General features: G+C 40.5%; 1 protein-coding gene across 1 annotated transcript; it reads right to left on the bottom strand.

Moving 5' to 3' along the window:
• Positions 1–41302: 41302 nt before the first annotated feature.
• On the bottom strand, positions 41303–42208 carry LOC101148649 (small ribosomal subunit protein uS2-like). The gene has a single exon (XM_055362752.2). The coding sequence runs from the start codon at positions 42188–42190 to the stop codon at positions 41303–41305; it is 888 nt and encodes a 295-aa protein (XP_055218727.2). The 5' UTR covers positions 42191–42208.
• Positions 42209–72089: the final 29881 nt, after the last annotated feature.

The raw sequence follows: 72089 nt of genomic DNA, 5'->3' as shown, positions 1-72089 counted from the left end.
CCTAAATGGAAACACCTATAGTGTTATTTATATTGGAAACACCTAAAATTAACAATAAAGGAAGGCTAAGCAAATGGTGACAGTTATACTATGCAATCACTGAATATATTTAAGTATGGCAGACTGTACTTTGCAAAAATGACTGCAGCAACATTTCTGGCCCATGTGCCCTTCCAAAGCCTTGCCATTTCCCATTTGTAGCAGGCTAACTAATAGCTCATATTTAGAGAGACGTTTGAAGATGCAAGGCTGCTGGCCTTAAAGATGGAGAATGAGGCCACAAGCCAAGAACTGAGGGCAGCCTCTAGAAGCTGGAAAAGCAAGGAAATGGATTCCTCTCTCAAGCCTCCAGAGGAGGCAGCCCTGCCAATACTTTGATTTGGCCCAGTAAAACCCATTTCAGATTTCTAACCTTCAAAACTGTAAGATAATAAATCCCTGTTGCTTTAAATTTGTAGTAATATGTTAGATCAGTGATAGGAAACTAACACTGTACTTGAGAGGTCCATGTCTCAAAGGGAGACATATGTCTCTCCTTGAAACTGGGTGGGCTTTTGAGACTGCCTTGGTGAACAGCACGTGGTAAGGAAATGCTATGTGACTTCCAAGACTAGGTCACCACATAAAAGGTGAGTTGGCATCAGCCTGGCCTTTCTTTACAGACATGCACTTTTGGACCTGGGCTGTCATGTAAGGAACATGGCCATCCTGAAGCCACCATGCAGGAGAGAGCACATCACACAAAGAAATGTCCAAAAGCTTAGCTGTTCCAACTTTCTGCTGTTTAAGCTTTTCCAGCCTAGACAGCAGACCTGTGAGTAAGCAACCTTCAGATAACCAGCCCAAGCTACCACCTGACTGCAACTGCATGAAAGGCTCTGAGCAAGAACTACTTAGCTGAGCCTAGTTGACTTCCAGAACCATGACAGACAATGAAACCATGATACTGTTGTTCTATGCCATTAGGTTTCGGGGTGGGTTATTGAGCATCAATAAGTAACCAATACATTAATGATAAAGAGAAATGCTCAGAATATAATAACTACTTCAAAAGTACAGAAAACCAAATCCTGCATGTTCTCACTTATAAGTGGGAGCTAAATGAGAACACATTAACACATAGAGGCGAACAACAGACACTGGGGCCTGTCAGACAGTGGAGGTTGGGAGGAGAGAGGGGATCAGGAAAAATAACTAATGGGTCGCTAGGCTGCTGCTTTGTGAGCGCCAGACCTGCCTTTAGTTTTCATGGACAAACAACCAGCACTGGGTGGGTTGTGCCCCACCTTGAAATGGTGGGGTGTAGAGTGCAGGATCTAGACAGCAGACTTGTGAGTAAGCAACCTTCAGATAACCAGCCCAAGCTACCACCTGACTGCAACTGCATGAAAGGCTCTGAGCAAGAACTACTTACCTGAGCCTAGTTACCTTCCAGAACCATGACAGACAATGAAAACATGATTCTGTTGTTCTACACCATTAGGTTTTGGGGTGGAAAGTGACAATACCTGAGTGGTGAAATAATCTGTACAACAAACCCCCAAGACACAAGTTTACCTATGTAACAACCCTGTACATGTATCCCTGAACTTAAAATAAAAGTTTAAAAAAAAAAAAACAAAATTTGCAAGTAGGCTACAAGCTAAAGTGTGTGTGTGTGTGTGTGTGTGTGTACGTGTGTGTACATACAGAAAAAACCTTGGAGTCACCAATGTGCATTTAGTGGTTATCTCTGTGTCCTGGGTGAACACATTAATATCTTTATAGTTTTCTATATGTCCAAACAAATACTTGTCTATACAATAAACAAGCATTACTTTTGTAACCAGGGAAAAATATTTTTAAGCTCTTTAAATACCATTACTTCTATCACAAGTGTAGAAAACATGTGAGCACATCCTGTGTGTGAACACATGTATGTGCATCTCCAAGATAAAATCAAGAGGGGAAGGGGCTACTTGATTAATCTGAGCAAGAACATGAACCTTTAAACCCTGCTTTTATTCTTCCTTTTCCTACAGAGGAGATGGCAGCAAGTACCTTCTAATGTGAAGTCCAGTTCCTAATCCTTTTAGCCACTCCCAATTCAACTATAATTGACTGATGCAACTAGGCTTGGATTCTGTTCTGTGACACAGATAAGAGATTATCTATAGCTTCTCCTGGACAGAGGAATGTCAGCCACTCCTTTTAGAATTACCCCCTTTCTCTGTGCAGAGTGCCTAAAAAGCACCCCATTTTTGCTGTCTCCCATCAGTATCTCAGAAAGATGAGTCCCTGGAGAAGGGTCGGAGGTGAGATGAGAGAATGGAAAGGAGGTGGAGATCCTTGGTCCTAGGATGCTACAGTGCCCCATTTAATTCTCATGGAAACCCTTTGGGGCATAATTAACAATCCCCTTTTTACAAATGAGAGCATTTAGGCTCAGAAAGATTAAGCAATTTACTCACGTCAAAGAGCTAGTAAGGGGCACAGCTAAACCTCTAACACAAAGTTTCTTATCATGGTAAAACTACACCTCTTTTCCTTCACCTCAATTTCCTAGTACCTACTTCAGAGTTGTAGTGTGTGTTAAATTATTGAGTATACATATCAAATCTTATCATTTCATATTATGCAGAACAATGCCTCCCACGTGAGCACCCTATATTAGTGTTAGCTGTCATTTGAGTTGTTATGAATCAAGGTCATACAGAGAGCACAGGTAGGCACTAGAGGCTGTCAACTGTCCTCCCTGCAGAGATCCAGCACTCTGCACCCCCACCATTTCAAGGTGGGGCACGACCTACCCAGTGCTGGTTGTTTATCCATGAAAACTAAAACCGGGTCTGGTGCTCACAAAGCAGCAGCCTAGCGACCCACCCCAGACACACATTCTCCTTGCTCTTTTTCAAAAAGCACAATAGCTCTCACACAGTCCAAGGACCATCATTAAAAGTCAGCCTCTCCGGAACGTGCCGATTCTGGTGGCGCTGACAAGTGACGGCGGGAGGAGGGGCTCCCTCAGCTCCCCCCCGCCCCCCCACCCCCGCCAACACAAACTGGCTGTTTCTATAAAATAAATGAGGAAGGAAATGGTGTTGCATTGGGATCTGCCTTCTAAATGCACTGAAAACTGAGGCTCCTGTCTTTTGGCATTTCCTAAAAGGCCTCTGGAGCTTTCCTTGCCAAGCCTCGATATTGAGAGTAGTTTTAGCTGTTTAAGCCTTCCTCTTCTAACAGGGGTCAAAGGGCTGGAAAGATCTTCTCAAAAGGATAGAGAAGGAATCATTAAAAGGGAGGAGAAGGAAAGTGACAGAAGGTCAGCCTCTTTTTTCCTAATGGGTGCGTCCCTGAGGGGTCAGGCCCAGTGGCCGCGCACTGCACAGGCACCTGGCTTCCGAAAACCTGCAGCAATTTGATTAACACTGCCCTGAGAGGGAGACCAGAGGAAGCTCTAAGGAGCAGCCCAGGGAGGGTGTGGGGAAGAGAGAAAACACAATAGAAATCTGATTGTGATAAGTAAATTTCATTGATCGCATTAACATAAAACGATAGTGTTTCAGTAAACCAGAGAGAGCAAGCACTTGAAATCGTGTTTTGAGTCTGTCATAAAGCTTATTTCCTTCACATGTAAATTTGACCCAAAAATGTGACATTGCTTAGCAAGAAGCTTTGTATAAGGACTGGTTTGGGATTAAAATTCATCTTTGCATGCAATGCAAGCACACAAATAGTGAAGGTTTTCACTGATTTTTAGTCAACAAGCAATAAACTGCATTTGCACCCACACACCTACTCCTAACACCCCATCTGGTAACATTTCCACGTTTCAAGGAAAGAAATCAATAGCAATAATCCGTGAGGGACTCATAGGGTGTATTTTTTTTTTATCACACTGCCATTTTAAAAAAATTTTCACCTATCTACTTACAGCAAAATATTGTTATTTTTGTATGTTCACATGAAAATCTCGACATTATTACTGGGGGAAAAGAATTAGAGGAGAAAGGGAGATGAGTCAATTAAAACAAATGTGGGAAAATATGTTCAAAACACATGTTTTTAACAATACAGGTTCTATTTGAACAACTCAAGCAATAATCAATGCACAAGCTGAAAAATCCCCAGCCAACCCACATATTCAAAATTATATTTTGACTCTGTTTCTATGGAAAGAACAGCTAAAATGCATGTGGATGTCACTTCTCAAAGGAAAAAGCCATCCTGCTTTCAACTTGCAGTGCAGGGAGAAGACACCATCCCCGAACCCTGAAATTTAGAACTATGTCATTGCTGATTTTCTGTGCAAGAAGGAAATATGATGCTTTGTTACCGCTCTTATTTATTGCAGACCTTGTCTGGAATCTGGTATTGAAGGCATGCTTGATGAGTTGCCGCCTTGAACTTTCCCACTGATCAATGCCAGCGCTGCTGCTGCATGAAAGAATAGCTTTCCTGAGGAGCCACTATCACACGGAAACCAGCTACCCAGCACGCTTTTTGAAAAATGGGCAAGAGCCTTGTATGCTTAAGCTTCGAAACATGTTCCCACCCCCACCCCCAAAAACTGGCAAATGGTGACTGACCATCTGAAAATTGGAATGTTACAAGAGCAAGAGGTAAGGTCAAAAGCAGAAATCCTCCTTTCTGTAAAATGATCAGACACCATAGGATGAAAACATGCGGGGAAAAGGAAAGCTAATGTGAAGTGAGAGGACAGGAATCATATTTCTTCTCAGCAGGGTGACAAATAAAAAGTTGCCTTTCCTTTTCTGTGCAAATAAACTTTACTTTAGGAATTGTGGCAGTGGGTTGGTCTCCCATAAAATAGGTTTTATCTGCTGCAGTGACAACCTAAGGCAGGGAAGGGTTAGAGGCAGGGTAATTGCCATCGTTTCCATTATTTTTGTCAATATTTTTGTTATTTTGTGGAGAGATTGCAGGGGAAGTCTAGACAAATGCTATTAGGAATGGGGCTAAGAGAAAGGGTTTAATCCAATTCTTGGGCAGTTCGTGTGGAAAGTATGTGTCACTGGAGTAAGCTGGGACAAAAATCCTCAAATATACCCAGGTCGGTCTCTGTAAAAACCCCAGGCTGTCCACACCCTCTACACTTTAGGGGCTTCCCTGAATGGGATGCCCGTGATGAAAACATCCACCAGGAAGAAAGTGGCCTTTGAAAAAGACGTACAATAAGCCGTCCATGGCTGTTGAAAGCCAGTGCTTTTTGGAGGGCCATAACCAACCACCAAAACCTATGAGCAATCAGACCCACAAACCATGAAACTCCATCTATCTTAAGAAATGAAACAAGAACAAGATCTGAGCTTCAGTAGGTTAACCTAACTACCTTCACCCACTGTCCATCTTCCTGGGCTTTTCCCAGGCAATAAGTACTTTAACTAATCACTAATCCTGGCTGGGCTTGGTGGCTCATGTCTGTAGTTCGAGCACTTCGGGAGGCCAAGGCAAGAGGGTGGCTTGAGCCCAGGAGTTCAAGACCAGCCTGGGCAACATAGGGAGACCCCCATCTCTACAAAAAAAATAAAAATTAGCTAGGTATGGCGGCATCCACCTGCAGTCCTAGCTACTCGGAAGGCTGAGGCAAGAGGATTTTTTGAGCCTGGGAGGTCTAGGCTGCAGTGAGCTATGATTGTACTACTGCACTCCAGCCTAAGTGATTGAACAAGACCTTATTTCTAAAAAATAATTAAATAATAAATAGACAAAAATAAAAAATATTACTAATCCCACTGTGAGCCACTTCCATGCCTTACGTATTTTGTCTCCCTCCTCCAGACACTCCTGACACTTGCCGTGTCCTACGGTCATGATTTGTGGGTATGCTGCTCCTTCCTTTCTAGACTTCCAGCTGCCCCATCTATATCTTTTCCTTCTTTGTATCTGCTGTGGCTCCCAGCTCTGAGCTTCATACAGAGTAGACACTCAAATGTTTGTTGAATGACTGATTGAATGAATGAATATAAAGGGCCTCATCCCTAAGTATTACTATCAAAAAGTCACAGCACTATAAAGACACATGCACATGTATGTTTATTATAGCACTATTTACAATAGCAAAGACTAGGAACCAACAAAAATGCCCATCAGTGATAGACTGGATAAAGAAAATGTGGTACATATATACCATGGAATACTATGCAGCCATGAAAAGGAATGGGATCATGTCCTTTGCAGGAACATGAATGAAGCTGGAAGCCATCATTCTCAGCAAAGTAACACAGGAACAGAAAAACCAAATACCGCATGTTCTCACTCGTAAGTGGGAGTTGAACACTGAGAACACATGGACACAGAGAGGGGAACAACACATGCCAGAGCCTGTTGGGGGTGGGGATTGAGGGGAGGGAACTTAGAGGACAGGTCAATACATGAAGCAAATCACCATGCACATGTATACCTATGTAACAAACCTGTACATTCCGAACATGTATCGTGTTTTTTTTTTTTTTTAGAAGAAGGAATAAAATAAGAAAAAAATAGTCACAGCAGAAAATTTCCTCCAGCTCCCATTCCTATTCCAGACTTCCTGGCCCATCTCTAGGCCTCTAGACACACTCAGGCAGGCAGCACCCAGCAAGAGGCGTTTTGGATTTCTGTCCCTATTCACTAAAACCAGCCAGAAGCTTCTTGCTCCTCCACTCTGCCTGGCTCTTCCTCAAGCTCTGCTTTTCTGAACTTGGAATAATATTGCCACAGCTGCCACAGCTACTAGACCCAAGAGAGAATGGACGGTTAAATTGTGTGGCTCTGTGCTTACCCTGAGCACAATTTTGTACTTACCTTCCAGCTCCCTCCACATCTAGCTGCTACCTCCCCACCTCCCCTGGAATTACATTCCCCCTAGATGCAGTTCAGGCAGCAGCCCCCTTGACTGATGCTTCCCAGGTCAGATCTGGTCCTGTGCAGCATACAGTGCCTACCACAACCAGAGCCTTCATTTATACCCACAGGCTCAATCCTAGTCAGCAATCCTAGTCCCTAGCCACACCAGCCACCATGGACCAGTGAAGCTTGCAGCCACTGTCAGAGAGAACTGCTATATATACCCCAATTCTTACTCCAAGGCTGGGAAGGCAGGTGCTCTGGGAGCAAAGGTAGGGAGTCATAAGTTACAAGAAGATCATGTCCTATTTTTCTTGCAAAGTCACCATAATCAGCATTTGCTGAAGTGGTAAGACTTGGCACCTGCCCATGTGGTACCCAGAACTGAAGAGAATGCATCCATGATGCAATCCCTGACTTCAATGCATAACACCTGTGCATAGTTTGTTCTTGTGTTTGCAAAGTTCCATCAGGCACATTTCCACATTTAATCCAAAGCCCGAAGAGGCAGGTAGGACAGCTCTAGTTGTAGTCCCATGTTACCCTTGAGAATATGAGGTACTTCCCAGAGAGCACCATACATTACACACACATATGTTTATATGCACATGCTTAGACTGAGACCAACGTATATGTGCCAAAAGTAGAATATCTCAATAAATACTGTTGAATGAACAAACTTGTTGGATGTGTTCTCAGGTTCAGACTGAGGCAGTTAGCCCATTTCATGCTAAGCCATTGAAACCTCAGAGCAAGTAATCAAGGATTGCTGCTCCCTCCATGCCAGGGATTCTCAGCAGCAGGGGCAATTTTGCCCCTCACCCAGACCTCCAGGGATATTTGACAATGTCTGGAGAGGCATTTTTGGTTGTCACAACCAAGAGAAATGCTATTGGCATCTAGTGGGTCAAAGCCAGAGATGCTGCTAAACATCCCACAATGCACAGGACAGTCCCTCACACCCACCACAAAGAATCATCCTGCCCAAAATGTCAGTCATGTTGAGGTAGAGAAGCCCTGCTCTATACTCTGCATTTGAGCAGCCACCTCTAATGGACCTCAGTTTATTAGGGGTCCCCATCAATGCACAAAAGAAGGATCCAGGCCATCCTTAGAAAGTATCCTGAAATCTGTGAATGGTATCTCTTTACCCCCAGGTTATGTTGTCTTTATCCTCTCTCCCATCTCCAGAGACACAAAAGGTGGCACACATTAGTCCCTTTCCTTTCCAAAAAAAAGTAGCCAAACGACTATGCAGACGGTCTTCAATGCCTGATCTGTGGAATAGAGGAGAGCCTCAAAAAAGGCTCCTAGGAAAGAAGAGTGGCAGCCCAGGGTCTTCCTGGAAAGGGAAATGCACTCCCTCCCTCCCACAAACTTCCCCTGGCCCTGTAAAAAAAGCATTCTGGTTCCAGACAGATCTACTTTCCAAGCTTTGGAAGACAAAGTCAATTCATAAAGAATAGAAGATACTGTGATTGAGGCCCTTCCCTATCAATGAATAAATGTGAATCCATTCGTGAAGACACAGAGTGATTCTCACTTCATCCTTCCGCCCTCATGACCATAGCACACTGTCCTGGAAAGCAATTGCTCACATCCTCACACCTTCTCCTGACCACCCTCTATAAGCCCCAGCTTCCATGAGCAAGGTGCCTATGAACCCAACCCAGGGAGAGAGTTCAAGCAAATAGACAAATGATATCCGGAACAAGAGGGACAGTAACATGAAAAAACAGGCCAAAATTTTTTTAATTGACAGATAATAATTGTACATATTTATGAGGCACATAGCGATGTTTTGATACAGATAATGTATGGCGATCAGTTTAAGGTAATTAGCATATCCATCATCTCAAACATCAGTCGTTTCTTTGTGTTGGGAATATTCAATACCCTCCTTCCAGCTATTTGAAAATATGTAATATATCACTGTTAACTATAGTCATCCTTCTGTGGTATGGAACACGAGAACTTTTCCTATCTAGCTGTAATTTTGTATCCCTTAACAAATCTCTCCCAAACCTCCCTTCTCCCTACTGTTCCCAGCCTCCAGTAGCCTCTGTTCTACTTTTTACTTCTATGAGATCAACATTTTCAGTTTTCACATATGAGTGAAAATATGTGGTGCTTAACTGTCTGTTCCTGGCTTATTTCACTTAGCATAATGTCCTCTAGTTCCATCCATGTTGCCACAGATGGCAAGATTTCATACTTTTTATAGCTGAATAGTATTCCAATGGTGTATATATGCCACATTTTCATTTATTCATTCATCTGTTGCTGGACACCTAGGTCAATTCCATATACTGGCTATTGTAAATAGCACTGCAATAAACATGGGGGTCCAGTTATCTCTCTAATATACTGATTTCCTTTCCTTTGGATAAGTTCCCAGTGGTGGTATTGCTGCGTCATATGGTACTTGTATTCATAGTTTTCTGAAAGATCTCCATACTGTTCTCCACAGTAGCTGTACTAGTTTACATTCCCACCAACGGTGTCTGAGTCCCTTTTCTCTGCATTTGTTGGTTTTTGTCTTTTTGATAATAGAAGAGGAAGGATATTTAGCTTTCTTTCACCTCCCACTTCAGGTGTACAGTGCACTTTTACCCCTCCACATCAATTCAGACCCATCCAATACCAATCATTCACTGTTTAGCATAATAAATGTCCAAGTTCACTTGAAACTACTGGGAGCTAATTCCAGAAGCTATCTTCTTCAGCCTTACCGAGTGCTATTTTACCAGTGGCTAATATTTATTGGACACGTCTCATATACTAGATTATTGGCACTTCACAACTTTAACTTCAGTTAAATCTCTCCGTTATCTTAAGAGGTAAAATTATTATGCTGATTAGCCACATTTTACAGATAAGGAAAGTGAAGCACAAAACATTTAAGTAACTTTCCCAGCTAGTAAGTAACTAAGACAAGATTTCCATCCAGGCAATCTGGATCCAAAGTCTGAGCTTTTAACTGCTCTGCTATTTGGCTTTAAGCTGTATCTTACCCAGAAGTACTGAAGCAAGAGTACTCTAACCAGGGATCAGTGTAGCATATTATGTGTGGGCTGTAAGCCTACTTTTTCTGATCTATAAAATGGGAATAATTAAAGGACCCACCTCATGGTCATCATGCACAATAAATTAAATAATACGTGAAACACTTATCCCAGGTCCTGGCACAAAAGCTCACTAGAAATGTCAGCCATTATTATAATTCTTATTATTATCATCATCACAAAGCTGATGAGTGGTGGAGTCAGAAAGCAAACTCAGTTTTCTCCAGCTTCAAAGTCTAAACTCAAGAACAATCAACGGAGAAAAAAGAAATCTTTCAAAAATTAGCTTAACTATTTAGAAAACTGAGCTTCTTCTGCATTAAAGATAACTGCCCAACACACAAAACATTTGATACCTCACAATAATTTGATGGCCTTACTTTTTCTAATACTAAACTGGGCTTCATGAGCTCCTAGCTTATAACTCAGGTAAAAAGATTGCCCGCACTTTAAGACCTCAAAGAAAGGATGATAATGACTATATAAGTCTGTGCTAAATTTAAACCTAACATTGGAGGCTTATGGTCTGAACATTATGTGACTTTGGTCCTGAGCCAAAGAATCATTAAGCCTTAGCGCTTAACCAAAGGGACTTCCAGAGGTCACACAGCCATCCCTCTGTATCCACAGGAACAGAAGCTCACTTTACTTCACTCAGCAACTTGGCACCTACTGATAATAGAAAGCATTACACTGCAGCTTAATGCCTTTTTCAGAACATGTGGAAAAGATAAATAGAAATTATAATCCTTCAGAAACTAATTGCCATTTATATAAATGAAGCTATTTCAAATTCAATTCTTACATCTTAATATAATTCCTTATTTTTTCTTTTTTGTTTTTAGAGATAAGGTCTCACTCTGGAGTGTAGTGGTGTGATCATAGCTCTCTGCAGCCTCAAATGCCTGGGCTCAAGTGATCTTTCTGCCTTAGCCTTCCAAGTAGCTAAGACTACAGGCATGTGCCATCACACTCAGCTAACTTTTTTTTTTTTTTGGTAGAAATGGAGTCAAACTCTCAAGCATTTGAGTTCGGCCTAATGCAGACTGGTCTCAAACGCCTGGCCTCAAGTGATCCTCCTGCTTTGGCCTCCCAAAGTGCTAGGATTACAGTCGTGAGTTAGTGTACTCTAATTCTTGTATTTTTCTGGTCATTCTTCTACTACAGTTTTCCAATTCTTGAAGCAGTCAAACTTGTTACAGGTTTAGTACAGTGTCAGTGCAGTGAGAAATCTCAGCGCGCCTAACACAGTATTTGGCACACAATAAATGATCACTAAAGAAATGGTGATGGCCATGACGCCTGGCAGCTCATTTAAAGTCAGACTTTGAAGATAATTCCCTGTCCTCCTCATTTGAGCTAATAAGGAACACCCACACCAAGTTGATAATGGGTTCTTGAAACACTTCTACATGACAATTAAAATCTTATTAGCAGTTATCATGATCTGAACTCTGTTTTACACTTATATATAGCAGCCCACCCCGAAGAAGCCTATCTGCCATTTGAATCTTCACTGCACACCGTTTGCAGAGCTACCATGTTGTATTAATTACATGATCTTCGTAGTTAGATCATGGAGTTGTTCAACCTTCTTGGCCATGTTCAGTGTACAACCTGCACAGCTGTACACAATGGCTCTGATCTTACAGTCCAGGAAACATTTTAGCAAAAGCAGTCAAGTATTTTCTGAGAAGAGCCCAGTTGTATTTTTCTGAACCACTTGGGCAAAAAGTAGAGAAGTTATTTTTGGTAAAATTCCTAATAGACATGGAAAAGTGAAAGCGAATCCCAGCAAATCTCAAAGAAGATGATGCAGTGGAAACCATGAGTTAAGAGCCCTACCAGTTTCAGCATGTAATTCACCTGTAATTCTAATATTCTGCGTGGGAGCTCTCTCCTGGGACCATGTCCTGGCGGCAGCACTTCTGGTCCTGAAAAACACAAAGTGATGTTCTTTAAAGCTCAAAAAGCATATACATGTTTTTGTTGGAAAGTGGTCCAAGCAAACAGCTTTCACTTCTTCCTCTTACCTTCACCCTATAATTTGGCAAAAGCAAATTCTATGTCTTTCCTTGTGTACACTTCTACCATCAACACTAATTAACTTATAAGAGTTTCCATTTTTCAAGTTGTTTAATTTAATTGTGTAATTGCAAATGTCTTAAACCAGCAACACTTCTGTTAAACCTCTTTATGTCTAGAGAATGATTTCCAGTTGAATTAGGTGTGTCTCTTCTGAATGCCTAATTTAGGTGTAATGTTCTAACTAGAAAATTAAAACAACGGGAAGGTTTTGATTTTTAGAAATTTTATATTTTAATATGTATGACTACTTGTTGCTACCTAAGTTGGGATTTGTTCCTAAAAACCATTTTCTATCCAAATAGCTCATTGAATTTTATAAATATATTAGGTTGTAAAGTTTAAACATCCCTGAGAGGTTTATTTAATCCAGTAACTTGTCTTCACTCAAGTAAATCACCTAAATAGATGAGATCTTCTGCTCCTTGGCTCTCTTGCTTTAAAAAAGTGAAGGCATTGCTTCTAGGGCACTTCTAGGAATCTGACTGGATGGGGGACCAGAGAAAGACAAGATACGGAGAAAAGCTGAAGACCAAGACGGTTGGGCTTTTGTTTTAGAGGTGGGAGAAACATGAGTGTGCTGGAACTTGAGAGAAAAAAGCCAACAAAGCTAGAGAGATTGCAGGCACAAGAAAGAGAATAACCACTAGAGTGAGTCCCTGAGAAAGTGGCAGGGGACAGAAACCAGGAAACGGTAGAAGAATTAGTTTTATACAGGGGAAGAAATGCTTTACCTGGTGGCATTTTGTTGTTGTGTAGTGAGAAGCTGAAGGAGTTCTGAAAAGTTGCTCTCTGTTTCCTCTGACTACACTATTATCTTAGGTCAAATCATCATAAAGTAGAGAAAATTCTTGGGTTTAAATTACCTCTAGAAACCATTTTAGTCTTTGTACTATATCTCACTTAACCCTAACCAGCAGGGCACATTCTCTTCTTCCACAATTATGCATTAGTATTCATTTGCAAATATTTTTCCTAATTGCTCATAACATATCAAAAAAGTTTATGTTCTCTGGGATTTTATTAAAGAGAAATTTGCAAGCCATTAGTATTTTTAATTGCTGCACTTTCAATATAGATGTGAACATTTTTTGCTTTAGTGGAAAGGTTGAGTTGATATGATTAAAAGCAGTAACCACATCTCTATGGTTTCTAAAACAATTGAACTAGAACAAAACCAGAACTTCAGAACAGTCTCTATCACTGTCCTGAAACTGCTCCCTTGAAAGTGCATTCACTCCCTTCTTGTCAAACCCAAAACTGTTTCACTTGACCCTTGTCAGATGTCATTTTTAATTCAATTTCACAGGCATTACTTAAGCATAGATGGTGTGCCAAAAAAAATGTGATTCAATGGTGAAAAGTGGTGAATAAGACACAGCCCAAAGCCAAAAATGACTTACAAAGTAACAGTTCAATACACACACACAGACACAGACACACACACACACACACACACACACACACCACTAACTATAATATAATGTAATAAGTGCCATACATAGTTTGAACAAAGGGCTGGGGAACCAAGGGGAGAAAACAATGTATTCTGCCCAAGGAAGATCTGAAAAGCCACAACAGAAAGAAGGATTGTCTTGGGCTTGAAGTATGAGTAGGTGTCTGAGATATCAGCTGTTGTGTAGTCATCATAGCTTTGCCTCCTTCACCAGCAATTCCTCCTCCCCTTCCTAAGTGTATCACTACCCACTCTGCCAACCCCAAGTTCTCACTTTTTCCTTCTCCTTTATATACACTTGCTCCCTCAGTCAGCTCGTGTCGTCTCATTGCTTTTAATTATCAATTGTCTGATGATGATGTCAGCCCAGCATTCCTCCTGTGGTCTTTCCCCCTACATAGAACATTTCTACTTGTGAGATGCACCATCACGCAGAACTCAGTAGTCTCAGAACTGACCTCACTCTCTTGGCTATGGCAGGGCTTCTGAGCTCTCTTCCTGGGTGAACATGCTTTCCAAGATCACTGAGTCCCACAAGGATCTCTCCCTTCCCCAAATCTATCACCTTGCAATACCTGTGCAGTTTAAACTTTTATTGCATACTGCCTCCAACTGTTCCACCAGCTCATGTAATTCCTCTCCAACTAGACAACAAATTCCTTTGATTAAGAAACTTCTCACCCCCTTCTCCCATACTTTCCCCATTGCCTTAGAGACTAATCAAGAAAAGCTAAAGTATGCCATGAGAGCTCCTTCTCAGCCACTCTGTGCTCATGGCAGACCTCATCAATTAGGTACAAAAGTCAAATTTGTCTCACAATCTTTTCAACACAGCATTTCAGGCAACTACTTCCAATCCAATGGAAATGGCTTTCAGGTTAAAACCTACCACCTGATACCTTAATAGACACAAACTTGCTCTTTAATCCATATTTGTTGATTGGTTGAATTTTGACCTTAAAAAGATGGCCATAAAATTCTTAAAAACATTTGGTGCAGGCCGGGCGTGGTGGCTCATGCCTGTAATCCCAGCACTTTGAGAGGCTGAGGCAGGTGGATTGCCTGAGCTCAGGAGTTCGAGACCAGCCTGGACAACATGGTGAAACCCCATCTCTACTAAAAATACAAAAATTAGCCAGGCCTGGTGGTGTGCGCCTGTAGTCCCAGCTACTCAGGAGACTGAGGCAGGAGAATTGCTTGAACCCTGGAGGCGGAGGTTGCAGTGAGCTGAGATTGCACCACTACACTCCAGCATGGCAACAGAGCGAGACTCCATCTCAAAAAAAAAAAAATTGGTTCTATATTTGGTGCTATGTAGAATGGGGCATGTAGTTTCATCAATAATATGTACTGAATTCCAATTTACACTTAAGATGTAGAAAGCTGGGGGAAACATTTCCCCATCCCCTTACAATGAGGGTAATTCCAGATACTGTTCAATAATTTGAGTCATAATTATTTATATTATTAAAATCAAATTATTTCAAACTGTATTGTTTAGAATAACTCGAGTTATAATTTTTATTGAACCCATGAGAGAGCTCAGGTTGCAGGGCAAATTGGTAGCCTGAAGTCTAAGGTAAGACAAGTGCCTCCAAGAAGAAACAGGACATGACCACCGATTTACCTGGAACAGACATTGAGCATTATATAAGCTGGTAAGAAGAATTCACCTAAAATTTTTAACAAATTGCTAAAGGCTGAGAGTAAGCAACCACAGAACTCATGGAAGCTACAGACACAAAGGAAGTCAACACCAACCACAAGTTCTTCACAGACCTCACAGGGTGCTCACAAAAATGAATGGAAGTGGAGTGGGAAACCAGAGAAACCACTCTCAGTGGTGGAGACCTGGAAAAGGGGAGCAGTTGCCACTGCAGGAAAGGCATGAAGTCCTGCCCAGAGTCTTTTCCCATATTTTGCCAATGAAGCAAAAACTTTAAGCTGCTGAGAAAAGGGCAACAAGCTCAGTCACTCTCCAGCACAGGTGAATACCCACTGCAGTTGGAAGAAATGAAGGAAAAAACGTGTATCTCTGGGAGAGAGGCAGAAAATATTGCAAGCCCAAGCCATTAGAAACCCCTAACATTGAAAGGCCTAGGGCTACTCCAAAGGCCTCACCTACAAGGTTCAGACTGGCTGAGACTGTGGACAAACCATGAAAGCAGAAAACATTCCCCATTCCACCTCCCCAACACCAGGCTAGCGAGAATCAAGTAGCAAACAACAGCAGAGAAGCAAGAACATGAAGAGGAACTCTCTGAAGTAAAGATTCACAGGGAAAGCCTAAAGCTGAAGATAAACAGAAAGCACAGGGAAAAAAACTCCAGAAGCCTAGCCCCACCTAAATGCAAATTAATGCTACAGGAATTTGAAGACTATGGTTCACTGAGAGTAACCATAGCAACTACAAAACCCTGATCAACTCCTGATTCAACTAGCTCACTAACACATGCATACACACACACACAAACACACATTAAAGGCCTGAAAATAAAAGAGGGTGCCCATTTTGGCCACTCATATATTTTCTCAGGCCTTTAATGTCCTAAAGATACCCAGCTTTCAAACAAAAATTATGAGACACATAAAGAACCAGGAAGGAAAAAAAAAAACAGAAAAACGTTTATGAGAAACTTAAGCAAGAAAAAGCCACTAACAGAATTGGTTCAGATATGACACAGATATTGGAACTATCTGATATGAAATTCTAAATAATTACATTTAATATTTTAAAGGCTCAAGTGTAAAAGGTGGACAGCATACATGAACAGATGGGGAATTCAGCAGGAAAGGACTACCAACCAGTATTCCTCAGTAAAATAGATACCAAAATTCTCAACAACATTCTATCAAATTGAATTCATCAATATGTAAAAAGAGGAATAGATCATGACCAAATAGAATTTATCTCAGGGAATGGAAAGCTGATTCAACATTTGAACATCAGTCAATGTAATTTATCATGTCAACAAATCAAAGAAGGAAAACCATGCACTCATCTCATTAGATACAGAAAAAAACCTTTAAAAAAATCCAACACCCATTCCTGATTAAAAAACTAAGAAAACCAGAAATAGAAGAGAACTTCTACAATCTGATAAATGGTATCTTAAAAAAAACTCTACAGCTAACATCATACTTAATGGTAAATGACTAAATTAAGATTGAGACTAAAGCAAGATTGTCAATTCTCGCTATTCATGTTTAATATCATACTGGAATCCTAGCCAGTATAATAAAACAAGAGAAAGAAATAAAAACATACATATTACAAAAGGGAACAATAAAACTCTCTCCTCACAGACAACATGATTGTCAATGTCAATGAACCCCAAAGAATCTGCCAGAAAGCTATTAGACATTTTGGTTGCTTACAAGTTTTGATAATTATAAATAATGCTTCTATAAACATCTGTGTGCAGGTTTTTGTGTGGATGTAAGTTTTCAACTCCTTTCAGCAAATACCAAGCATGATTGCTGGATCATATGGTAAGAGTACGCTTAGTTTTGTAAGAAACTGCCGAACTATCTTCCAAAATAGCTGTGCCATTTTTGCATTCCCACCAGGAATTAATCAACAAATGAGAGTTCAGCAATGAATCCTTGCCAGCATTGGTGCTATAAGTGTTCTGAATTTTGGCCATCCTAGTAGGTATGTTGTGGCATTTTATGGTTATTTTAATCTGTATTTTCCTAATGACGTATGATATGGAGCACCTTTTTACTTGCTTAATAGCCATCTGTATATCTTCTTTGGGGAGGTGTCTATCAAGTTATTTGGCTCATTTTTTAATTGAGTTGTTTGGTTTTTTAATGTTGAGTTTTAAAAATTATTTGTATATTCTGGATAACAGTATTTTATCAAATTTCTCTTTTACATATATTTTCTCCCAGTCTACTGCTTGTTTTCTCATTCTCTTAACATTCTCCTTCACAGAGTAGAAGTTTTTGATTTTAATACATTTTAGCTTGTCAGTTATTTATTTCATGAATCATGCCTTTGGTGTTTTATCTAAAATGTCATCACCATACCCAAGATCATCTAGTTTTTCTCTTATGTTATCTCCTAGGATTTTTATAGTTTTGTATCTTACTATTAAGTATCACACTGTCTTGATTACTGTACCTTTACAGTAAGTCTTGAAGTTGGGTAGTGTTGGTCCTCAAACTTTGTTTTTCTCCTTCAACACTGATTTCACTATTCTAGGCCTTCTGCCTCTCCATATAAATTCAGAATCAGTTTGTCAATATCCATAAAGTGACTTGCTAGAATTTTGATTAGGACTGTATTTAATCTATAGATCGAGTTGGGAATAACTGACATCTTCACAATAATGAGTCTTCCTATCCATGAACATGAAATATTTCTTTATTTATTTAGTTCTTCTTTTATTTATTAGCGTTTTGTCATTTTCCTCATACAGATCTTGCACATATTTTGTTAGATTTAAACCTAAGTATTTCATTTTGGGGGTGGTCATGTAAATGATATTGTGGTTTTTTTATTCCAAATTTCACTTGTTCATTGCTGAATATAGAAAAGCATTTGACTTTTATACACATCTTTAACTTTGCAGTCTGCAATTTTGCTGTAATCATATTACTTCTAGGAGGTTTTTTTGTTGTTGATTCTTTCAGGTGCCTTTCACTCAATTTTGCTGTGAACTCAAAATTGCCCTAAAAAATCTTCTTAAAAATTTTAAATTAAAAAATAAAGCTACTAGAATAAGTGAGTTGAGCAAGATCAGCATACAAAAAAAAGCTATTGATTTCTGTAAAATATTAAAGAGTCATTAAAAATCAAAATTTTAGACACAATATCACTTCAAATAGCACCAAAAACATGAAATACTTAAGTATACATCCAAAAATCTGTGCAAGATCTGTACACTGAAAACTGCAGAGCACTGATAAAAGAAATAAAAAGAGACTTAAATAAATGGAGAGATATACTGTATTTATGGATTAAAAAATCATAATATTGTTAAGATGTTAATTCTTCTCAAACTGATCTCTAGATTCAACACACATTCAATAAAAATCCCAGTAGGGTATTTGGTAAAAATTGGCAAGCTAGTTCTAAAATTTAAATGGAAAGACAAAGGAACTAGAATGGACAAAATAATTTTGAAAAACAAAAAAGAGCATAATGTTGGAAGACTCACACTACCTGATTTTAAGATATACTATAAAGCTATAGTAATCAAGGTAGTGTAGTACTGATGGAAGGATAAACACATAGATCACTGGAACAGAATTAAGAATCTACAAATATATGGGCAATTGATTATTAACAATGATGCAAAGGCAATACAATGGAGAAAAAGTAATCTTTTTGACAAATGGTGCTGGACAATTTGGATACTCATACACAAAATGTAAACCAGAATCCACATTTACACCCCGTATAAAAATTAACTCAAAATTAATCAGGCCTAAATATGGACCTAAAACTATAAAACTTCTAGGGAAAAAAACAGGAGAGAAGATCTTTGTGAACTTGGGTTAGGCAAAGATTTCTTAGATACAACACCAAAAGCACAATCCATAAGATAAAAAGATTGATAAACTGAACATATTAAAAATCAAGAATTTTGATTCTTCTAAAGATACGTGGTGAGAATGAAACAAGTCACAGACTGGGAGAAAATACTTGCAAATTACATATTTGATCTAGGACTTGTATACAGCACATATAAAAGTATCAAACAACAGCAATAAGAAAGCAATTAAAAGTCAATAAAAAGGTTTAAACAATAAACCAAAAAAAATATGGGTAGCAAATAAGCACATTAAAGATGCTCAGCATCATTAGTCATAAGGGAGATGCAAATAAAATCACAATGAAATACCATTACATGCCTATCAGCATAACTAAAAAGAAAAAGAAAAGAAAAGAATTCTAATTGATAATGCTAAGTACTGGTAAGGATTCAGAATAACTGGAATTCATACATTGCTGGTACAAATGCAAAAGGAAGCAAACATTTTGGAAACCAGTTTGGCAGTTTCTTATAAAGTTAAAAATACCTTACCTTACCATATGACTTAGCAATTCAACTCCATTTCATCTATCCATTTGATATCATAATATGTAGTCACTCAAAAACCTGTACTTGAATAGTTATAGCTGCTTTATTTTTTTATTATACTTTAAGTTCTGGGGTACATGTGCACAACATGCAGGTTCGTTACATAGGTATATATGTGCCATGTTGGTTTGCTGCACCCATCAACTCATCATTTACATTAGGTATTTCTCTGAATGCTATCCCTTCCCCAGCATCCCACCCTCCAACAGACCCTGGTGTGTGACATTCCCCTCCCTGTGTCCCTGTGTTCTCATTGTTCAACTCCCACTTGTGAGTGAGAACATGCGGTGTTTGGTTTTCTGTCCTTGTGATATTTTGCTGAGAATGATGGTTTCCAGCTTCATCCATGTCCCTGCAAAGGACATGAACTCATCCTTTTTTATGACTGCATAGTATTCCACGGTTTATATGTGCCACATTTTCTTTATCCAGTCTATTATTGATGGACATTTGGATTGGTTCCAAGACTTTGCTATCGTCAATAGTGCCACAGTAAAAATATGTGTGCATGTGTCTTTATAGTAGCATGATTTATAATCATTTGGGTATATACCCAGTAATGGGATTGCTGGGTCAAATGGCATTTCTAGTTCTAGATCCTTGAGGAATCACCACACTATCTTCCACAATGGTTGAACTAATTTACACTCGCACCAACAATGTAAAAGTGTTCCGATTTCTCCACATCCTCTCCAGTATCTGTTGTTTCCTGACTTTTTAATGATCGTCATTCTAACTGGCATGAGATGGTATCTCATTGTGGTTTTGATTTGCATTTCTCTAATGACCAGTGATGATGAGCATTTTCTCGTATGTCTGTTGGCTGCATAAATGTCTTTTGAGAACTGTCTGTTCATATCTTTTGCCCACTTTTTGATGGGTTTGTGTTTTTCTTGTAAATTTAAGTTCCTTGTAGATTCTGGATATTAGCCCTTTGTCAGATGGATAGATTGCCAAAATTTTCTCCCATTCTGTAAGTTGCCTGCTCACTCTCATGATAGTTTCTTTTGCTGTGCAGAAGCTCTTTAGTTTAATTAGATCCCATTTGTCAGTTTTGGCTTTTGTTGCCATTGCTTTTTGTGTTTTAGTCATGAAGTCTTTGCCCGTGCCTATGTCCTGAATGGTATTGCCTAGGTTTTCTTCTAAGGTTTTTATGATTTTAGGTCTTACATTTAAGTCATTAATCCATCTTGAGTTAATTTTTGTATAAGGTGAAAGGAAGGGATCCCTTTTTAGCTTCCTACATATGGCTAGCCATTTTTCCCAGCACCATTTATTAAATAGAAAATCCTTTCCCCATTGCTTGTTATTGTCAGGTTTGTCAAAGATCAGATCGTTGTAGATGTGTGGTGTTATTTCTGAGGCCTCTGTTCTGTTCCATTGGTCTATATATCTGTTTTGGTACCAGTACCATGCTGTTTCGGTTACTGCAATCTTGTAGTTAGTTTGAAGTCAGGTAGTGTGATGCCTCCAGCTTTGTTCTTTTAGCTTAGGATTGTCTTGGCTATATGGACTCTTTTTGGGTTCCATGTGAAATTTAAAGTAGTTTTCTCCAATTCTGTGAAGAAAGTCAATGGTAGTTTGATGGGGATAGTATTGAATCTATAAACTACTTTGGGCAGTATGGCCATTTTCACTATATTGATTCTTTCTATCCATGAGCATGGAATGTTCTTCCATTTGTTTGGGTCCCCTCTTATTTCCTTGAGCAGTGGTTTGTAGTTCTCCTTGAAAATGTCCTTCACATCCCTTGTAAGTTGGATTGCTAGGTATTTTATTCTCTTTGTAGCAATTGTGAATGGGAGTTCACTCATGATTTGGCTCTCTGTCTGTAATTGGTGTATAGGAATGCTTTTGATTTTTGCACATTGATTTTTGTATCCTGAGACTTTGCTGAAGTTCCCTATCAGCCTAGGGAGATTTTGGGCTGAGACTATGGAGTTTTCTAAATATACAATCATGTCATCTGCAAACAGAGACAATTTGACTTCCTCTTTTCCTAATTGAATACTCTATTTCTTTCTCTTGCCTGATTGCCCTGGCCAGAACTTCCAATACTATGTTGAATAGGAGTGGTGAGAGTGGGCATCCTTGTCTTGTGCTGGTTTTCAAACGGAATGCTTCCAGTTTTTGCCCATTCATTATGATATTGGCTGTGGGTTTGTCATAAATAGCTCTTATTATTTTGAGATACATTCCGTCAATACCTAGTTTATTGAGAGTTTTCAGCATGAAGGGCTGTTGAATTTTGTCAAAGGCCTTTTCTGCATCTATTGAGATAAGCGTGAGGTTTTTGTCGTTGGTTCTGTTTATATGCTGGATTACGTTTATTGATTTTCATATGTTGAACCAGCCTTGCATCCCAGGGATGAAGCAGACTTTATCATGGTGGATAAGCTTTTTGATGTGCTGCTAGATTCTGTTTGCCAGTATTTCACTCAGGATTTTTGCATCGATGTTCATCAGGGATATTGGCCTAAAATTCTCTTTTTTGTTGTTGTTGTGTCTCTGCCAGGCTTTGTTATCAGGATGATGCTGGCCTCATAAAATGAGTTAGGGAGGATTCCCTCTTTTTCTTTTGATTGGAATAGTTTCAGAAGAAATGGTACCAGCTCTTCTTTGTACCTCTGGTAGAATTCAGCTCTGAATCCATCTGGTCCTGGACTTTTTTTTTATCGGTAGGCTATTAATTATTGCCTCAATTTCAGAACCTCTTATTGGTCTATTCAGAGATTCAACTTCTTCCTGGTTTAGTCTTGGGAGAGTGTGTGTCCAGGAATTTATCCATTTCTTCTAGATTTTCTAGTTTATTTGCATAGAGGTGTTTATAGTATTCTCTGATAGTAGTTTGTATTTCTGTGGGATCAGTGGTGATACCCCCTTTATCATTTTTTATTGCATCCATTTGATTCTTCTCTCTTTTCTTCTTTATTAGTCTTGCTAGTGGTCTATTAATTTTGTTGATCTTTTCAAAAAACCAGCTCCTGGATTCATTGATTTTTTGAAGGGTTTTTTGTTTTTCTATCTCCTTCGGTTCTGCTCTGATCTTAGTTATTTCTTGCCTTCTGCTAGCTTTTGAATTTGTTTGCGCTTGCTTCTCTAGTTCTTTTAATTGTGATGTTAGGGTGTCGACTTTAGATCTTTCCTGCTTTCTCTTGTGGGCATTTAGTGCTATAAATTTCCCTCTACACACTGCTTTAAATGTGTCCCAGAGATTCTGGTATGTTGTGTCTTTGTTCTTATTGGTTTCAAATAACATCTTTATTTCTGCCTTCATTTCGTTATTTACCCAGTAGTCATTCAAGAGCAGGTTGTTCAGTTTCCATGTAGTTGTGCGGTTTTGAGTGAGATTAGTAATCCTGAGTTCTAGTTTGATCTGAGAGACAGTTTGCTGCGATTTCTGTTCGTTTACATTTGCTGAGGAGTGTTTTACTTCCAATTATGTTGTCAATTTTAGAATTGCAATCCCTGCTTTTGTTTTGCTTTCCATTTGCTTGGAAGATCTTCCTCCATCCCTTTATTTTGAGCCTATGTGTGTCTCTGCACGTGAGATGGGTCTCCTGAATACAGCACACTGATGGATCTTGACTCTATCCAATTTGCCAGTCTGTGTCTTTTAATTGGGGCATTTAGCCCATTTACATTAAAGGTTGATATTGTTATGTGTTAAGGTTGATATTGTTATGTGTGAATTTGATCCTGTCATTATGATGTTAGCTGGTTATTTTGACTGTTAGTTGATGCAGTTTCCTCCTAGCACCGATGGTCTTTACAATTCGGCATGTTTTTAGAGTGGCTGGTACCGATTGTTCCTTTCCATGTTTAGTGCTTCCTTCAAGAGTTCTTGTAAGGCAGGCCTGGTGGTGACAAAATCTCTCGGCATTTGTTTGTCTATAAAAGATTTTATTTATCCTTCACTTATGAAGCTTAGTGAAGCTTAGTTTGGCTGGATATGAAATTCTGGGTTGAAAATTCTTTTCTTTAAGAATGTTGAATATTGGCCCCTACTCTCTTCTAGCTTGTAGGGTTTCTGCCAAGAGATCTGCTGTTAGTCTGATGGGCTTCCCTTTGTGGGTAACCTGACCTTTCTCTCTGGCTGCGCTTAACATTTTTTCCTTCAATTCAACCTTGGTGAATCTGACGATTTTTGTCTTGGGGTTGCTCTTCTCGAGGAATATCTTTGTGGTGTTCTCTGTATCTCCTGAATTTGAATGCTGGCCTGCCCTGATAGGTTGGGGAAGTTCTCCTGGATAATATCCTGAAGAGTGTTTTCTAACTTGTTTCCATTCTGTCCATCACTTTCTGGTACACCAATCAAATGTAGATTTGGTCTTTTCACGTAGTCCCATATTTCTTGGAGGCTTTGTTCTTTTCTTTTCACTCTTTTTTCCCTAATCTTGTCTTCTCACTTTATTTCATTAATTTGATCTTCAATCACTGATATCTTTTCTTTCGCTTAATCAAATCAGCTATTGAAGCTTGTGTATGCTTCATGAAGTTCTCGTGCTGTGTTTTTCACCTCCATCAGGTCATTTATTTTCTTCTCTACACTGGTTATTCTAGTTAGCCATTCCTCTAACCTTTTCTCAAGGTTTTTAGCTTCCTTGCGATGGGTTAGAACATACTCCTTTAGCTCAAAGGAGTTTGTTATTACCCACCTTCTGAACCCTACTTCTGTCAACTCATCAAACTCATTCTCCATCCAGTTTTGTTCCCTTGCTGGCAACGAGTTGTGATCCTTTGGAGGACAAGAGGTGTTCTGGTTTTTGGAATTTTCTGCTTTTCTGCTCTGGTTTCTCCCCATCTTTATGGTTTTTATCTACCTTTGTCTTTGATGTTGGTGACCTACAGATGGGGTTTTGATGGGGATGTCCTTTTTGTTGATGTTGATGCTATTCCTTTCTGCTTGTTAGTTTCCCTTCTAACAGTCAGGCCCCCCTAGCTGTAGATCTGTTGGAGTTTGCTGGAGGTTCACTCCAGACCCTGTTTGCCTGGGTATCACCAGCTGAGGCTGCAGAACAGCAAATATTGCTGCCTGATCCTTCCTCTGGAAGCTTCATCCCATAGGGGCACCCACAAGATGCCAGCCAAAGCTCTCCTGTATGAGGTGTCTGTCGGCCCCTACTGGAAGGTGTCTCCCAGTCAGTCTACAGGGGGGTCAGGGACCCACTTGAGGATGTAGCCTGTCCGTTATCAGAGCTCAAACGCCATGCTGGGACAACCACTGCTCTCCTCAGAGTTGTCAGGCAGGGACATTTAAGTATGCAGAAGCTGTGCCCACAGCTGCCCCTTTCTCCAGGTGATCTGTCCCAGGAAGATGAGGGTTTTATCTATAACTCCCTGGCTGGGGCTGCTGCCTTTTGTTCAGATATGCCCTGCCCACAGAAGTGGAATCTACAGAGGCAGTCTGCCTTGCTGAGTTGCAGTGGGCTCCACCCAGTTCAATCTTCCCGGCAGCTTTATTTACACTGTGGGCATAAAACCACCTACTCAAGCCTCACCAATGGCAGCCGCCCCTCCCTCCACCAAGCTTCAGTGTCCCAGGTCTACCTAAGACTGCTGCACTAGCAGCAAGAATTTCAAGCCAATAGATCTTAGCTTGCTGGGCTCTGTGGGCATGGGACCCACTGAGCCAGGCACCAGAGGGAATCTCCTGGTCTGCCGGTTGTGAAGACCATGGGAAAAGCACAGTATTTGGGTAGGTGTGTACCGTTCCTCCTGGTACCGTCTCTCATGGCTTCCCTTCACTAGGAAAGGGAAATACACTGACCCTTTGCACTTCCAGGGTGAGGCAATGCCCTGCCCTGCTCCAGCTCGCCCTCCGTGGGCTGCACCTACTGGCCAACCAGTCTCAATGAGATGAACCAGGTACCTTAGTTGGAAATGCAGAAATCACCTGTCTTCTGCATCGATCTCGCTGGGAGCTGCAGACTGGAGCTGTTCCTATTCGACCATCTTTGAACATATACTTAGCTGCTTTATTTATAATTACCATAAACTGGGAATTCAATTTCTGAATGGATAGACACACTGATATATCACACAATGGAACACTATAGAGTAATAAAAAGGAAAGATCTACTGATATACTTAGCAACATGAATGAATCTCAAATGCAATATGCTAAATGAAAGAAGCCAAACTCAAAAGGCTGCATACTGTATGATTCCAATTACATGACATTCTTGAGAAGGCAAAACTGTGGGGTCAGACAACAAATCACTGCTTACCAGAGTCTGAAGGTGGGAGGAGGGGTTGACTCTAAAGTGGCATAAGGGAATTTTCTGGAATGTGACACTGTTTTATATCTTGATTGTAGGATTGGTAACATCACTGTATGCATTTGTCAAAACTTGTAGAACCATACACTAAAAAAGATGGATTTTCTATTTATAAATTTTACCTTAATAAAAAGGTGAGCAGAGGAGAGGTGTGTTTGGTGCCATAGATTTGAAATTACTGAAACATTCTCTATTTCCATATAGTCAAGTAGAATTACATGTGTAGATGGCTTCCAAATCCACAAACAATAAATTTATAATCAAGGTTCTTATACCCATAACATACTTTTTTTGAGCTAGGCCAGGCAGCCACTTAAAACCAGCGTGAAAAAAAGGATGAGTAGGCTACCCAACTCTACCTCTTTGCTTAATAAGAATAAAGAAAGGTAATGAGGGAAGAAGGGTAGAAGGGAGGGATTTATATGTGCATGACTGCCACAACAGTATGCCTATAGACAAACTTTTTAACCACCAAGACATCTAAGAAATTCATACTAGCCTTAAAGTTTGTTCAACATGGTACCTGATAAAATCCATGTTAGTTTGGTGATTCCCTAATTTACTAATCCAGACAAACAGTCCTGTCAATGAGGGATTTATTCTAGGCAGTCAAGACACCATGTGTTATAGTCAATAAACATGAAAACATATGTAATGCATACTTTGTAGCCTCAGTGATTTAAATGAGGAAATTCTAAAAGCTTGGAAATTTCTAAAAGTAACCCAAGTAACATTTACTTGCTTCAAGTTGGAGAAATAAGGTCAAATAGCTCCAATGCCAAGGGAACTTTACATTCATAAATTCCACTGTAAATAAATTTGCCCCAATCTTCTCTGACCATGATGGAATAAAACTAGAAATCAATAACAAGATAAATTTTGAAAGCTATACAAACACATAGAAATGAAACAATATGCTCCTGAATGACCAGTGGGCCAATGAAGAAATTAAGAAGGAAATTAAAAGATTCCTTGAAATGAATGATAATGAAAACACAACATACCAAAATCCATGAGATACCTTGAAAGCAGAGGGACATGTATAGCTATAAGTGCCTGCATCAGAAAAAGTGGTAAAACTTCAAATAAACAAGCTAAAAATACATCTTAAAGAACTGGTAAAACAAGAGCAAACCAAACGCAAAATTAGTAGAAGAAAGAAATAATAAAGATCAGAGCAGAAATAAATAAAATTGAAACAAAGAAAACAATACAAAAGATCAACAAAATAAAAAGTTGGTTTTTGAAAAGGAAAACAAAATTCACAAACCTTTAGCCAGACTAAGAAAAAAAAAGAGAGAAGACCCAAATAGATAAAATCAGAGATAAAAAGGAAGACATTACAACTGATACCACAGAAATTCAAAGGATCATTAGAGGCTATGAAGAGCAACTATACACCAATATATTAGAAAACCCAGAAGAAATGGATAAATTCCTAGACACATACAACCTACCTAGATTAAACCATGAAGAAAACTAAAACCTGAGCAGCTCAATAACAAGTAATGAGATCAAAGCTGTAATAAAAAGTCTCCCTGTAAAGAAAAGTTCAGGACCCAACGGCTTCATTGCTGAATTTTACCAAACATTTACAGAGGACTTAATAACAATCCTACTCAAACTATTTTGAAAAACAGAGGAGGGAATGCTTCCAAACTCATTCTGTTAGGCCAGCTTTACCCTGATACCAAGACCAGACAAAGACACATCAAACAAGAAAGCTACACCCCAATATCCCTGATGAACATTGATGCAAAAATCCCCAACAAAATACTAGCAAACAGAATTCAGCAACACACTAAAAAGATCATTCATCACGACCAAGTGTGATTTATCCCAGGAATGCAAGGATGGTTCAACATACAAAAAGCAATCAAATGTGATACATCACATCAACAGAATGAAGGACAAAAACCGTACGATCATTTCAATTGATGATGAAAAAACATTTAATAAAATTCAACAATGCTTCAAGATAAAAAAAAAAGCCTAAAAAAACTGGGTATAGAAGGAACATACCTCAACATAATAAAAGACGTATATGACAGCCAGCAGCTAGTGGCAAAAAAATGGAGAAAACTGGGAGCCTTTCCTCTAAGATCTGAAACAAGACAAAGATGCCCACTTTCACCACTATTATTCAACATAGTACTGAAAGTCATAGCTAGAGCAATTAGACAAGAGAGATAAAGAGCATCCAAACTGAAAAAGAAGAAGTCAAATTATCCTTGTTTGCAAATGATATGATCTTATATTTGGAAAATTGAAACAAAAACCTCAAGACTCTATCAAAAAACTATTAGAACTGATAAAAAAATTCAATAAAGTTGCAGGATACAAAATCAACATACAAAAGTCAGTAGCATTTCTGTATGCCAATAGTGAATGATCTGAAAAAGAAATTTTTAAAAATCCCTGTTTATTAATATAATAGCTATAAATATAAAATTACTTAGGAATTAACCAAAGAAGTAAAAGATCTCTACAATAAAAGCTATAAAACCTTTATGAAAGAAATTGAAGAGGATGCAACAAAATGAAAAGGTATTCCATGTTTATGGATTGGAAGAAGGATTATTGTTAAAATAATCATACTACCCAAAGCAATCTACAGTTTCAATGCAATCCCTATCAAAATACCAGTAACATTCTTCACAGAAATGGAAAAAATATCTAAAATTTATATGGAACCCCAAAACAGCCATAATAACCAAAGCAATCTTGAGCAAAAAGAGCAAAACTAGTATAGTTATATTACAGAGCTATAGTAACCAAGACAACATGATATTGGCATAAAAACAGACACATAGACCAACTGAACAGCATAGAGAACCCAGAAACAAATCCATACAATTACAGTGAACTCATTTTTGAAAAAGATGTGAAGAATATACATTGGGGAAAGGATGGTCTCTTCAACAAATGGTCCTGGGAAAACTATGAATAGATATCTATATGCAGAAGAATGAAACTAGACTCCTGTCTTGTCATATACAAAAATCAAATCAAAATGGATTAAAGGCTTAAGTCTAAATCCTCAAACAATGAAACTACTACAAGAAAACATTGAGGAGCCTCTCCAGGACATTGGACTAGGCAAAGATTTCTTGAGTAATGTGGGTATTCCCCACAGGTACAGACAACCAAAGCAAAAATAAACAAATGGGATCACATCAAGTTAAATACCTTCTGCACACTAAAGGAAACAATCAAAAAAGTAAAAAGACGACCCTCAGCACAGAAGAAAATATTTTCAAACTAACAAGGGATTAATAACCTAGAATATATAAGGAGTTCAAATAGCTCCATAGGAAAAAATCTAATAATTTGATTATTAAATGAGCAAAAATCTGAATAGACATTTCTCAAAAGAAGATATACAAATGGTAAATAGGTACATGAAAAGATGCTCTACATTATTGATCATCAGAGAAATGCAAGCCAAAACTACAATGAGATATCTTCTCACGCTTGTTAAAATGGCTTTTACCCGAAAGACAGGTGATAACAAATGCTGGCAAGAATATGGAGAAAAGGAAACCTTCATACACTGTTGGTTGGAAAGTAAATTAGAACAACCACCATGGATAACAATTCAGAGGTTCCTCAAAAAACTAAAAACAGAGCTACCATATGATTCAGCAATCCCACTGCTAGGTATATACCCAACAGAAAGGAAATCAGTACATCAAAGAGATAGCTGCACTCCCATGTTTATTGTAGCACTATTCACAATACCCGAGATTTGGAAGCCACCTAAGTGTCCATCAACAGACGAATAGATTTTAAAAACATGGTACAGATATACAATGAATTACTATTCAACCATAAAAAAGAATAAGATTCTGTCATTTGCAACACATGGATAGAACTGGAAGTCATTATGATATGTGAAATAAGCCAAGCACAGAAAGACAAGCTTCTCATGTTCTCCCTTATTTTCAGGAGCCAAAAATTAAAACAATTAAACTCATGGAGATAGAGAGTAGAATGATGGTTACCAGAGACTGGGAAGGCTAGTGCTGGGGGTGGGGGGACAGTGGGTGGGGAAGTGGGAATGGTTAATCAGTACAAAAATAGTTAGAAAAAATGAGTAAGATATAGCATCTAATGGCACAACAGGGTGACTATAGTCGATAGTAATTTAATTGTACATTTTTAAATAACTAAATGAGTATAATCAGATCTTTTTATAACACAAAGGATAATTCCTTGAGGTGATGCATAACCCATTTACCCTGAAATGACTGTTACACATTATATGCCTTTATCAAAATATCTCATGTACCCCATAAATATATATACCTATTATATACCCACAAAAAATAAAAATTTTAAAAATGTTTTTAAAAAAGAAAGAAATTTGTCCTAGAGTTTGCTGATTCTTAGGATTCACTGAGAGCAGTAAAACTTTGCTGGTCTACAAATTTCACATACAACACTTATTTCCACGATTTAGGACTATTCATTAAAGCCCCACAAGCAAATGGCACTGTGAAAACATGTCTGCCACTATTTCCGCACTAAAAAGATTACAATTTCAATAGACTGCATTTACATGGACAAAAGGCACACAATGGTACAATGGCCAACTGCAAATGATAATTTAATTAAATTGCTAATTCAATATCTTCTGTATGTAGGGATATTATGTAACAAATATTGGAGTATAGCTTAGCAGCCTCAATAGATACAGAAGGCTTAGTCAACACTATGCAAGAACCTGCCTGTTGAATGGGCCAGATTACTGGATATTAGATAAAGGAGGCAGCAAGGTTGTTGAGAGAAGAAATGAAATGAAGGATCAAGGAAAGAAGGAGAAATTATGTAGACAAGTAGGTCTAGTAAAGGTAGTGTTTTAAAAGAAATTGTATTTTAAGGATGTATTTTAATTGTTCAGTTTTGGGATGGTGGTCATGTGCTGAAAAAGGTACCAGAGGAAAACTATTTCCCAAGAGTGTGTTTGTAAAGGGAAAGGCCAGAGGCAAGGTGATCAGTCTGCAGATCAGAGAAAACAGACAGAGGCAGACAGCTCTAGAGAAAGGATGGCAGGAAGCGGAGGGTGATTCTGTGTTTCCCGCTATAAAGGAAAGCAAGCTGAGTCCAGAGTGCAAAGTAAAGGAATCCTACAATTGTGAAAATCAGAGACACTGATGACACTTTGAGATGAGACCTCAGAGACCAAAGAATATGCAGAGAGAAAAGAAGTTGTCAAAGCTGGAAAGAGATCAGAAGGAAGGCTAGAGAGGCGACCACTCCCTCCAGTGCAAGCCTACCCTTGGTGGCCTTAGTGGAGTCTATTTCTGCAAAGTAAAAAGATGAAAGATGAAAACAACCACCCCAGGCAAGGGGTTGCATAAATCACATGTTTTCAAACTCTTTTTCAGGCCCAGAATATTTGCTCAAAGGGTGCCTTTGAACATGAATATGCGAACAAATACAGTAACATTTAACCTGCTAAATGCTCTCCTCCCACTCTAGCAGTGAAGACCCTGTACTAGCTCAGAATCCCTAAGACAAAGCTTAAAGCCACTGAATGTCACCCAAAGAGAATGTTCCCTCTCTCCATATTTAAAAACTTTCCCAGGGTGCTGCTCAAATTAATACACAATGCCACACACTGCCCCCTCAAACAAATACATAGGACCCAGGTTTATCCACCTAAAGAACTCCCGTTCATTTTTCATTAAATCCTTCAAGCATAGAGAATAATAAATGGTATTATTCTCTGTATGTTTGAAGTACAGCAATGTACCCACCACTCATATCTAATGAATGTGAATATTTTGCGATATTTTATTTCATCATTTTTAGGGAAATAAAACATTACAGGAACTATTAAGAACCTCTTTTTCCTCCTCCCTAATTCCATTCTCCTTCAGCCTCTCTCACCCCAGATTATCACTATCCTGACGCTGGGGTTTATTCTTGCTATCAGCAACTTCTTTCTTTTATTCTGCATGCATAGATTCCCAAACCCATGGTGTTATTTTCTGTTTATATAAAGACGTATGTTATACTGTGTTTATTCTTCTGCAGTGTGGTTTTTCACTCAACATGATGTTTTCAGGATTTATCTATATTGATACATATACATCTGGTTCATTTATTTTAAGGGCTAATTATGACTCTGTAATCTGACTATACCCCATTTATCCATTTTCCTATTGTCAATATTGAGAAATTTTACATTATAAAAAATGCTGTAATGAACATTCGTGTACTTGTCTTATTGTGTGCATGTTCAAGACTTTTTTTTAGGATATAACTGAAGTGAAATCACTGAGTATAAACACATTGTAACCCGTTAAGCCTTAGTTCAGTTGTTACCTCCTTTGAGAGGCTTCCCCTGGCCTGGTTAAACACAGTTAAGTATTTTTCCTTTTCTTGTCCCAAAAGATCTTGCAGACACCTCTCTCTTTTCCTGCATCCACAGGAATATTTGCAGGTTTGGATCCCCAAATGGTGTATGATCCTCCACAGACAGGGATACTGTGCCTAGCACATAATAGGCTATTAATCAGTGCTTGCTGAAGAAAATTAGAAGTTGATCAACAGAACAAAATGCCCTTAGATATGTGGGAAGACATGTGAATGGCAACTTGAATTCCAGGGGATGGCACAGATTTCACCTAGGGAGCTATACATAGCCAGGAGGGGACCCAAATCAAGAACTTAAGAGAAAAGAGATGGTGTAAGATCTGGGGAGAACCCAAAAATGAATCCAAGCCACTTCTGGGTCACACTGCAAAGGGAAACTAGCTAAGTCCAACACCTTAGAGGATACCATTATTGGTAATATAAAAATACAGTCTTAAAAGTAATGAAGACATTAGCTTGAGGCAAACCTAAGACAGAAGGTCGTAGATGATAGAGGAAGGACCAGTGATTACAGTGGTTAGGTACGACTAAGAAAGATATTAAAGTAAATATAGATATTTAAGTCTCCATTCCACCCTAAATGCATCCGTTTTTCCAATTATGTGACTTTGTGGGCAAAAAAGAACTCTCATGTATTTTTACCAGGCATGTATAAACTGGTGTACACTTATTTGAAAATATCTAGCATAATAATTGTGAGCATCTTTTTTTTCACCCCCAGTGGAAAAAGTAGAGTATATTTAGTGAGTAGTACAAGCATAACTGGATGGGGGAATAAAACATAATGTTGTGATCATCTTTTGACAGTTAATACCACTGCTAGAATTTATCCAGTAAATAAACATGTTTATAAAATTATAAAACAATTCTAGTAGTAAAAGTTATAAATAACCCAAATGCTCATCAATAGAGGGCAATATCAATTATCAGCCATCCACTGAGTGGAATATTACATAACCATTAGAAAGAATACGTCAGAGTTACTTCTGGAAAAGGGGCTTATGGGTATGTTAAGTTGGAAAATGTTGCTGTTAAGTTTTAAAAGCAAGGAACAAGACAGCATGCAAAGTATAATCCCATTTACATAAAACACATACATGCTAGAGGAAGGCAGTGGAAAATTAATAGTGGTTATCTTTGGGTTTGCAGGGTATAGGGGGAGTAGAATTAGCTACTTCTGTGACCCAGAAGTGGCTTGGATTCATTTTTGTGTTCTCCTCAGATCTTACACAATCTCTTTTCTCTTAACTTCTTGATTTGGGTCCCCTCCTGGCTAGGTATAGCTCCCTAGATATACATTTGGATATTTGCGTGTGTGCTATTGAGACAGAATTGAGACAGAATGTAATATGTAAAAGTTATGATTCTTTTGACATTTTGAGAAGAGGATAAAGTGAAAAATTATGTCACTCTCTTACAGTCAATAAGAAATGCCATGGCCTATATTGTTTGTCCAGGCTTTGGGTCATTTCCCAGGCTCCATATTGACTTAAAACAGTACATCCTGACAAGAAATAATTTTTTTTAATGAGCAACCTCTTACCAGAAGAAACTGGGCTTCTGTGTATTTAAACAAGCCATGAGAATTCCCTGCAGCTTTTCCAGCCAAATCAGAACGTTGCACAAGTCAGGTATCATTTCAACTTATTTTTTAAACTCAAGGCTAATGAACAAAATACAGAGCAATTCAACTCAGGGTTACATTTCCTTAATATTTAGATAAATATCACATTGCAAACAATTGTATTGTCTTTGATTATTCAAATACCCATACACACAGATTGAGGTAGCACAATTGGGTTTTACCTTGTATACAGATAGAACAGAACCCATTCAATTTTATCCATGCTCTCCTGAGCACTTTTTTCCCTCTTCCCTTGAGTACAAGCCCATCCTAGCAGGGGGCTGATGTATCCCTGTGGGATTTGGTGCAATATTTTGTCATTCTGATTGAAATGTGTGCTGTCTGGTCCCTATAGTTTAATTTAGAACAATTAAGGCTCAGGGTACATAAGCTGGCAAAGCACATTACAAACAATGGCTGCAGAATAAACTGCAGATCAATCCACACTAAATCACCCTGAAAATCCCTGCCAGCACCACAAAGCCATCCCGATTCCAGCCCTTCCTCCATCTCTGCTGCACTAAGGAAGTCTCCCTTGTTCAGTTTTGTAATTATTTTGCAGAAGTGTTTATCCTTCCAGACATAAAACTTTACAATCTTGGGCTAGGGGTTAGGGGCACATAGGAAAAGAATGCTGAGGGGGATATGGCTCCATTCAAAATGATATTGCCCCACAAATGGAGCGTGCTTCTTCCATTTCCCAACTCTGATACTGACACGCTGTCTAAACCTGTCACCACATCTTGGCTGAGCACATAGGGGAAATATTTGCTCTTTCATTCATCATCTTGTTTATTTATTTATTTTGATGCCTAAGTGGGCATCTCTTCCTTCCTCATGCCTCCGTATGTATCCACCCCATAAGGCTGTCTACTTTATCAGAGAGATTGAGCTGCCAGGTAAAAGAACTACCTCCAGTTACAATCCACAAACATCTAATGAACCCACCTTCAGTACCATTTTTTATTGTTTAAATGAAAGAGCACTAAGGTAAAGAGTTAATCGTGTTGTCTGTGTAGGGGCACTGCAGGGCTGGCACAAACAATGTTTTCAAATTCCAAAGAAGTTGTAAAAGCAAAGCATAACATCAAAATTTTTAATGTGCACATTTCTTTCATTTAGCAATTCCACTATTAGGGATTTTTCCAATAGAACTATTTTCCCTAGAAGGCAAATATATGTACATGAACATTTCTTGAAATATTATATTAGTGTAGTGAAAAAAGTTATAACAAATATAAATTCCATCAAGAGGAGAATGGATAGATAATGCATGATGAACTCACATGATAGAAACCGTGCAATCCTTAGAAAGAAATGTAGATCTACATGAAGTGAGATGACAAAGGGCCTTAAGATACAGCTAAATTTAAAAATGAGTATGAGCCCATTTTTGTTAAGTGCCTATACATTAGCATAGACAATTTTTAAATCAAGAAAAACAGATACCAAACTCAATAACAATAGTTAACTCTGAAGGTGGAATTCCAGGGACTTTTTTTTCTTTATATATTTTGATATCATTTAGTTTTTTACAAAAAGTATATGTTACTTTTATAATCAGAAAATATATGCATATATAGATAAGTATATAAATACATATAGCAAAGTATATATTTATATCTTATGTGTATAGAAAAGCATTATATAAATGATGGAATTACCTTCTATTTTGCCTTGTTTCTCTATCCATTCATCCTTTAAACAAAGAGTTATGAAAAGCCTGTTGATGTGTTGAGTGCCACTATTCTAGATTCTGAGAATGCAAAAATAAACCTTTTATAGAGATTATAATCTAGTGGTAGGAAATACCACTGCTCTACACACCTCCATTAAAGCCCATAATGTTGGGTTGGCTTCATAATCAAGTCAGATAAAGAATACAGATAATGATCTAGATTGATGCAAGATCTTATTTTCTCAAACTCACCTATTATAGACAGACATAAAGGTAATAGCTGTCCTCCTATGATTTAGGTGCTGGTCATTTGCAATCACTTCAGCCTCTGGATGCTCATCTTCTTGAGGTTTACCAATAGAAGAACTACAGTCACTAGCTTTATTCAGCACTTACTGCATGACAGTGCACCAGATTCTTTACCTACATTATCTCATGTCATTCTTAACAGTCTTATGAAATAACTACCATCACATATTTTATCTTTTTTTTTTTTTTTTTTTTTTTTTTTTTTACAGATCTGATGGCAGAGATCTGCCCAGGACTTCCAGCTAATATATGGCCAAGCCGAGACTACATACAGTCCAAGCCTTCAGACCTCTACAGCTGTTCTGGGAATACAGTAGGTGCTCACACCAGAAGTGTTCACTGCAGTAGCTGGTAGTTCTAGTAACATTTTCTAAGCTGTCAGCCTGTGAAAGGAAACTGATGAAGCAAGGGAAAAACAAAACACAATTATGAGATTTGGAAAGTCCATGCCAGTAACCTGTCAAACTCATGATTTATGAAAAGCATTAATGAAGTATAAACAATTCCAGGTGGGTCATTCAATCAAGCTCTTGATGTTTAGCTTTCACTGTTTAGAATCTGGGTGGCTACTAAATAGAATACTAATTCCTTATGGGAGAAAACTTCAGATTGAATTATGTTGTAATTATGAACTCGGGGTAGGAGGTTAGCATGTGAGTAAGTTTGTGTGCTGGGCATGTCTGTTGGCTTCAAGGCCATGTTCCATCACATCAAGCCCTCAAAGAATGCAGGGTGCTCTGCATTCCAGTCTAAGCTGCAACTACAGGATTTGAAATGTGGACCCATCTCACCTCCAGCATCCTCCCCAGCCAATGAGGATCCTGGAGCTGTCCACATCACAGCATGGCATGGCAATATGTGGAAGCCAGTGAAACAAGCAATCCTCATTGGGTTTCTACCTCATAACCCTTCCAGATTCATCATCCTCCCCAATCTCATCCAGTGAATAATCTTTTAGGACCTAGTATATGCTAGAAACTATGCTTCAATGCAAAGTTTAAAAAGCACATCTCTATACCCTAAGTAGTTCGAAGTCTGGTCAAGGATCTCAATTCTGGTGGGGCATCTACAGATAATTTCCCAGATACTATATTTCTAGCACACCACTCCCTTCTTAAGAACCATTAATGGCTATTTACCTACTCTCACATCAAATGTAAAACCTACCCTGCCTTCAAGACCCAAAGTTGACCTGACTCCTTTGTAAAACTCTCCAGACTACTTCCAGTTCACAACTGTCTTTTCTTAATTCTGCATCACTTCAGCATCAGTACTCAAACTCTGCTTTTAGTCTCAGAGTTTTTCTTATCCCCGTGCTGGAAACACAATTGGACTTTAAAGACATTTTAATCAAATTAATAAAGAAAAAGCCATTATACATGGAGAAAGGGGGAATGGTTATTAAAATATTCTTTCTGTTCTCATAATGCAGTTAGGCTCCTTTTGTTCACTATCAAATTGATCAGAAAAAATAATTAATAGGCACTAGGCTTAATACCAGGGTGACAAAATAATCTGTACAGCAAATCCCCATGACAAAAGTTTACCTACATAACAAACCTGCTCTTGTAGCCCTGAACTTAAACGTTAAATTAAAAAATAAAACAAGTTGCCAGCTTCTCATATGCTCCCAGAGTTTTCAGAACCAAACAGGTCCTGAGATGTCATCCGGTTCAACCTCTCATTTCCTAGATGAGCAAATTACCCTCCAGGAGGAAAATGATATGTGGGTTGCAAATCCATCCACTTATGAACTCAATAAATATTGTATGCCAGCACCATACTAGACCCTGAGGAAATTGTCAGTCTCTACCCTCGTGGAGTTTGCATTCTAATAAGAAAGAAAGTAAACAGGTTAGTATATGCTGTCATTTCAAGTAGAGGTGAGTGCCATGAGGAACAATAAGAAAGAGTAAAGAGATGGTGGGGTTGGCATGTTATTTTACATCAGACATCAGGAAGAGGGAGCAGCAAGTGCAAAAGTCCTGAGGCAAGAATGAACTTAGTGCGCTTAAGTGACTGACAGAAGACTGGTGTCATTGGAGTGTAGTGAATGAGGGTGTAAGAGAGTTTAAAGACATAGAAAAGTCCATATTTTTAGGGTCATATGATAGACTGCATTTCACACTAAGTGTGATAGGAAGCCGTTTGCAGAATCTTACATACAAGAGTGACATGACTGTATTACTTTTTTTTAAACCACTTGATTAAAATGATTGTCATATCAAAATCTGTACATACTTAATATATATAGCCTGATCAGTTTGGAGATAAACATATACCCCTGAAACTACCACCAAAATCTCTTCTGTAAATCTATCCGTCACCTCCAAAAGTTTCCTTCTGCCCTCTTTATTTATTAGGATTTCTTTGTGATGAGAACACTTAACATAAGATCTACCAGAAGGTAGAAGCAAATTTTTAAGTATACAGTACTTACTAACTTTATGCACTATGTTACACAGTAGATCTCTTGGACATGTTTATCTTGTATAACCAAACTTTGTACCCTTTGACTAATACTTCTTCATTTCCTCCTCCCCCTAGCCTCTGGCAATCACCATTCCAAGCTCTGCTTCTATGAGTTTGGCTATTTTAAATTCATCGTATAAGTGAAATCATAAAGTATTTGCCCTTCTGTGTTTGGTTTATTTCATTTAGCATAATGTCCTCCAAGTTTATCTATGTTGTCACAAATGGTGGGGTTTCCTTCTTCTTGAAGTCTCAATAATATTCTACTGCATGTATATACCATTTTCTTTATCCATTTATCTAACAATGGACATTTAAGTAGTTTTCATATCTTGGCTATTGTGAATAATGCTGCAATAAGCCTGGGAGTGCAGATAGCTTTCCAAGATCCTGATTTCAATCCCTTTGAATATATATCCAAAAGTTGGACTGCAGGTTCGTGTGGCAGTTCTGATTTTGAATTTTTTGAGAAATCTGGATACTGTTTTCCATAGTGGCTGTACCAACTTATATTGACACCAGCAGTGTACAAGTGTTCCCCTTCCACTACATCTTTAATGACATTTGTTATCCTTTGGATTTTTTTTTAATAATAGCCAGCAAAACAGGTGTGAAGTAGATATCTCATGTGGTTTTATTGCATTTCCGTGATGATTACTGATGTTGAGCACCTTTCCATACACCTGTTGATCATTTGTATATCTTATTTGGAGAAATGTCTATTCCTTTCCTTTGCCCATTTTTGAATCAGATTATTTGTGTTTTCACTATTGAGTTGTATGAATTTCTCATATATTTTGAATATTAACTCTTTAGCAAATATATGTTTTACAAATATATTCTTCCACTGCATAAGCTGCCTTTTTATTTTGTTGATTGTTTCGTTCATACAACTCTTTCATCTCCTTGCTTATGTTTATTTCTCAGTATTTTTATGCTTGTAAATAAGATTGCTTTTTAAATTTCTTTTTGGATAATTCATTGTTAGTGTATAGAAATACTATAATTTTTGTATGTTGTTTTTTTTACCCTGAAATTTTACTCAATTTATTTATTAGTTCTACCAGTTTTTTATGGAGTCTTTAGGGTTTTCTACATATAAGATCATGCCATCTGCAAACAAAGATAATTTTACTTCTTCTTCTCTGATTTGGATGCCTTTTATTTCCTTTTCTTGTCTAATTGCTCCAGCTATAACTTTTAGTACTATATCTCATATAAGTGGCAAGAGCGGACATCCTTGTCTTGTTCCTGATCTTAAAGGAAAAGTTTTCAGTTTTTCATCATTGAGTATGTTAGCTATTGGCTTGTCATACACGGTCTTTTTATGTTGAGGTACAGTCTTATACTTAACTTGCTGATAGTGTTTATCATGAAAGGGTGCTAAATTTTGTCAGATGCTTCTTTTGCGTCTATTGAGAAGACAATGTGATTTTTATTCTTCGTTCTGTTGATGTGGTATATGCATTAATTGATTTGCTTGTGTTGAAAATGCTAACATTTTTCAGGATTTTTGCATCCATGTTCATCGGGTATATTGGCCTGTAGTTTTCTTCTGGCATCTTTGTCTGGCTTTGCTAGCAGGGTGATGCTAGCCTCATAAAAAGAATTTGGAATGTTTTATTCTCTTTTATTATTTGGATTTTCAAATGATTGGTATTAGTGGCTGAATGTGGTGGCTCACACCTGTAATCCAAGCTACTAGAGAGGCTGAGGCAGAAGGATCACCTGAGCCCAAGAGTTTGAGGTTACAGTGAGGTATGATCATGCCACTGCAGTTCAGCCTGGGTGACGGAGTGAAACCCAGTCTTAAATAAACAAATAAAAATTAAAAAATAAAAAGAATTGGCATTAATTCTTCTTTAAATGTTTGGTAGAATTGACCTGTGAGGCTATCTGGTTTTTCTTTATTAAAAAGTTTTTCATTACTGAGTAAATCTTCTTATTTGTCACTGCTCTGATTAGACTTTCTGTTTCTTCTTGATTCAGTTGTGATCAGTTGTATGTTTCTAGGAATGTATCTATTTCTCCTAGTTATCTAATTTGTTGGTGTATTATTGCTCATAATAGTCTTTTATGATCTCTTTATTTCTGAGTCATTAGTATTACATTTTTAAAAGATCATTCTGTATCTTTTAACAATCAGAAACTCTCATTCATTGCTAGTGGGAATGTAAAATGGTACGACCACTTTGGAAGACAGTTTTGCAGTTGTTTAGAAAACTAAACACATTCTTATTATATGATCCAGCAATAACATTCCTTAGGATTTACTCAAAGGAGTTGAAAAACTATGTTCACACAAAAACCTGCACACATATGTTTATAGCAGCCTTATTCATAATTGCCAAAATGTGGAAGCAACCAAGATGTCTTTCAGTAGGTAAATGAATAGATAAACTGTGGTACATTTAGACAATAGATGGAATATTATTCAGCACTAAAAAGAAATGAGCTATCAAGCCAGAAGAAAGACATAGAAGAAACTTAATTGCGTATTACTAAAAGAAAGAAGCCCACCTGAGAAGGCTACATGTTGTATGATTCCAACCATATGACATTCTCTAAAAGGCACAACTATGATAACAGTAATAAGATCAGTAGTTGCCAGGGATTGTGGGGAGGGAGAGATGAGTAGGCAGGGCACAAAAGATTTGTAGGGTGGTGAAACAATTCTGTATTATACTATAATGGTGGACACATCACATTATTCATTTGCCAAAGCCCAGAGAATGTTCAACACCAAGAGTGAGCTCTAATTTAAACTATAGATTTTGGGTAATTATAATGCATCAGTGTATATTAAGCAATTGTAACAAATGTACCGCTCTGGTGAAAGAGGTTTATAAAGAGGCTGTGCATGGGAAGCAAGAGGGGTATAAAATGGAAACATTTCAGTATCTTTAACTCAATTTTGCTGTGAACCTAAAACTTCTCTAAAAATTAAGTATTTTTGTTTAGAAACTGATGTTTATTTTCCATCAACCTTATTTCCATGTTGCTTAAGAGCCTGTGCAAGAACAGCTTAACACCATTCAGTGGTTGCTCCTACCCATTCAGTGGCCCGAGCAGTGGGAGCTGCAGACCAGTCTTCCGTGGCAGGCTGAGCACTCCAGTCTTCTGTAGGGAACAGCTGAATAGGCACAGAGGGTGCCTGCACTCCTTCAGACCAGCCTGCAACCTTAGGCTGAGTAGCAGTGAACTCAGGAGCTAGAGCAGTCCATTCACCCTGAAATTCCTCCTTGGTCACAACCTTTTCAACAGCAGCCTGCTTTTCTTTTTCAATCTCTTCAGGATCTCTGTAGAAGTAGAGATCAGGCATTACCTCCCACAGGTGTTCACAGGAAATGGTGCCACACATGTGCAGAACTTTGCAAGCCAGCATCCACCACATCAAACCCACTGAGTGAGCTCCCTTGTTGTTGCACGGGATGGCAATGTCCACATAGCGCAAAGGAGAATCTGTGTTACACAGAGCAATGGTAGGTAGGTTAACATAAGATGCCTCCCTGAGAGGCTGGTGGTCAGCCCTGGGATCAGTAACCACAAGAACCCGTGGCTCCCAGAAGGTTGCCTGGATCTGGTTAGTGAAAGTTCCAGGAGTGAAGCAGCCAGCAATTGGAGTGTCTGCTGTGGCAGCAACAAACTTCAGCATGGCCCTCTGGCCAGTATTCCTGGAGGATATGACACTGACATCAGCAGGGTTTTCAATGGCAACAATGGCACGAGCTGACAGCAGAAGCTTCTCCCAGGTCCTCTTCAGATTTATGATGTGGATGCCATCACTTTTCCTTTTACAGATGTACCGTTCCATCTGGAAGTCAAGATTGGTGCCACCTAAGTGGGTTCCTGCTGCAAGGAACTTAAGGACATCCTCCTCCTTCATTTGCAGGGCATCAAGGGCTCCAGACATTGTGAAAGTTTCCCTTTAAGTTACAACAGAAATCCAGAACAATGCCATTTTGACCCCTCTGTGAGTAGTGCGGAAAGGCAAAATTAAGTATTTTTTAATAAAGATCATTCTGGAAGCTGTATGAAAGTGAAATAGAGACAGTTGAAGGTAGAATTAGAGAAATAAGTGAGGAAGCTACTGTTAGTCTAGTTAGGAAATCAAGGAATCCAGCACTGAGATGGCAGTGGTTGGGGTAGGGGAGACAGGAGCAGAATTGAAGAATGTTTTGAAGGTAGAACTGACAGGTTTGTTGATGGACTAGACGTTGATGGAAATTTGAAGGCAAAACAGATTTTTGATCTGATAATACTAAGAAAGGAAAACTAAGGGAGAAACAGATTTGGAATGGAATCAAAATCTCTGCCCTGGATATTGACTAGAAGTCAGCATGCCAGTGTGGAAGCAAAAGGTATTTAAAGAGTCACAGGCAAGAACTCAAACACTCACCAGCTAGAATCCTCAACTAGAAACCCAGAATCCAGAACCATAAACCAGAATACTGAAATGCTACAGCCTCTGTCCCTTTCTTCTGGAAATCAGGAGACGAGGACCACAGAAAGGGAAACAGATCCAATTGCATGTGCCTTCTGAGAGTTGAGGTAAGCTGGTATGCTTCTATAAGCCTGGTGCAGTCTCCTGCCCAAGATGAAAGTAAACTCTACATTGCTGTAGCAAGAAAGCTGCTTAAACCTTCAGCACAATAACCCAGTGCCAGACCATGTGCCCAGACAAGGACACAGAAAAGAACTCATTAGATGGAGAATAAGGCAATGCCTTTTGCCTTGGGAAAGTTGGGACCTTCCACAAGTAAAATGGATTCAACCACCATGAACTAATGGGTGAAGCCCTGTGTTGGGTACTACAGGGCAGCTTCAGAAGTGTATAAGACAAACCCCAGATCTTCAAAGAGATGTTAGCCAAGTGGACTTCAGAACATGGCTAGAAGCTGGACATCTGATCCTGACATGTGAGAGAAAAATCCTCACCCCACACCAACCTCCACCTTCACACCTTCCTGGAATCTTTTTGCAGAAAGTAAGTTGAGTTTTCCAATATACTATGTTAAAAGGCATCATGGGGGTGTGAACTTGAGAAAGTTTGGAGTGAACTCCTCTCTACCATCTGCTTCTGCCAGTCCTGGCTTCCTGCTACAAGAGTACACATTGACATGCCGATCAAAGCTTTCTTCATAGCAGGGAGGTAAAGAGGCCTATAAAGAGATGGGGAGGCCAGGCGCAGTGGCTTATGCCTGTAATCCCAGCACTTTGGGAGGCTGAGGCTGGCGGATCACCTGAAGTCAGGAGTTTGAGACCGCCCTGGCCAACATGGCGAAACCCTGTCTCTACTAAAAAAATACAAAAATTAGCTGGGAGTGGTGATGGGCACCTGTAATCCCAGCTACTTGGGAGGCTGAGGCAGGAGAATCACTTGAACCCGGGAGGCAGAGGTTGCAGTGAGCTGAGATTGCACCATTGCACTCCAGCCTGGGGGATAGAGCGAGACTCCGTCTGGGGAAAAAAAAAAAAAAAAAGATGATGGGGTGTGATTTTCACAACTGCTTGATATAGCATCCTTCAAGAGCCCAATGGTCAGGCTCTCCATCCCTTCTTAAGGGGTCCTGGGTTCTGCTCCTCACGCTTCTGACCTATAAGGAGGTTCTGTTCTTGATTTTTTTTAAATCAAATGAGCACTATAACATTGTGCATTATAGCATTTGCATGGGGCAATTACCTGCCTGGTCTACCTTCCTTCTCCAATCCTTCACCTGCGACAGGCATCACTAATTAAACATGGTATACTTTTCCACTGAGCAAGGATGCAACCTCAGAAATCCTTTTCATCATGTCACTATAGGCAGCACTGCTCATCAAAATTACCATGTGAGGTAAAAACCTATTTCCCATCTCTGGCATAGTAGTAGTCAGCCGCAGAGAGTTTAGAATCAAATACAGTTCTGAATCCTGGATCTGTCATTATTGGTCTTGGGACCTTGGATCTCAGTTTCACTGTTTATTAGCTGTTTAACTTTGGACACGTTAATTAAATCCTCTAAGTCTCAGTTTCTTCATCTTCTATTCTTCAGAAGAAAAGCCCGTGTGCCTATGAAAGCTTAGGTCATGGGGACATATTTAGATTGAGGGGAATCAGGCAAGGCTTCCCTGAAGAGAGAGAACTTGGGCTGAGACATGGGCAAAGATGGGAGTGCTCTCTCTCCTCAAGAAGAAAAGATGAGCATCAGAGAAGATCTGTGAGGACCAAGCATGGAGCCCACAGTGTTGACAGGCAAGGGCCACACCACTTAAGACTTTTAGAAGATGTTAGAATTGTGGTCATTGTCCAAAATGCCATGGTTGACCACACAAAGGATCAAGCAGGATGGGAGACGTGATTAATTTCCAATGTGGAAGACACGTCAACTGAATCTCCTATGGCAAAAATGTATCAGTGACCAGTAAGGACAAGGGTGGAGAGGAGAGGACCAGTTAGGAAGCTACTATAGTGCTTAGGGAAAAAGTCATGGTGACTCAGACTAGCGAGGCAACTTTGGAGCCTGAGAGAAGCAGAGGGAAATCAGAAATATATAAAAGGCTACACTGAGGAGGACTTGGTGATGAATTTAGGGTAAGGTCAAAGATGACTCCTGGAGTTTTGGCTTAGCCTTCTGGGTGAATAGTGGTAGCATTTGCTAAGACAATAAACATCAAAGAAGACCACATACTTTTTATTTTGTTTTGTTTTTCTGTGGGGGAAAATCTGTAGATCCAAGTAAAAGGGTTAAATAGTCAGTTAAATATACAATAGCAAGAATGCAAACTAAATATGAAATAATGAAGTCCAAAATCAGTCATGCTTGCATATTTAACCAATGCTTGAACCAACGTATACTCCCAAAAGCCCCCCTCCCTGAGATCACCAAGAGAAGAGAATTCCTGCACATCTTCTGAGTCCAGCTTGAACACACAAAATCCACAGCAGTGCTGACATCTACCCAAATGCCTACACTGAGAACACTTGTTCTTGCTACTTTTGCACAGAGTCTGGATGCTAAGTAATTGGTCCTTGGATCGTAGAAGGCTAGGCGTAAGAGAACGCTGCTCTCTGGCCATGTGGAGATATACTGGGATGCAGCAAGCTAGAAAGACAAGGTGCTAACCTCGGATAAAGGACACCTGGATAATCACCCTACCCACTAACACTTTGCTGGCCTCATTTTACAGATACAAAAGTTGAGGCCCTTAGAAGTGAAATGACTTGTCCAAGTTTACAATGGGAGTTAGTTGCAAGACAAGGACCTAAATCTACACACTCCCAAAACTTCTTAGCACTTGCATTTTTCAACATTTTTAAAATCTACAATCACTCATGGAAAGTAAATGGAAGCGTTATTAGCAAACCCATGAGTTTAACCTCTGTTCAGACTTCAGGTTTCATTCATTCATTCAACAAACACACACTCATTCAACAAACACAAAGTACCTACTGCCAGGCGCAAGGCCAAAGAGAAAGTTGGTATAAATTCGGACCTTAGTTAGTCCAAGGACTGGACAAAGGACTTGACTGTGCAAGTGAAATATAAAGTTTAGAAAATTAAATCATATTTGTAGGAATTCGAAAACTTTTTACAGCTTTCTAAAGATACTTTCCAAAGATCCGCATAAGAATTCACTTTCATCAAGTGATTGTCTTCATGAAGCCTGAAGTTTAGAAGCTCAAGTAGCCACAAGGATTTGATTTTCATGGAGGGCAAGAGCACACAAAAGGTTTGACTCCTACCTGCTTTCTGCAAGGAACATGCTCCCTCACATAGTATCAGAAAGATTGTGTTCCACAAGTAACAATGGCCCTGTCACACGAGGGTCATAGATTTAGTTCAGAGAGGCCTCTAGAAGTTCAGATCTCTATCAGGAACAGCCCAATGTATTTGAGCCCCTTTGATATCGGGTTATAAGGGTGAAAACAGAATTTGTGACACTAGATACCTCTGATGAACCACAGTAGGCAAGGAGTCTTTATTGCTATTCTGCCTGGAGTCAGCTAAAAAGAGAAACTGAATAAAAAATAAGAGCAAAGGAAAAGATTAAGTGGGGCTTCCCAAAGCTTAAACTTGCTGCTCTAGTTTGTGTTTTGCACAAACTTCATATTCTTTGTTTCTTCAGCCCCCTACATGGGACACTGGATTACTTATATACTATCATTTAAGTTATGACTAAAGGCAAATTGGAGTGTTCACCACACCACACAAGCATTCTTAAACTTCTCCTTAGGCTTGCATTGCCTACACAAATTTAAGGCCAAAATGGGTAAGTTTGATAACAAAAAATGAATGTGACATTTCACAGCCATGAAAATTAAAATTATGAGGCCTAGACAGCAATGTAAAAAAAATGTTTATGATACGTTATTAGTAAAAGAATTTAAATGATCACATATGCTTTGATTGTGACTCATGAAAACAGGTTTGAATTCAATAAGACTAGATATCCAACTAGCATATTGCTATTTGTAAATGATCAAGTGTTGGATTAAAGTGATAGGCTTAAGGATTAGTAGAAAAGAAGGAATATTTTTCAGTGTTCTTTAATTTGTTCCAGGGTTTTTTAAATTATTTTTTGATAGGGTGTGAACCCAGTACAGTAGAGAAATGGTCCCCACAAGAAGCAGGTGATAGAATAGAATTTTTTCACTTTTTCCTTTTGTCTGCATGTTTATAATCATTATTTGTTTGATTTCAGCCAGTAACAAATCAGAAGACACTTATTTGAAACTAAAGTCTTGATGAAAATTTCATAACGAGTAAGTAACTAACATCATTGGATCCCCATTTACAGAGGGAGAATCTGTGAGACCATGAACTTGGAGTCTGAAAAAAAAAAAAAGAAAAGAAAATCTTGGATCAAATCCCAATCTGCCCATTTCCTTCATTTCCTCACCTGTGAAGTGGGAAGGAGAAAGAAGAAATGTTCGCTGAGTGCTGACTATGCACCAAGCTCTGGGCTGAGCAATTTCCCATACATCATTTCATCTCATCTTCACATCAGCCCCAGGAGACAGTATTAGCCTTCAGTTTACTCATGACGCGAAGGAGGCTTCAAGACATTAAATAATGTATCCACAGTCATAGAGCTTATTAGGAAGTGGCCAAGCCAGGATCCAAATTTAAGATTGTCCATCCCCAGAATCTGCCCCTTTCACTCTCTGCATGCAGCCTTGCAGGGTTATTCTGTGAATCAGAATCTCAATATCCATTACCATGAAAACTTAATGAGCCATGTCTCTAGCTTCTTTGGCAAGGAAAGAGTCGTTTTCCCTTTGCCACTGAGTGAGCATCTGCCCAATCCCATCCATCCCGTGAAGAACAGGCACCCACGTGTGGGGTGTGAGCTATGGGGTGGGAGGCAGGCCTCTCTCTCCACACTGGCCTGCAGCCCCAGCAAAGCAGGAGCATCAGAAGGAGAGCAGCACCTGAACACCTAGCAGAGTCTGTAGGGCACGCATCCTGAGCACTCTCCAAGCCAAACAATGTGTTGATGCTCGGCCTTCAGTAAGATGTTCTGCCCTGCCCGATCAGAGCAGAAAGAGAAGGAAGAGGGACCAGCAGGAGGATGGTGGGGGTGGGGAGGGGTGTCAAAAGCTTCAACAGGGTCCGAAAGGGCAGTATAGCCAGGTTCTAATTCCTTTTTAGAACAGATTCCTAATTCCAGTTTAGAATTGCTCCACAGAGAGAACATAAAGGTATTTATGTATTAACTGGGATTCACCATAATCGTATAAACAGAACTTGCCTTTCTTTTTCTCTTTTTGTTCACAGTAAGGTGGGGATTATTTCCCCCTTCTTAATACAATCAAGACTTTTTTCCCCTCAAACAATCAAGAAGAGAGTAGGGACATTAACAACCCCATACTCTGTTCAAGAATATCGTCTTTTCTCAGGCCTTTTCACATTACAATACATTTTTAAAATAGGATAGAGTGCAGAATTAAAGACAGACACTTCCCTAGTATTTTGAAATCATTATGAGTTACAATCCTTTTGATGTAAAGGGTCTCTTTTTTTAAGCATGATGTCTTTTATGTAACTAGTAAAAAAATGTTCACGGTAACAAATGCACCAGGAAAAAAAAAAGGTTAGAAAAAAATGGAAATCCTGTTTGTGTCCATAGGTGAATTGCTGCTGTGAGGCGGCTGCAATTTGACTTTGTACAAAAAGGGTCACTGAACAGAAGGTCAGGCAGCTGGCCATTTCCATTTCAAAGATGCTATCGAAAGGCCAAGAGGCAGTTCACCCAGCAGCCCTTTAGCAAACAAGATTTTCTCCTCTCTCGTTTATGATTTTTTTTATGCCAAAATAGTTTAGTGAGAAGGTCCCTGATTCATTTCCCCCACAACACAAGTGGTTCGTGTGAGGTTTGGATAGGACTTTAGTTTAAAGAATTGGAGGAGTTTTGAGTAATGAGGAGCAATTTGGTGGCCACTTATCAAAGGTTTTGCAGCAAGGCAATAAATCACAACAGAGCCCCTTCACTCAGGCTGAGACAACTGGAGAAAGGTAGCTCCGTTATTAGGAATTATGGCTTGTCACGTCTGCAATGAGAGATCTCAGCTTTACAAACACCTCGCTGATTAATCAAGAGCCCCTTGCAGAAATCCTAAGAGGAAGGCACAAAATTCAAGGAGACTGATTTGGGTTGAGTTTGATGTCGGAGTAGCTAGATCTCACCTAGCAACTATGGCCAGACAAAATGATGTTGGCAGAGCTAGAAGTTACACATCCCATGTGTTGTGTATGGCTTAAACACAACACAAATAGAAGGTGAACTGGAATATGGAAGAGCAGTCACCCAGCCTAATATTGTTTACTGTTGAAATATCCCTTGAAGACTTTCATATGAGCAGGTCACCTGTCACCACACACAAACACACACACACATATAAACACAAAGTAGAAGGAGGCACTACTGTTCAGCCTGCCTGTCAGGGAAATCAGGGCAGACTGGACAGACACTAACAGAGTCTTGGACCCACTTGTGATTAGAACCGCCAGCAAGAGGCAGACCCAGAGGACAAGCCCAGTTCTAGCAGGGCCAAAGGTCAAAACCAGGGAAGCCGTATCCATCGACTGGTACAGAAATGCAAAGGAAAGCTAAGAAAAGGTCAGTAGCTGCATAAGCATAGGAATAGGGTGACACAAAGAGCAAGGGTGGATGAAAAATACAAGGCCCAGGATAATGACTTTAAACGGGGTGCTTGCAGACAGGGCTTTGTCGTGAGACAAGGGATGGTATCTAGTGAGGTTTCAAGTCATTGGCCAGGCCAGATACTTATAGGCCCTAATGTCCTAATGTTCCCTGGAGCTGTCTTTAAAAAGCCCTCATACTTTGCCATCTTTAACCCTTTTCTCTGTAAAATGATACAAATGGCTTCCCAGCTTGTCCTTCTACCCCCACAACAGCATGAGACTTCATTGACCCTTTCCTGGATGACCAGTCATTAAGGCCTCAGAGCAGCCATGGAAATCATGTAGAGGTCAAGGTGGGGTCTAGAAACAGCCCCCTGGGAGAGGAAGCCAGTGAGTTCTTTGCTGTTTTAGCCATGCTATAAGCACTGTAACACTCTTGAGGGGAAAAAAATGAAAAAAAAAAAAAAGACGAATAACCCCTGTATTCTGAAGATTGTACTTAATACTATGGAGGAAAATAATGACTTCTTCTCCAAATACTCTAGCAGTTTTCGCCAAGCGCAGTTTAAGATGTAATATAATGGATAACACTGCATTATTTTATCATTTCATCTTTTTAAAAGACCCTTATTTAAATCATCTTAAGTTTACAGAAGGAAAAGGACATCCCCTCTTGCTATTTATTTACATTTTTCCAAAAATGTTGTCTCCAGTGCTTAAAAGAGATGTCTGCTGGTAGGAAAAAAGACAGAGGGAGGGATTGAGGGAAGGAGAGAGAGAAATAGAGAGATGGAGGAAGGGGGGGGAGGAGGGAAGGAGGGAGGGAAAGGAAGGGAGAGAGACAAATCAGACTGCTGCACTGGCTGCTGCAGAAGCAATCACTGGCAGCTGTCAGAACTCTCACTAAATGAAGGTCCGTCTTATCAGGCGTTGGCTCTGCTTCTGTACACCTAATTGTGTGGCCTTGACTATGATGGAATTTGTTCCTTAAGGAAAAGGGAAAACATGAGCCTTAGTGCTTTAATAGCAAGGCATCTTCTGAAATAATAAATAACCCAGAGGTTGGATTTGGCAGCAAAGAAGGCTACTTCCTATGTCCTCCCCCGAGGTGCCATGAGCAGCTGCAGTCATTAGAGAGGGAGAAGAGAGTTCCAGAGGATGATGGCATGAGTGGAGAGGATAAGAAGGAAAGAGTGAGGTGATGTCACAGAAGAGAGAAGAGGTCTGACTGGATTCTCTGCCCATGACAGCTAGGCTTTTACCAGTTTGGAGCAACACACTTTGAATAGCATGACCTGCAGCTCTTCAGTCATTGGACAAATTCACTAATAAAAACCTTTCAGAGCCCTGCCTAGAAGGTTCTCAATGGCAGCTGGTGGGGCTGCAGACCTACAGTGAATAAATCCAGACTCACAGTGGTATTGTCACTACCCATAATGTCTCTCTGAACTCGTTATGCTAACAGTCTGTCCATCCACTCCAGCCCCACATTCTGCAGCCCCCATTGCAGAGACCCTGCAAGCCCAAGAGAATGCCATGTTCACACTTCCAGGCAGGCTCCCATGGCCAGCCCCCGATATGAGCCTTGGCTTAGGGCACAGCCCGCAGAGGTAAGAAGCACGCATGTGGCCGTGGTCAGATTTTCACATTCCTGCTGAATGTAATAGATGATCCTACGTATTCCATCAGAATTCCTGGAGACAGGAAAGAACTTCCGCATCCAAGAAAATGTGGACCGGAAGTAATCTGACTGAAATTCACCCTTTAAGCATGAAGATGATTGAGGAAGCTGGCAATGGCCCATAATAATTATATCTTCTGTTGCTACCATGCTAAAGCCTTTTCATCTACTTGTTTTCTTTATACTTAAAAAATCTTGTTAGGCTGTTGTTAACCTTCCCATTTTACATATCAGGAAAACTGAGGCTTCAGTAGGCTAACTGGCTGTTCCAAGCTAGCAAATGGCAGAGCCAAGATAGACACTCCAATCCTCTGACTCCAAGCCCAATCGTCCCAGAGCCAGGACTGGTCTGCTTAAGGCATGAGGAAAGCTCTTTCAATCTAAGCAATCAACACTTATTGTCCCGAGACAGAGCTGAGGGTTCTGACTGTTTGACATTCCTTTGGCCTGAAGAATAGAATCTCCAGTGTCTTTTCTGGATAGCTGTCAATTTGCTAACTCAGCCCCAAATGAGGCAATGAGACAAGAGGAACATAGAGCTAGCTTCATATTCCTATAAATTCTGGTAGGTGGCAAACCACCAGTGCAAAGTCCCTAGACTCTCAGGAAGTAGCTGGAAGTTCCCTAATACCAGGTAGCAAGCAGGAAGATGGATAGAAACAGGTGGGGGGAGAGGAAAGAAAAATAGAGACTGTCCACTCAGAGAGATGAACCACCAGGAATTATGAGGGGGCTGCAGGAAACAATAAGACCCCAATCTGCCTCTCCTCTAGGTGGGCCTGACACAGGCACTAGCTAGATGGAAGGAGGGAGAGTGCCCAAGGGTACAACTCAGGGGAGTGCCCTGGCCTGGCCAACTTCTTCTCCCAAGCCCTCTGGACCTCAATCTAAGAATCTCAGGTAACACCCTTTACCCTGCGTTATTGGCAAGATGAGCTTGTGTCTAGTTGAGAGGGGCCATCTTGCCATACCCGGGCTTGCAGGAGAACAATCCGCCCCTCAACACTCAGAGATGGCCAGTTTTCTCCCTCTGTGACTCCATCCACCAACACTGTCACAGAGCTGACGCATCTGCAGTGCTGTCAAGACAGGACAGCAGGGCTGTAGTGAAAAGAGCATGAACCCCAATTTGGGCCAGGGGAAGGAAAGAACCAACACCTATTGAGTTCCCACTGTGTACCGTATCCTGTGCCAGGCACTCAGGCACTGTGTATACTCACTTAATCCTCCCAACAGTCCTATAGGGTGGGCATCATTATCTTCATTTTACAGTTGAGGAAACTGAGGCTCAGCCATTGAGTAACTTATTCAAGGTCACACAGCCAGTTAAACAGGAAAGGCAGAATTCAAACATTATGACATTGCTTATGTACTTCCCATTATACTAAGCAGCTTCAATGAATTTCATACGATTATTTCAAGAACTAAATGACACAATGTTAATAAAACCTGGGACAAACCTAAAGTGCTATGCAAATATTAGCTCTCTGTGTGCACAAACAACACTCACATAGAGGCAAGTAGTCAGATCTAAAATTCACCCTACAGAATAGCCATGTGAGTTAGTATCAGTTGTGTTTCTCTCCACAAAGCAAATATCTGTACTTTACACAATTCCCCTGTGAACCCCATCATCAACACAGCCATTAAATGCGGTCCCCAGATGAAGTATGAGCATGCTGGTCAAAAATGGATATTCACAGGCTGAAAGCACTTTATGATTATCAAGGGACAAAAAATGAATTAAAATCACACCCTGCTAAGTGCCACAGAAGTATTTTCAAATTAGCATCGTTGCTGCTATCTCCCCAGTCCCTGGCATGTGGGTTATACCTGCTGACATGTCCCTCAGGAAAACTAATATGTTCAAATCAGACCGGAGACAGATGATTACAGTTTATTTTCCATGCCAATGACAAGAGAAACAGGCCAGCTTTGTCAAAGGGGTAAAGTTCTATGGTCCCTCTCCCTGTCTTAATGAAATGTGTGCCTTTTCAGAGGGTCATTTCTATGATTTATAAGTTCCCAGCAAAGCTGGGCCTACGGTGAGGCAAGTAAGGATACAAAATTTAAGAAAGAACTCATTCTCTGGGTCAGGCAAGTGCCGACTCTATACTTGCACGTCCCTGGAAGTGCGTACACCCTTGAATTTTGCACGTTTGGTATCTTGCTTGCCTTACCCTAACCCAGTTCCTAGCACCAGCACAGGAACCCACCAATGAAAGAGGGTAGGAGTCACTTGGAAGAGTGGCTGCCCCCAGGGAGTGCTAGAGAAGCCTCCAAGAGTCTGGTGATAAATTTCTCTTAACTACAACCAAGAGAAACCAATATATGGAAATGCATAAGGGCCAGATAATACAAGTGCCCCAGCATTTAGAAACCATGTCATACACTCCACTGTTCAGGCCCCTATCCTTCCATTATCCCAAAATCTGTGCCACAAGGGAAGAGGAGGGCAAGAAGGGAGAGTTAGCAGGGCTGTGTGTCTCTGCAGGTTGTCTTACCTCCTCCCCATTTCTAAGCTCCGACATACCACAGAGGAAAGCGTGAGGGCAGGACAAAGCGCTTTCCAGCCTACACAGCTTCTATCAACCTGTCATTCTAACATGTTAGAAGCCCCAGTCTGATGCAGCACCAAGTCACAGGTGAGAATTGCTATGCAATCAATTGTGCTTCACGAACTCAGGAAATGATCAGACATGAGTCGGGTTAGATGGCAACTCTTTCTACACCACCCCCATGGAGATTGGGTTACTCTAGCTCTGCCATTGAAAGGAACCAAAGTAAGAAATGTTTCAGGATTCACATGATCCAGGTTGCATTTATAGCAAATGAAGTCAACAGGGTACAAGCAAACACCCAGGTGGGGCGTGAACACTCCCCGTGGTGCAAGCCAACAGAGCAGAAATCAGACACTGAGTGCTGGAGAGTCCGGTAATAACCACATCTATGGAGGGTGCCCTGGGAAAATTGAGTCAGGGTTCCACTGTGTTCCAAGAAACATAGTGTCCTCAGAAGCAGTGAGATTGGAACTCCCTTCCCCACTTGCCAACTCATGGGACTGGAAACCCACCTCCCCCAGCTCCAAAACACTGGCTCCCAGGATAGGGAATGAGACAGAAGTCAAGAGAATGTGAGGGTCAAAAACAGTTCCACAGGGGGCGAAAAGTGGAGAAGATATAGCTGCCTCCTCGCACTGTCACTGCAAATGCTCACACAAACAGGCAGACAATCCCGATCACCTTCTTTCTGGAATTCCTTAGACTCCAGAGATTGGCCCTCTCCATTGCCACCCTCTACAGCTTCCAAGCAAGGTCTCTACTCTACCAGATCCACTGAGAAAGAGATGGAAAACAGACATCACTTACCTGCTGTGTGACCCCAGGCAAGTCACTTTCTGACCTTCTGTTTTGTTTTACCATCCACAGAAAAAAAAGCAACAAAACCCAGCACAATGCTAGGCACTCAATAAATAGTAGCTACTTTGTCTCATACTGCTAGTGCAAATAGAGATTATTTTTAATTAGAGATATCATATGAAAGCATGAAGCCCAGTGCCTACCTCAAAACCATGCATAACAAATCCATTCTTTCTTCTCCTCCCTACCCTCCTTCACTAGATTTAAGACAAGTAAAAATCTCTGCATTCTCAAAGAGAAGAGAGTGCCAAGATTTAAACTTTTCTGGGTATTGCACCACAGGAGCTCAGCCTGGGGCAGGGGCAGAGCCCTGGAGTGGAAAACCAAAGGGAACCTGAGAAACTTCCAGGAGAAGGGATGAAAACTGAGAGGCCCACAACAGTGAGCCTCAGCAGTGAAGGCCACCTTCTCATTACCTGTTCCTTCTTCCCCCCTATCCTGCTATGCACATGCCCCCCTACCCTGGGTGATGGCTGACACAGGAATGGGTGGGAATGAGACAAGTCGATTGCATGACAAAGGGTCAAGTGAATGAGGAAGGAAGAGAGGTCCTGCGGCCACCATGCCATGCAACCAGGCAGCTGTTTCTAAGAGACATTCCAACCCTCAAGATCTAAGCTGGGACCTGACTATATTTCCATCTCCAGCTTGTGTATTTGGTTAATAATCACCCTTCCTAGGCCCTGAGAACCCTAAGACAAGTTATTACACTGACTTTCATTAAGCAAATAAATCTAATCAGCCAGAAATTCCAAATCCACAAAAATCAACAAACCCAAATGATCTAAATATGTTTGATCTGAATTATCCTAATAATAACCTAAGTTGTCTACTTGACTTTAGGGGTACAGGAAGAACTGCTCCTTAGGTGACCAAAAGCCATGTCCTATTGAATGAGCTATTCTCCCTCTACTTTTTGAAAGATATAATCCATATAAGCATATAAAATCCTGTCCATCTGTAGATTTTTTTAAGATTAATCATGTTAATATTTTACCTAACTGAACAGAGGATAAGTTATTCCTTGATATTTGCCTTTTTTTTTAGACGGAGACTGGCTCTTGTCGCCTAGGCTAGAGTGCACAGGCGCAATCTCAGCTCACTGCAAACTCCGCCTCCCATGTTCAAGCAATTCTCCTGCCTCAGCCTCCTGAGTAGCTGGGATTACAAGCACCTGCCACCACACCCGGTTAATTTTTGTACTTTTAGTAGAGACGGGGTTTTGCCATGTTGGCCAGGCTGGTCTCGAACTCCTGACCTCAGGTGATCTGCCCACCTTGGCCTCCCAAAGTGCTGGGATTGATATTTTCCATTTTTAATTCTCAAAAAGATGGAAGTGTAGTGACAGAAGGAAGATCAGTGGTTGCCTGGGACTGAAGGTCAGGGGAGGGGATTGATGTGAAAGAGAAAGAAGGAAATTTTTTAGGGTAATGGAGTGGTTCTGTGTTTTGATGTGGGGAGTCCATCAAACTGTATGCTTAGAGTCACCAAATTTACCATATGTAAATGACACCTCAATAAAGTCTTAAAATGCCATTTTTGCACAGAAGAGTGGCAAAGCTTAGGAATGTCATGGAAAATGTTTCAGCTGCACAGAGTTGGAAATACTAGGTCTGCCAAAATGTCTCAATAACAGGGTACTTCTGCAGAGCACGTCAATATTTTGTGGAATAAATCACCATCTGTCAGCTGCCTGAGGTGGAGCCATGTAACATTTAACATGCCCAGAATGTGTGTTTTCCCATTACACCCCTCCAGGAGCACTACTTGATCCATTAGAAGTTAAAGGCAACAGCACTTCTCAGGTAGGCAATGAGTAGGGGCAGTCTGGTATACACTGGAAAAAGAAGGCTTTTGAGTCACCATGGTCCCCTCCACAGCCCAAACATGTGGTGTTGGCAGGGCCTTTCCCTTCTGCCATTTCCATATTTACTTGGCATCTCAAAAATATGGGACCCCAAGTTCATTTGAAGCCCAAATTTTTTTGCCTTACACCCATTTGATTTACCTAAGGACAGCCTGGTGGTGCCAAAAGTCCTCTGGGAATTCACAAGGTGAGTGACCACAGAGATGTTGATAATAAAGGAGATTTCTCCATTCCTATTATCACCAGGGGCAAGGCATCTAGTGTTGTGTGGATAAAAGTATTGCCCTGCTCTTTTTACAGGTCTGTTTGTGTGTCTCTTGCTTATCTCAGGTTCACTCAGAAGTGCCTGGAGAAAGAATGTCCCTGGGACACCTGCACACCCCTTTTGGAATCCCACATAGCCAGCCCTGAGAAGAGGGGATAGGTTGGTGAGACCCCTGGCTGAAAGCTCAGGCTGGGAGTAGAAAGAGGAAACCCAGGGTCTACTGATGTCTCTCATTGAATTGAATCTCCATGTCACAATTTCAAAAAGTACAACCAATGTCATTTTTAGCCCACTAATTTTTTTGTCAGTGACATCTGATGGGGAACTAGGTTTGGGAGCTAGAAAGAGCACTTTATTAATATGTGCAATTCAATTCAACATGTGCTAAGCTTCTGCTGGGTATAAGGTACCACAGGAGTTGTCTTAAGCGTGGTCTATATTGTCTTCCTCTCCCTGGGTGATCTCGCCAACCCTTCAGCTTTGATTGCCAGACTCTTCAACGATGTCTAAAACTCTCCAGCTCAGCTCTGTCCTCTGAGCTACAGCAATGGATTTCTACCTGTCCTCTGACCATCAGTCCCTGGGTATTTGGCAAGGAATCCCAATTTGAGGAAAGCAAATCCAAATTCAACAACATTGCTCACAAATCTATTTCTTACCTAAACCCCTACATGAAAAAACAGTTCCTAGGCAACAGGCATCCAGCCACCCAGATCCCAAACTGAGGTGCACCTGGAATCCTCTCTCTCCTCTACCACTGTCATATCCAAACTAATCACCAAATTCCATCAATTCTACCTCATAGATCTCTCTTAAATCTACCCCCTTCTCTCCATCACCACACATCACGCTTTTCCTGGCAACTCCTTATAGTCCCTCCACTTCCAGTGAGATGATCCTGATTCATACTCTACAGCCTATGCTTTTGGAGCCCTGCCCAGGCACCCTTTATTAGCTGATGCTTTCAATGCATTTATGCCCCAGACACTACAGGTTTGGGCTGCTAACCCCTCACACTTACACCCTTTTCTGGAGGACTGTCTGCAGCTGGTGGAGCCATCTTACCTGGAGATGTCTGGGACCCCATCCTCCCCTTGGGGGCAGCAAGGACAGTCTCTGTGGTATAATTCACACTCAGAGCTCCTCTTGAGATCCAACTGAGCCTAGACTCTTCCTTAACTCACATCCTTTCCCAGCTTCTGCCCATGCCCTGTCCCACTTCCCTCACTCTCTTATTTTTTCCCTAATAACACTCCTTCAATTAGTCATTTTCACAAGAATCCCCATCTCAGGCTCTGTTTCTAGGGAGTCCAACCTAGAATATCCTTTACAGTGGCACAGAATAATTTATTTTTAAAGGCAGAGTTGATCATGTAATTCTTTGGCATGCTTTTTTTACATTCATACCCCACCAGGTACATAAAATCCGAAAACTTCAGTTCATCGTATAAACCTTGTCTTCTCTCACCTGACACTGCCCCAAGTTCCCCATTCTAACCAGTCCTTCTGCCCTTCCTTTCTACTAAGGTACTCTACTTGGCCCCAAACCCATGCTCTTTCACACCTCTCTATAAGCTCATGTTCTTCTCTTGGCCTTAAATGTATTCCTCCATCTTATCTAAACTCTCATTAACCCTTTAACACTCAACTTATACATCACCTCCTCCTGGAGCTGTTCCTTTGTCTTTTCCACTCTTTTAGGCAGAGTCAGACACCCCATTCTTCATACTCAAGTGGTGTCATGTACGCATCTCTACTACAACGTTTGCCTTGTTGTATTTCCATGCTCCCACCAAGAAAATCCAGTACATGTTATTATGAGTTGTATCAGGACAGAGCGTTTCTTTGATATCTTTGTATCCCCAGTACCTAGCCCTGTGCCAGGCACAGAGTAGGTGCTCAACAAATATTTGTTGAGTCCATGTACAACCCATCAGTCTTCAGTTCTCTAGCCCTGGGATTACCCTTTCCTTTACAAGCTAAGAAACAATGGTATGGGCTCCTTGTTTTACTGTATCCTACTTCCTGCAAAGTCTTTAGCCAGATTTTCCTCCCCAGGTATTTTCGAAGTACCTGAGGGATGTATTTGCCCCCCAGAGGTCATCTTGGCTGTCACTTATGTCACATCTAGATCTGGATTACTATGCTAGGCCTCTCTGTGCATCACCACTTGGCTTAGCCAGCTTTTCCAGTCCACCTGAGCATTCTCAGTCCCCATTCTTCCCCAGTGAGGATGCTGACCCTCCCTTAATTTCCCAATACACAGCCTTAGGCAGACTATGGTGTTCAACAGAACTTACTGAAAATTTGAGGAGGACAAAGGGGAGTTATAACACAGGGAAGAACCCACAAAACTTGGTGTGAGACCACTGCTCCCAGAGTCCATAGAGTTATGCCTCTGAAGGTATCTCTCCCTTAGTTTCCTCTCATACATGCCACCATGTTTCAAAGCCCATTTACCACCTCCATGAACAGAAGTTCCCCACCATGAGACTAATGCCTGACAACCCCTCTCTGCATCTAGAAGAGTAAATTTCCCCTTTGTCTTCCAGTCAATACCAAAACAATCCCTGCAGAGAGGCAACTCCTACAGTGTACAACACTTTCCACCATTTGAATTTGGCTCCTTCCTCATAGTTTCAAACTATCCTTTCCAGACTAGGATCTGTACTTTACATTTGCATAACCAAAGACATATTGAAATGCGAGTCTCCCATGCATAAAGAAGAGAGAATAGCCCTTCCATTTCCCACAATACAAGATCTCTATCTCTGAAAAATAAAAAAGCTGCTATTATCTTTGAAATAGAAAATGTAACCATCAAGATTTCAGAAATAGGGTATTCTAGGCTCAGGGTATTGCACTATTCAAATGAATAAATAAATGTATAAATTAAAGGGTAAATCAAAAATATCAGTGTTGAGGGGATCAAGTAAGACTTTAGTCTAAGGGGCTTGAAAAGGGGGATAATTTAAACCTGCAGAGATGGGGAGGATTTATTCCAGGCAAAAGAAAACACAGGAACAAAGGTCTGAGTCCAGCAAGCAGAATCTTGATGGCACTTTCTAGGAAAAATGTGGAAGATTCATACATCAATTAGTAGTAGTCAGACTGGAAGGGAAATGAGATTCCTTCCAGGGTTCATATCTACTCCATCTACAAGGCTGAGAAGTGACTTGAATTAAAATATGTATTTAAAGTAACAGGTAATGGCAAAGTTATCAAGGCCTTTGCTATAGTCCTAGATCACCGTATGAGTTGCCAACTTTTGATAAAAATGGCTGCACTGAACCGTGTCATCAGAAGAGAAAAAAGACTAGAAGAAAAAAATGCCTTCCCTCTTGGTGGTAAAATTATGGATGGGCCATTTATTGTTAGTATTCCTACTTCTTTTCAAATTTCTGCATGTGTTAATTTTTTGCAAGGAGCATCAACCATTTTATGATAAATCTGAAGAAATCCATTGCTACAATATTCATAACCATTAAATATACTTTAAGGAAGACCCTGGGTAACAATCAAATTAAAAGGAAAGAATCTTCATTTAGCAAGCTTAGCCCCCTCTAATGGTGCATTAGCTTAGACTCCAGAGCTGCCCTCTCTTTACTAAAAAGATAATTCAGTTCCAAAAACATTACTTCTCAAAAAGCGCAAATAATTGCGATGACCAAGTGAACATTAAAATCCAAAGAGTTGTGTCTCCTCATCTTATACCCAAGCCACTATATCATGATGAGGATACAAGGCACAAATATCCCTTTGGAAAATTATAGCAAAAGCCAGAGACAAGCAAGTTGGCATAAATGGTTTTACTTCAACCTGAAAATGCATCATCTAGAAGCTAAATCAGGAAAGAAGTGGTGTCTGTGTGCAAAGAGCAAATGACCTCACCTGTAGGCCAGTTGCAGAGAGTACCTGAAAAAGAAATTGGATCGGAAATTCCAAACAATTATAGCTCACACTAGAGGAGGAATAAAAGAGTTCAAAATAATGTGCTTCTCAGAAAGAAAGCTTTCAAAGACGTATGAAAAAGAAGGCCACAGAGTTAGAATCTGGCCTGGCCCATGGGGTGAAAGAAATCCTTTACAGACACTGGAATTGTCACCAAGATTAATGCCGATGCACACAGAGAGCATCAGACATCATTTGGAAGATGGAGCATCCACATGAAATACCTGAGACAGCCTAAAAAGGTGACAAAACAATACCTGGAAATGAGAAGACAATGGAGCAGCCATGTGATCACTCAAAGTGAACACATGGAGAAGGCAAAGGTCGATGGGAAGATGGGAAGAGCTGCCAGTGGGAAGAGCCGGATGAAGGATGGCATGAGTACAGGAGCAGAGAAAAGGGAGCATTGAATGGAAAGGTCACTGTAGCTTGTGTGACCTCTGCAAAGAGCTGGGTCACCCAGCCAGCAATTCTTCAGGATAGAGAAGACCTTATCTGCTCATTTTAAACACTGTGACTATGTTAACTCGTAGCTAAGGTCTTAGCTTTCAGGCAGGTGCTCCAGATCAGCACACTTCAATATAGATACTGAAAGAAATTGTGAAATAAAAGTTAATGGATTCAGGCCATATGTGTGAGCCTTAAAGCAAAAAGGAACAGCAAATGTTCCTTGCTTAGAAAAAACACGTCCTGAGAGGGAGGAGCCAAGATGGCCGAATAGAAACAGCTCCGGTCTACAGCTCCCAGCGTGAGCGACACAGAAGACGGGTGATTTCTGCATTTCCATCTGAGGTACCGGGTTCATCTCACTAGGGAGCGCCAGACAGTGGGTGCAGGCCAGTGGGTGCGCGCACCTTGCACGAGCTAAAGCAGGGCGAGGCATTGCCTCACCTGGGAAGCGCAAGGGGTCAGGGAGTTCCCTTTCCGAGTCAAAGAAAGGGGTGACAGACGCACCTGGAAAATCGGGTCACTCCCACCCGAATATTGCGCTTTTCAGACCTGCTTAAAAAATGGTGCACCACGAGACTATATCCCACACCTGGCTCGGAGGGTCCTACGCCCACGGAGTCTCGCTGATTGCTAGCACAGCAGTCTGAGATCAAACTGCAAGGCGGCAGCGAGGCTGGGGGAGGGGCGCCCGCCATTGCCCAGGCTTGCTTAGGTAAACAAAGCAGCCAGGAAGCTCGAACTGGGTGGAGCCCACCACAGCTCAAGGAGGCCTGCCTGCCTCTGTAGGCTCCACCTCTGGGGGCAGGGCACAGACAAACAAAAAGACAGCAGTAACCTCTGCAGACTTAAATGTCCCTGTCTGACAGCTTTGAAGAGAGCAGTGGTTCTCCCAGCACGCAGCTGGAGATCTGAGAACTGGCAGACTGCCTCCTCAAGTGGGTCCCTGACCCCTGACCCCCGAGCAGCCTAACTGGGAGGCACCCCCCAGCAGGGGCACAATGACACCTCACACGGCAGGGTATTCCAACAGACCTGCAGCTGAGGGTCCTGTCTGTTAGAAGGAAAACTAACAAGCAGAAAGGACATCCACACCAAAAACCCATCTGTACATCACCATCATCAAAGACCAAAAGTAGATAAAACAACAAAGATGGGGAAAAAACAGAACAGAAAAACTAGAAACTCTAAAACGCAGAGCGCCTCTCCTCCTCCAAAGGAACGCAGTTCCTCACCAGCAATGGAACAAAGTTGGATGGAGAATGACTTTGACGAGCTGAGAGAAGAAGGCTCCAGACGATCAAATTACTCTGAGCTATGGGAGGACATTCAAACCAAAGGCAAAGAAGTTGAAAACTTTGAAAAAAATTTAGAAGAATGTATAACTAGAATAACCAATACAGAGAACTGCTTAAAGGAGCTGATGGGCCTGAAAACCAAGGCTTGAGAACTACATGAAGAATGCAGAAGCCTCAGGAGCCGATGCGATCAACTGGAAGAAAGGGTATCAGCAATGGACGATGAAATGAATGAAATGAAGCGAGAAGGGAAGTTTAGAGAAAAAAGAATAAAAAGAAATGAACAAAGCCTCCAAGAAATATGGGACTATGTGAAAAGACCAACTCTACGTCTGATTGGTGTACCTGAAAGTGATGGGGAGAATGGAACCAAGTTGGAAAACACACTGCAGGATATTATCCAGGAGAACTTCCCCAATCTAGCAAGGCAGGCCAACGTTCAGATTCAGGAAATACAGAGAACGCCACAAAGATACTCCTCGAGAAGAGCAACTCCAAGACACATAATTGTCAGATTCACCAAAGTTGAAATGAAGGAAAAAATGTTAAGGGCAGCCAGAGAGAAAGGTCGGGTTACCCTCAAAGGGAAGCCCATCAGACTAACAGCGGATCTCTCGGCAGAAACCCTACAAGCCAGAAGAGAGTGGAGGCCAATATTCAACATTCTTAAAGAAAAGAATTTTCAACCCAGAATTTCATATCCAGCCAAACTAAGCTTCATAAGTGAAGGAGAAATAAAATACTTTACAGACAAGCAAATGCTGAGCGATTTTGTCACCACCAGGCCTTCCCTAAAAGAGCTCCTGAAGGAAGCACTAAACATGGAAAGGAACAACTGGTACCAGCCGCTGCAAAATAATGCCAAAATGTAAAGACCATCGAGACTAGGAAGAAACTGCATCAACTAACGAGCAAAATCACCAGCTAACATCATAATGACAGGATCAAATTCACACATAACAATATTAACTTTAAATGTAAATGGACTAAATGCTCCAATTAAAAGACACAGACTGGCAAATTGGATAAAGAGTCAAGACCCATCAGTGTGCTGTATTCAGGAAACCCATCTCACGTGCAGAGACACACATAGGCTCAAAATAAAAGGATGGAGGAAAATCTACCAAGCAAATGGAAAACAAAAAAAGGCAGGGGTTGCAATCCTAGTCTCTGATAAAACAGACTTTAAACCAACAAAGATCGAAAGAGACAAAGAAGGCCATTACATAATGGTAAAGGGATCAATTCAACAAGAAGAGCTAACTATCCTAAATATATATGCACCCAATACAGGAGCACCCAGATTCATAAAGCAAGTCCTGAGTGACCTACAAAGAGACTTAGACTCCCACACATTAATAATGGGAGACTTTAACACCCCACTGTCAACATTAGACAGATCAGCGAGACAGAAAGTCAACAAGGATACTCAGGAATTGAACTCAGCTCTGCACCAAGCGGACCTAATAGACATCTACAGAACTCTCCACCCCAAATCAACAGAATATACATTTTTTTCAGCACCACACCACACCTATTCCAAAATTGACCACACAGTTGGAAGTAAAGCTCTCCTCAGCAAATGTAAAAGAACAGAAGTTATAACAAACTATCTCTCAGACCACAGTGCAATCAAACTAGAACTCAGGATTAAGAATCTCACTCAAAGCCGCTCAACTACATGGAAACTGAACAACCTGCTCCTGAATGACTACTGGGTACATAACAAAATGAAGGCAGAAATAAAGATGTTCTTTGAAACCAACGAGAACAAAGACACAACATACCAGAATCTCTGGGACACATTCAAAGCAGTGTGTAGAGGGAAATTATAGCACTAAATGCCCACAAGAGAAAGCAGGAAAGATCCAAAATTGACACCCTAACATCACAATTAAAAGAACTAGAAAAGCAAGAGCAAACACATTCAAAAGCTAGCAGAAGGCAAGAAATAACTAAAATCAGAGCAGAACTGAAGGAAATAGAGACACAAAAAACCCTTCAAAAAATCAATGAATCCAGGAGCTGGTTTTTTGAAAGGATCAACAAAATTGATAGACCACTAGCAAGACTAATAAAGAAAAAAAGAGAGAAGAATCAAATAGACACAATAAAAAATGATAAAGGGGATATCACCACCGATCCCACAGAAATACAAACTACCATCAGAGAATACTACAAACACCTCTACGCAAATAAACTAGAAAATCTAGAAGAAATGGATACATTCCTCGACACATACACTCTCCCAAGACTAAACCAGGAAGAAATTGAATCTCTGAAAGACCAATAACAGGAGCTGAAATTGTGGCAATAATCAATAGTTTACCAACCAAAAAGAGTCCAGGACCAGATGGATTCACAGCCGAATTCTACCACAGGTACAAGGAGGAACTGGTACCATTCCTTCTGAAAGTATTCCAATCAATAGAAAAAGAGGGAATCCTCCCTAACTCATTTTATGAGGCCAGCATCATTCTGATACCAAAGCCGGGCAGAGACACAACCAAAAAAGAGAATTTTAGACCAATATCCTTGATGAACATTGATGCAAAAATCCTCAATAAAATACTGGCAAACTGAATCCAGCAGCACATCAAAAAGCTTATCCACCATGATCAAGTGGGCTTCATCCCTGGGATGCAAGGCTGGTTCAATATACGCAAATCAATAAATGTAATCCAGCATATAAACAGAGCCAAAGACAAAAACCACATGATTATCTCAACAGATGCAGAAAAAGCCTTTGACAAAATTCAACAACCCTTCATGCTAAAAACTCTCAATAAATTAGGTATTGATGGGGCGTATCTCAAAATAATAAGAGCTATCTATGACAAACCCACAGCCAATATCATACTGAATGGGCAAAAACTGGAAGCATTCCCTTTGAAAACTGGCACAAGACAGGGATGCCCTCTCTCACCGCTCCTATTCAACATAGTGTTGGAAGTTCTGGCCAGGGCAATTAGGCAGGAGAAGGAAATAAAGGGTATTCAATTAGGAAAAGAGGAAGTCAAATTGTCCCTGTTTGCAGACGACATGATTGTATATCTAGAAAACCCCATAGTCTCAGCCCAAAATCTCCTTAAGCTGATAAGCAACTTCAGCAAAGTCTCAGGATACAAAATCAATGTACAAAAATCACAAGCATTCTTATACACCAACAACAGACAAACAGAGAGCCAAATCATGAGTGAACTCCCATTCACAATTACTTCAAAGAGAATAAAATACCTAGGAATCCAACTTACAAGGGATGTGAAGGACCTCTTCAAGGAGAACTACAAACCACTGCTCAAGGAAATAAAAGAGGATACAAACAAATGGAAGAACATTCCATGCTCATGGGTAGGAAGAATCAATATCGTGAAAATGGCCATACTGCCCAAGGTCATTTACAGATTCAATGCCATCCCCATCAAGCTACCAATATCTTTCTTCACAGAATTGGAAAAAACTACTTTAAAGTTCATATGGAACCAAAAAAGAGCCCGCATCGCCAAGTCAATCCTAAGCCAAAAGAACAAAGCTGGAGGCATCACACTACCTGACTTCAAACTATACTACAAGGCTACAGTAACCAAAACAGCATGGTACTGGTACCAAAACAGAGATATAGATCAATGGAACAGAACAGAGCCCTCAGAAATAACGCCGCATACCTACAACTATCTGATCTTTGACAAACCTGAGAAAAACAAACAATGGGGAAAGGATTCCCTATTTAATAAATGGTGCTGGGAAAACTGGCTAGCCATATGTAGAAAGCTGAAACTGGATCCCTTCCTTACACCTTATACAAAAATCAATTCAAGATGGATTAAAGATTTAAACGTTAGACCTAAAACCATAAAAACCCTAGAAGAAAACCTAGGCATTACCATTCAGGACATAGGCATGGGCAAGGACTTCATGTCCAAAACACCAAAAGCAATGGCAACAAAAGACAAAATTGACAAATGGGATCTAATTAAACTAAAGAGCTTCTGCACAGCAAAAGAAACTACCATCCGAGTGAACAGGCAACCTACAAAATGGGAGAAAATTTTCGCAACCTACTCATCTGACAAAGGGCTAATATCCAGAATCTACAACGAACTCAAAGAAATTTACAAGAAAAAAACAAACAACCCCATCAAAAAGTGGGCGAAGGACATGAACAGACGCTTCTCAAAAGAAGACATTTATGCAGCCAAAAAACACATGAAAAAATGCTCATCATCACTAGCCATCAGAGAAATGCAAATCAAAACCACTATGAGATACCATCTCACACCAGTTAGAATGGCGATCATTAAAAAGGCAGGAAACAACAGGTGCTGGAGAGGATGTGGAGAAATAGGAACACTTTTACACTGTTGGTGGGACTGTAAACTAGTTCAACCATTGTGGAAGTCAGTGTGGCGATTCCTCAGGGATCTAGAACTAAAAATACCATTTGACCCAGCCATCCCATTACTGGGTATATACCCAAATGACTATAAATCATGCTGCTATAAAGACACATGCACATGTATATTTATTGCAGCATTATTCACAATAGCAAAGACTTGGAACTAACCCAAATGTCCAACAATGATAGTCTGGATTAAGAAAATGTGGCACATATACACCATGGAATACTATGCAGCCATAAAAAATGATGAGTTCATGTCCTTTGTAGGGACATGGATGAAATTGGAAATCACCATTCTCAGTAAACTATCGCAAGAACAAAAAACCAAACACCGCATATTCTCACTCATAGGTGGGAATTGAACAATGAGATCACACGGACACAGGAAGGGGAATATCACACTCTGGGGACTGTTGTGGGGTGGGGGGAGGGGGGAGGGATAGCATTGGGAGATATACCTAATGCTAGATGACGAGTTAGTGGGTGCAGCACACCAGCATGGCACATGTATACATATGTAACTAACCTGCACAATGTGCACATGTACCCTAAAACTTAAAGTATAATTAAAAAAAAAAAAAAGAAAAAACACGTCCTTGCTTAGAAAACATAGTTTAGCCATCCAAAGGGTTTCTTAGATTAAGGGAAGGGTCATACTAGAACTCTGGGCTTGGACACTATGGAATCACCCTGCTCTGGGCATCCAAACTGATAGAAAATCTCTAAAAGTTGTATTAAAGGAATCTCAATTCTACAGAGAGGGCTGAAAAAAAGAGATCTGCAAATGGAAGACAGAAAACGAAGGGAGAACTCCTATGTTTTCTTTTTACCCTTAAGGGAGAAAGAAGGAGGCTAAACAGCTCTGAGATACTGGGAAAGGCTGGGCTTAACCAAAGGTAAAATGAAGGCCATACTAAAGCAATATACAGACTTCTAAAGTGAATAAAAGTTAATGTTATTAATTGATTGTATACACTTAGATGATGTTTGCAATCTATTTGCACCAAAATGAGATCTATTCATTCTATATCATACGTGGAATAACGTGCGCAAAAGAAGTTGGCACAGAGCAGGCGTGGTGGCTCATGCCTGTAATCCCAGCACTTTGGGAGGCCGAGGCAGGCAGATCATGAGGTCAGGAGTTCAAGACTAGCCTGGCCAACACAGTGAAACCCTGTCCCTACTAAAATACAAAAAAGAAAAAAAATTAGCCAGGCATGGTGGTGCGTGCTTGTAGTCCCAGCTACTCGGGAGGCTGAGGCAGGAGAATGGCTTGAACCTCGGAGGGGGAGGTTGCAGTGAGCCAAGATTGCGCCACTATACTCCAGCCTGGGCGACAGAGCAAGACTCCATTTCAAAAAAAAAAAAAAGAAGAAGAAGAAGTTGGCACATACACAGAAGCAGCAGGAACAATGTCCAGCACATAACTGGTGCTCAGTAGACATCATATAGTCATGTACCAGATAGTGATTGACTGATATGGTCTCACCTTGAATTGTAACTCCCACAATTCCCACATGTCGTGGGAGGAACCTGGTAGGAAGTAATTGAATCATGGGGGTGGCTCTTTCCTGTGCTGTTCTCGTGATAGTGAATAAGTCTCAGGAGATTCTGATGGTTTTAAAAATGGGAGTTTCCCTCCACAAGCTCTCTTCTCTCATCTGCTGCCATGTGGGGCCTTCCAAGCCACATGGAATTATAAGTCCATTAACTCTCTTTCTTTTGTAAATTGCCCGGTCTCGGGTATGTCTTTGTCAGCAGCATGAAAACAGACTAATATACTGACTATCTATGATATGCGAGGCACTATTCTAAGCACTGAGAATTCAGCATTAAATAAAAAAAAAGACAAAGCCCTCATGGAGCTTACCTTCCAGTGAAGGAGACAGGCAAATGTGCAAACATATATATAACAAAGTCAGAGAGTAATCAGTTCTATGAAGAAAAATGAAGCAGATCAAGGAGCTGGAGAGGGACTAGGGCCTTCCTTATATAGGACAATCAGGGAAGCCTGTCTGAGGAGGTAGCATTCAAGCAGAGGCCTGGAAGAACTAAGGAAGCCAGCCACATGGGTATTTGAGGGAGAGCCATGCAGACCATGCAGAGGCAGGGAATAGCAAATTCAAAGTCCTGAGTCAAGGACCAGAAGGAGGTAAGTGAGGCTGGATCAAAGGGAAGAAGAGAAGTTGTGGGAAAAAGGGTTGGAGAGCAAGGTAAGGACTAAGCATGCTGGCCTTTGTGGGCCATGGAAAGGATGTTCAATGGTATTCCAAATGTGGTAGGAAGCCATTGGTGAGTCCTAAGCAAGAAAGCCACATGATCTGACTTCCTTTTTTTTGAGACAGAGTCTCGTTCTGTCACCTAGGCTAGAATGCAGTGGCATGATCTCAGCTCACTGCAACCTCCACCTCCTAGGTTCAAGAAATTCTCCTGCCTCAGCCTCCCAAGTAGCTGAGACTACAGGTGTGCACCATCATGCCCAGCTAATTTTTTTTGTATTTTTAGTAGAGACAGGGTTTCACCATGTTGGGCAGGCTGGTCTCAAACTCCTGACTTCAAATGATCTGCCCATCTCAGCCTTCCAAAGTGCTGGGATTACAGGAGTGAGCCATTGCGGCCGGCCTCATTTTTAAATAATCACTCTGACAGCTTTGTCAAGATTTGCCTGTGAGGGGTGGGAGCAGGGAGAAAGCTATGTGAAGGAGTGAGGAGATGATGGTAGCTTGGAGAAGAAAATAGAAGGAAGCCTCCCACTTCTCCAAAAAGAAGTTCTCCCAAAAAATATTTTGGTCAACTCAAATATACAATTTCTGGAATGTGAATAAAATACTCAACTTTCTATGTAGAGCAGTAGTATTTTATTTTCATTCATATACATATCTAAATTATACCTATAAAATTAATTTAGAAATATCAATTTTGAAATATTTCTTTTTTATTAGTCTCACATTACACGCAGTCATTTCACTCAAACTCCCCCCAAGCATGTTTGACATCCGTGTCTTTTTAGATCACTTTCTGGGTCACTTCACATAAATTTCCAAGGCACACTGTCTTTATTTCCATCCAGTCCTTTTTTTAATCCATGATAAATGCTGTCTCTGGATCATCTGTCCCAAGCCACAGTACCTATTGGTAAGGACTCCAATTTTAAAGTAGCACTTAAATCAGAATATAGGTTCCTTGAAGGCAGGAGCATTATTTCATTAACTAATATATCCCCCAGTGACTACGGCAAGGGTTAGCAAACTACAACCTGTGGGCCAAATTTGTAAATTAAGGTTGTTTTGTTTTGAGACAGGGTCTCGCTCTGGAGCCCAGGCTGGAGTACAGTGATGCTATCATAGTTCACTGCAGTCCCAACCTTCTGGGCCCAAACAATCCTCCCACCTCAGCCTCCTGAGTAGCTAAGACTGCAGGTATGCACCACTGCACTCAGCTGATTTTTTTTTTTTTTTTTTTTTTTTTTTGAGATGAGTTCTTGCTGTGTAGTCCAGGCTGGTCTTGAACTCCTGGCCTCAAGCAATCGTCCTGCCTCAACCTCCCAAAGTACTGGGATTACAGACATGAGCCACTGCATCTGGACAAGTTTTTAAAAATGAAGCTTTATTGGAACACAGCTAGGCCCAGCACTTATTGTCAATGGCTGCTTTTACTCTGTAATGGCAGAATCAGACAGTTGTTACACAGACCGTATGCTCCAAAAACCCTGAAATATTTACTGCCAGACCCATTGCAGAAAAAGTTTGCTGACCCTTAGTCTAGAATATTGCCTAGCACATAGTAGACATTCAAAAAAAAATTGTCATTAACTAGCTATAAAAAAACTCCCTATTTTCTGAAGGATAATTTAGAGAAAGAAAATAAAAACTTCATATTCTGCAGTATTTGTTGAATTCATCCTCAAGCGCCCTCCACACTGGCCCCTTCTAGTGCTTCTTTTCAAGCACTAAGTGGCATAAAAGCCTTTCTCTCTAATTCTTAAAGGAGCGTTTTCTGAGGCAGCTCTCCTTCCCTCCGTGCCCCGAATAATTCCAAAGACATCGCTTCTCTCTTCTTTGCCTCCATTCTCCACAACTTGAAAACAGAGTGTTTGTGGAACTTGTGGGTCAAGTGTTTTCAGAGAAAAGGTACTGCACTCGGAGTGTTTGACTTTTATATCTGGAAAAAGCAAAGGGGCAGGAGTGTGGGAAGCCCGTCTGCCGATGGAGGAGTGTGAGTGCCCTCGGCAGCTGGAGCCAGTCAAGAGCCAGGCCCTGGAGAGAGAGCAGCTTTGGAAAGAGCACTTCTTTCTCCATGTTTTCAAGCCACTCTTATAGGAGCATGCTTTGAAGGAGTCCATTCCATGTTCCAAAACCATATACAAAATGTTCTGATCTTGATAGAGTATGCAGACTCTGAGAAAAGAGTTCCTGCCAGTGCTCCCGCGGAGGTCCTTTGTAAAGGTTTGCAGGTAGCTCAGCCCTGCTAAGGCTCTGTTGACACCAGCACTGCTGGATGCAAAATCACCTGAAAGAACTCTACACTAGGAAACTGACGGAACGATGATTGCTTTATTTCTTCTTGTAGAGCAAGCTGGAAATTACCTCCCTCTGTTGCAAGGGAATCTGGTCTTAGGAGGCAGAAAGCCTATATTTCTTGGCATTGTAGAGGCTCACAAATGTTCTGTTTCACTCTCTTTCATCTCCTGCCACCTCAAAAAGAGCAGAGAAGAGCTCTGAGAGAGGTAAGCTGAACCCCTTTAAAGTATTTCAGCAGCAATTTGTGCAAAGGATAGTCCTAGGAGTGATTTTTCTCCAGCCTGAAATATCCTGGGGGCAGCAAAGGGAAGCTGTGAGGGCTTTTGATGCAGAGCCTGAAGACCTGGGGGCATGGCCCTGCCAGGGAGCAGCCCCACTCCACACAGACTTCAGAGGGAGGGAGGGAGGGAGGGAGAAGCCTTGTGTGGAGGCCAAGGCTGGGAAGTGAGCCTGGCTTTCCTCTTTAATCACTACTGCATGATGATGCTCAAAGAATTTACTCATAATAAATGTGAGAGCACCTACGGCAAAGTAAGTCAGCTTGACCATGGGTCCCCCTGAGGCAGATCCAAGACAAGGCACAGGTAGTATATTTGAGAAATATAGAAAAAACCACTGGTGAGTGAGGAAGTGAGACAGGGAAGAGAAGGAAGCCACTAGAGGGTCTGCTACCAAGCCAGCTACCACTGTGGACAACTAGGGCTTAAAGCCAGGGAGAACTCTGGGGCACAGTGTATAACAGGAGCCTCTGGGGTACCCCACCCAAGGGGCAAGTCAGCAATTTATTGACAGCTGCAAGGAGCAGTGTTAATTTCCCCAGTACCCCCACTCTGGCT

This window comes from Gorilla gorilla, chromosome 16, assembly GCF_029281585.2.
Source record: "Gorilla gorilla gorilla isolate KB3781 chromosome 16, NHGRI_mGorGor1-v2.1_pri, whole genome shotgun sequence".
Lineage (NCBI taxonomy): Eukaryota > Metazoa > Chordata > Mammalia > Primates > Hominidae > Gorilla > Gorilla gorilla.
The sequence above is the reverse complement of the archived record's forward strand: the minus strand, read 5'-3'. Positions and strand labels throughout refer to the sequence as shown.

Excerpts from the sequence above, each read along its gene's own strand:
- LOC101148649 (XM_055362752.2), bottom strand. The coding sequence starts at position 42,190 with ATGTCTGGAGCCCTTGATGCCCTGCAAATGAAGGAGGAGGATGTCCTT.